The sequence below is a fragment of the Syngnathus scovelli genome, chromosome 10, assembly GCF_024217435.2.
Source record: "Syngnathus scovelli strain Florida chromosome 10, RoL_Ssco_1.2, whole genome shotgun sequence".
NCBI lineage: Eukaryota > Metazoa > Chordata > Actinopteri > Syngnathiformes > Syngnathidae > Syngnathus > Syngnathus scovelli.
The window spans coordinates 5,347,906-5,406,320 of NC_090856.1; the positions used below are offsets into that span (position 1 = coordinate 5,347,906).

The 58,415-nt window shown below is 45.1% G+C and overlaps 1 protein-coding gene and 2 long non-coding RNA genes across 3 annotated transcripts; all 3 read left to right on the forward strand.

Moving 5' to 3' along the window:
- The first annotated feature begins 763 nt into the window (after positions 1-763).
- On the forward strand, positions 764-18,765 carry midn (midnolin). The gene is made up of 8 exons (XM_049717578.2): positions 764-1,220; positions 2,610-2,841; positions 4,441-4,528; positions 4,624-4,686; positions 11,796-12,329; positions 12,474-12,597; positions 12,687-13,010; positions 17,247-18,765. The coding sequence occupies exons 1-8, from the start codon at positions 1,148-1,150 to the stop codon at positions 17,507-17,509; spliced, it is 1,701 nt and encodes a 566-aa protein (XP_049573535.1). The 5' UTR covers positions 764-1,147; the 3' UTR covers positions 17,510-18,765.
- Positions 18,766-24,842: 6,077 nt separating this feature from the next.
- Positions 24,843-35,661, forward strand: LOC125972629 (uncharacterized). The gene is made up of 4 exons (XR_007482865.2): positions 24,843-25,172; positions 33,819-33,987; positions 34,076-34,296; positions 34,647-35,661. It is a non-coding gene; the product is annotated as an uncharacterized lncRNA (long non-coding RNA).
- A 3,534-nt stretch (positions 35,662-39,195) lies between these two features.
- LOC125976221 (uncharacterized) lies at positions 39,196-58,036 on the forward strand. Its single transcript, XR_007484201.2, has 4 exons — positions 39,196-39,553; positions 39,642-39,709; positions 47,837-47,952; positions 56,391-58,036. It is a non-coding gene; the product is annotated as an uncharacterized lncRNA (long non-coding RNA).
- Positions 58,037-58,415: the final 379 nt, after the last annotated feature.

Consider the following 58,415-nt stretch of genomic DNA (forward strand, 5'->3'; position numbering starts at 1 on the left):
CATCACGATTACTGATTATTATCATGGTATCTGACGGCATAGGCATTTCAGTCAGTACATTCAATGCTCGGAAGGCATTGAGTCTCTGTCAGATTAGATTCGTCTTGAGACGCCAGCAATCTTGAGAATTCGTGGAGTACTCATTTAGTGAGCTAGTGCTTATGCCTCACAGTTCTGAGGTTATGGCTTTGACTCTTGTTATAATTTGTTTCTTGGCTTAGCTAAATTGTTAAATCAATATTAATCTCATGTTATTTGCGTATTACAAATGCAGGCTGCAGGCTTGTTTTCAGTTGAATCCTATTTGTTCTTGCACATATGTATACATTCTGTATGTCAGTCATTTTTCATGTAAACGTATTTTATATTTCTGCCATCTTTTAATTTTACAAGTAAAATGCTCACTTTTACATCCATACTCACATGTTAGTGCAAAATAAAACCTGATTTTTTTTTTTGACCAAATAAAATTATGACTAAAGAAAAAAATATATATATAAAAACACTTTTGATACTTAATATTTGATATTTTAATTTAACTCAACTATTCAAAGAACAGACTTTAATTTGTTTTCTCTTAAGAAACTTTTATTTAAGTATCGCTTCCAGGCATTCCAAGTCGAGTTCCTGGATATGACGAGTTTGTTTACAAATGTACCTTGTATCTAGGAGGCGTGGTTAGTTACCTGCCTTGCTGACGTCACAGCCCACCGACACTACCGGCACGATTATTTATTTATTTGAATGCGCTTAAGGTCGTACGGAAACAAGCAATGTGATTCACAAGTGTCATTTACAACGTTTGCGTAAGTCAGTCATTAAGTCACACGGTAAACTATTTGTTTTTATGTTTCGCCATTGCCTCGGAACATTCTTACCGAAATAGAACGTCGCAACGGTGACCTTTGGAGGACGGGTCCACCTTTAAAAAAAAAAAATCATATTGGTGACATCACATCCGAGAAGAGTCTCTTTAAGAGGCGACTCAGCAACGAGCGGGCGTTCTTGACACTGAGAGCGAGGCACTGTTGACTGGATAGCTTCAGAAGCAACGTGCTCAAGCGACTTCGACCACCTTGTGGATAATTCATTTCGATCACATTCCTTATTGGGAATTCGCTGCTGACCTGTTCGGTTCGTACCTTACATGCCAAAGCTGGGGGAACAAATTGGACCTCTTACTTCCACGCGAAGCTTCGCGGTTCTTGCCACGGTCATCGGTAAGTACTTTTCACCTTTTTAATAAGCAGTACATCACATTCCTCCGCTCTTCCGTCCTAAATATTACAGAGGCCGGTGGCTTGTCGTATTGACCGGTAATGAAGGATCGATAATAAAGCATGTTGTCAAGGGAGTCCCATGTAAATTGTGTTGGACGTTATTAACTTCACCACACGGCTCGTATCGATCCAGTGGTGAATGTCAGGCTGTTACAGTAAAACAAAATATATAATTAGTGGGCGGCTAGTGTTAATTAAAACGATAAGTTGCACATTATTGATTTTCGTGCTGTGGTAGTGACCACAGCAAAGCACATTATTATACTGTGTTTTGTTTATTATAAACATTAAAATAATAAATATTGATGGTCTCTATTCATAATTTGAGTGATAAGACATTTTGTACCAATTTTATGCCATTACGAAAGAAAAGTGAGTAACCTACTGGTATTGATTTGTAACTCCTCTGTGGCCACTTGGGGGCGATCGAGATCTTTTAACGTGGAAGAAGGCTAACTTGATGCCATAATAAACAGAGCTATAAGCAATTAAAATTGGTACAAGGTAAATATTGAAGTTATATTTACGATATAAAATTAGAGGATAATCACGTAAATATCAAGTATTTTTATGTATGCAAATAAATGAACTTATTATTCTCATTATAATTCTTTATAGGAATATTTAATTCTATTTTAGTGTTGCCAACTTGACAGAGCTCATGCACTATGCGAGGAGAGGAAAATTATTGTGTAAACAGAGCTGCACCCATTTATGCAAAATCAGATTCAATTTTATAGCGTAAACAGTATCCACCTGCATGAGAATACATGATATGGTGGAAATGCGTTTAAAAAAAAACATCTATAATGTCCAAAATGTGGTGAAATTAGAGCTTTGTACTCCACATTCGCTTCTTCTATGCTGTCATTTATTATGAATGGATTTTAACTCGCTCTCCCTCCACGTGGGTGTACACCTCGCCCCCTATTGGCTCGCCCCGGGTGAGCTCTTTCACGATTGGTCCGCCGTGCAGGGGGTTTGGCTTGAGAGCCGACGCTGGCTGGATCTTTGGGATACTTTTTGTGTGCACGACGTTCATTGTCACTCATGTTCCACGGGAGCCTGCGTGGGTACGAGTTAAGCCCGTCTCGTCGCCGTGTATCGAAGCTGAACGTACTTGTAAAACTGAGAGGAATATACGTGCTTCTGTTTGACGTGGACCGGTCTGCCTTTTTGTGCGATTCATTCACCCATCTATGTAGCATTTAGCTGCGGGAACACTTAAGCCACGGATCGGCTTTCTCCTCGTCCTCCTCACCTCCAAATTCTCCCTCGTCGATTCCATCATCCCCCACCGTTCATCTTCCACTTCCCCGCGACCCACAGGTTATCGGATGGACCAGCATCCCAGCGCCCGGAGCTGCACCAGCCGCGGGGCTTCTTCGTCCTGCGAGGCCGCCCCCGCCGAGCCCTCCATGAACCTGCAAATCCACTCCACCACCGGCACCCGCTTCGAGCTTTCGCTGCCCCAGGAGGAGACCGTGGACGGGCTGAAGAGGAGGCTGTCGCAGCGGCTCAAAGTACCCAAAGAGAGGCTCGCCCTGCTGCACAAAGAAACGTGAGTCCACTATTTAATTTTGTGTGTGTATGACTAATACATCATTGAGCAGGAAAAATCCATCCAGTTTTATCTAATTAACTATCGGCAGCAGTGGTGCGAAACATACAGCTCGTGGGCCTGCAATTGTATTAAAAGCCCAAGTACATTCAATATGTATTTAATTATTCCATTGCATTTTTACTATGGCCATCTGAGGTCTGAAACTGAAATGGAGAAAGGTTCTAAGTGATCGTACAGCAAAGGAGCAAGGCGTTTTCAACACTTAATAATTTGTAAAAGTAAAACCTGCACGTGGAGCGACCAATAGTATAGATTTGTGCCGAAAGTTCCCAAATTGTGACATAGTTCACAACATGCATAAAACTGACACTTGTCTTGCACAGTCAGTCAATATCTGTTATTTGAAGGAAGCCCCTTGAGATGAGTTTTGAAGAACACGCATTGTGTCCTTCTGACATATTCAGAGGACTCGGTACACTGCGCTGCAGTCCTAAATTTATTATATCAAACCTGAGCGTTGGATTGTGCAAGTGTACGCAATGTTATGTGTCACAATTATACACAGGGGACGCGTCGGTCACTTGAGATGATATTGACGGGACGACGCATTGATTGAGCCCTCCCACCTTCTAAACAGAAAGGCCGGAATAAATTGATAATGTTCGTGCGTGGGTGACTCGTATACAGTCAATGTCAGGAACCTTACACAAGTCCGATCTTATAAAGTTACATGTCAAGGGTGAGTCATGCCCTTATGTGTGTCCGTCGCAGTGGCTCGGTAGGGTGGGCGCCGCCTAGATGGCTTTTTGTCGTTCTAAGTGAAGCGAAAGCGTAACGCTGCAGTATTAGCAAGCGGCTAAATGAATGAATGAAGGCCAGGTTAAGCGGGGTTTAACAAAAGCGCAGGTGGTGTTTTGCAAAAAAGTAACCATGGAGGAGGAGGCTTTCCAAGATGCAAACAGTACGTATTGTTTTTCAAGCCTATAGCCACCCTTGCCCATTGTAATCACATCATCCTTTAAAATGAACCCCCCCCCCCCCCCCCCCCTCCTCTTTTTTTTTTTTTTTTTAAATCCCCTCCTGCCCTTGTAACTGTAGACCAGCTAGCAAGTGGGTGCCGGGGGTCTTTGTTCAGCAGCACAGGGTGAGATTTGGGTCAAGCTGGCTTTTCACTCAGCTGCCCATCGCAAGCGTCATCCTATCAGTCACGTGTATTACGTCATGTCACATGGAAAGGAAAGATCCCTTTTAAGGCAGCGTTGTGACTTATTTCATTGAACATCAAGCAGGCTTATTCATATCTTGTGTTTGGTATTTTATATTTGGGGAAGGAACCGTCTGGTTTATAAATGGCGCTGCTCAGTGGAGCAAGCAACCTCAACCGCCGGCAAATATCCACTGCGAGCAATTGTCAGAGCCTCGCTATACTCGAAATTGAAATATGACAGCCGGATCAATACTTCCCTTCACCCTCGGCTCTTTTTCCAAACTGGTTTTGAAGTCGGCGCACCCCCGCGGACGCGGCAATGCTTGTTTGTGCGAAGAGAGATATTGTCAGCACAGTCTAATTATCTCGTTCCTCTCTGAACCCCGCAGCAGACTAAGTTCGGGGAAACTCCAGGATCTTGGCGTCTCCGATGGGAGCAAGTTAACACTCGTACCGACCGTCGAAGCAGGATTAATGGTGAGGCCGGCCTGCCCTAGCCATACGCCGTTTCGACATGTGTTATTGATTTTATTGATTTTATTTTTATTTCTCTTGTTTTCTCCCCCTCACAGTCTCAAGCATCAAGACCCGAGCAGTCAGTAATGCAAGCCTTGGAGAGCTTAACCGAAACTCAGGTAAGAAGTCGGCTTGGTTATGAGCTGATTGCTTTGTAAACTTGATCCTGGTCGGTTTACCTTTTGTAGCAAACAGCATATGATTAGCGCCTTTTACTGAGCTTGAGTAAAGTTGGGTGAGCCGCTAATTAGCAAACTAGGGCTTCTTAGTTACAGCGGTGACGTAACACTTAGTACTTGTTGGCAAGTTGGTATGCACCTAAACTAATGCAGAACGAACCAAAAAAAAAAAAATTACTCAACCGTCTAAAAATTTACATGCGGGCCATTTTGAAGCCCCTCGACCGCAGTTTGCGAAACCTTGCCCGAGCTTACATATTACCAAGGCTACAAAATAAACGAGGGCATCGTGAGTCACACAGTCATCTGCTGACACGCTACCTGTAGTTACGTCACCACAAACCTGATTCGCTCCTTTGTCAGGTTGAGCTCACTGCCTTATCAGGACAACTCAACTGCATGGGGGGGGGTCTCACTAATTATACCAGAACGCGTGAAAACATGATTTGAGTTATTGTGTCTGTGTTTGTGACAAGGGGCAGCTTTGTCACTCCAGCAATGCAGCGGAGAGCGGATGAGCCTGTAAAGCACAAGCCTCTTTGGCTTGTCTTAATCTCCGCCTCTTAAACAAGCCCGGCGAGCGTCACGCGTTAAGATATAACGGGGAGCGCCACCCTCCCGTATCCTAGTAACATCTGCGGTTTATATGTGGAAGCGTCAGCCCTTCTACCGCTGCGCCACCGATGCTTTCATGTAACACTCACATGCACAACAAGCAAGTTTCCAGGAAGTGCGCTCCGGCTCGTAAACTGCTGGACTGTCGGATCGACGCCAGCTTCCTGAAAGCAAGTTGTGCAGCGGCGGCGGCGGGGCGCGACACACCGCACCCGATGTAAAACCTCTGAGTTCTGCCGAAAAGCTTGTACGCCTTTTTAGGCCGTGTCAGGGTATGACTCAACCTCGGCGATGGATGGCGACAGCTGAGGCGAAACGCGCACATAGGCGGCGGCGTGAGAAGCGAAGCACGCTCGGCGACTTCCTTTTGCAGAGTTGCATAAGTGTGAGATGCGTGCGGACGCGTCAATGACGATTTTGAAACCGGAGGAGATGCAAATTTAGCAATTTATGAGTGAAATTGCAAAAGCTAGTTTTGCCCTTTGGCTTCCAAAAAGCGGATCCGCGCATGTTGCAAAAAAGCTAAATGACATCAGAGCGCATTTTGGCCTGACTTTGCTCCCCGATGTGAACTTTTGTTGGCCGTGTTGAGCGTGTGAACTCGTAGCGGAGAAGAAGCAAATGACTTCATGTGTGTAGGTGTGTGACAACGGATGGCTGCTCGCACTTTACAGCGCTATCGAGCTTATCTTTACTGCCAATTGATGCATCAACTTTGAATATTTGTCATCCTTGTTTTTATTCCCAGGGTGGCCGCTTCAACGCGTATTAGTCATTCCGCGTGTGCCTTTCTCTGGGATTTCTTGCTGTGCTCATCCTAATTGCAAAACAACAGCGCAGTGTGGCGGGGTAAAAGGTTACAATAAAGCCATTTGGCTTCTTTAGTGTGTTTTTATCCAAAAGAAATTGATTCTGCTTTATAATTCATGAAGCGGGACGGTATGGATTGCGGTGGGATTTGATTGGGAGAATAGAAACACCAAAGCTTTCTCTCATTCGACCCCCCCCTCCCACTCCCTTTAATGCCGGGGCTATCAAAAATCAATCAATGCACTTAGCTCTTGAAAGTGTCTGACACGATAACTGATACCAACGTTCACCCAAAAATAGCCTCGGGGAAACGTGTTTTGGGGTGCAGCTGCAAGCCGCTAACCTACGAACCCTCGCATTTTCACGTGTTTTGGAGTAAAGCCGCATTTGTTCAGGGCGAAAACAGGCCGACCGCAGAAATGGAAATGAGTCAGGACGCTCCCAAGCAGCTATCAATTAAATGCGCCTGGGTTTGACCGTGATGACAAGGACAATCCTGACCGCCTTTAATTCCTGCTCTGCCACCTCACTCTCTGCATGACATCTAAGTGGCGTTAAGCTCCCGCCTAGTGACAGCCCATCAAAGCGCAGCCACGCTAGCCCAGCCGGGGCGACTCTCATCAACCTTATATGCTTTCGTCAAGTGTGTATGTCTTACATACGTACGGCTCACGGAGGATATTTTTTTAAGAGGATTTCTGCTCCTGTTCAGAAAGTAAAGCGATGTCTCTTAGGAAAATGAAAGACGAGCGCTGAAAGCGGCGTATTCGCAAATTTTGGGCATTTGTCGGCAGCCACGTTCTCTCTATTGATCTTGGCGTTTGACGGAAAGAGGAGGATTATATGTCCCTCCTCGGCACACGAGGGACTATTTGCTCATTGATGCACATTGATGTCGGAATAAAACCCAGGCAGGCCTCACCCCTTAACACCCCCCGCCTCCCCCCTTGCCCGCTGCCCTTCCCCCCGCATGCAGCCACCTCTTTGTTCACGTCTTAAAACATGGAACCTGACTAACTGACAAGCCCTTCAAGGCATTGACAAATTGACAAATTTCCCCTTGAATGCTAACATATTGCTTTGGGAGGAGGCCGTGTTTCGCCATTGGTCGGTTACGTAGCTGCCCCCCCCAATCTTGCACACTTCCTCCTCCACAGGGAGCGACAACTCACACTCTATTGGATCTCGGAGCAGAGTGATGCAAAACTCTGAAGAGGCACCATTTGGGGTCACGTCCACCTCGTTCCATTTCCTTTCTCTCCCACGAAAGGGCAGATTGGACAGTCATTGAGTTGCGCAATATGTGGGATCTGCCACAATAGAATGTTGCTACCTTCTCAATACGGCTCAATTATGTTTCCCTTTACAGTCATGCACTTTATCTGAATAATAGTTAATCAGCCGCATTGACGGCACTGGAAATCATTAAAATTAGATTTCGGATGCAGGCGGGCCAGGAACCTTAAGAATGACTCAATGTATTGGTTAAGCATGGCTTCCCTGCCACCATTTAAAACAAAGCTTTTTTTTTTTTCAAAGGAGTTCTTTTTTCTTTTAGAATGCTAATTCTGAATTAAAATTTGAGATAAGAGACAATAATGGCGCAGCACCTGTAAATGGCGGCTTTGGTAATGGCGCTAATAAGATGATCACACGGCCTCTTTTTGCACCTGTATAATCCCCCCTTTTGTGATTTATTAATGCACAGCGGGAGAAAAGGGAGGATGGGCACTGTGGTGGGTAGTCAAGGTGTGTTTGCAGGGGGGATGTCGTCCATTGTGCATCGGCCGGCATCCATTTTTAATGTCCGCCTCTATTAATTTGCTCGGGCTCACGGCGGCAAGAACAATTTCTCTATACGCGTCGTGACCGCCATTGTTTCGGTATTCCGCCGGCGACACTTTTGTGGTTCAAGTAGCGGCCGTCGTGACCGGTAGAGCTGCCGAGGGGGCGGAGGGAGACATAACGACCACTACCGAGTCCAATGAGGTCAAGTTATTTACACAAAAAATGTTTTCTCTCGGTTCACTGAGCATTCCGTGACAGAAATGGATTTCAAATTGGACCAGTAAATGTGGGTTGAGTTTTCGGTTTAGGAATGCGTGAGAATGTCAGTCAAAACAGTTTTGACCTCATGCAACACTGTCTTATTATTCCCATTCCCTTTTTTTCGAAGTCTCTGCAAATGTTTTACCAAATGTTGTCATCCGTCCATAAAAGCTTCCAGTACATGTATCCGTTCTTAGAGTCTTCTTCAGTTTTTCATCCAGTGCCAACCCATGAGCTCCACTTTTCAAATTGAGGCTGCTCTAGTTTCTGCTCGGCTTGATCCGTGACCACAAGGAGTGGCTTTAGTGGGAACTTAATTTCACCGTTATGAATGCTATTTCCTGCCCATCTCTTGTTTCATATCAGGCAGTATTACTCATGCAGGTCTTCCTAATGGGGTCTTTGAAGAGCCCCCCCACCCCCCTGGCTGCTTTCAGGATTTAGGACATGATGCAAATCATTGATTCCCAACCTCGCCCCGCCCGTCTCCTTTCCGTTATTGCATCTTTAGCTGGTAAGACCGACAATAGCGTTCCCGGTGCGATCAAACCACCTCAGTCGATAGTCGGGTTAATAAAAACGACTTGGACAGGTGCTCAGCTTCATCGGAACCCGAATACGCCTGCAGGAGAGCCCCCTCCCCTTCTCTGCAGCCTCCTATCCCACCCCCCCCTCCGCCTCCCAAGCCTCTATCCTCTTTTCTCCAGCACAAAGCTGCTCAGTTGTTCATGAATGTCAGCTAGGCATCTTCTTCCCCCTCCCTCTCTCCCTCCTCCTTCCTTATCGCCACCGCCGCACTTCGCTTAGTGCGCGAAGGAAGAACGACTGCAAATGAGTTCCTTGAACCACAGGGACCCCAATAAATAAAACTGTCAGCTAGAGATGTCGAGAGGAAAAAAGAGGGAAGGAGCCAGAGGCACATCCTCACTGAATATTTCATCACCCACCACCAGCACCAATACTCCCTGACACCCTGCCCCCATCGCCCGCCTCCCCCCTTTCTCTCACCATCTTCTCCCAACCCCTCCTCCTCCTCTCGCTGCCCCTCACCATGCTCTTCCATCCCGATATGTCAACCGCAGCCTCCCACTAAACCAAATACCGGCACCTGAATCCGACACGATGGTATTTAAAAAAAAACAAAAAAACGGCTTCTTCATTAACACCACCCAGCCAACGGTAATCACGCCAGTGTGTCGTTTCGGGCAAAGACACACCTCACTTTTCTCTTTTGCGTGTTAAAGGAAACAATATGAGTGAGGCCTCTCCTCTCTGCTCCTCTTGTGTCTCTCATAACAAACCAGCACAGAAGTTGCTTTTGTAAAGCTTTGGAATTCAAGTGTGCTACGATGAGCAGCGGTGGGGGGGGGGAAATAAAGGTTGCACAGAGGAGGAGGAGGAGGAAGGGTTTCAGACATGCCTAGAAGCCTCTCTTTTGTTTGCCTGTGATGTTCCACAAGGCTCTATCTGGTGTTTGTACTGACGTCAATGGTAGCCAGCCACATCGGCTCGCTCTTGGCCGGGCTCCTGAGAGCAAGACAGGCATGTTTGGACTGGAGCTGAGCTGCTATAGCTGAAAACCTCTGGGAATCATTCACTCGCCAGCTCGACAGCACTCGAAAAACTCCTCCCCCAACCGCACACTTAACAGACCCCCCACCCCACCCCTTGTTTCCCTCTCACAGTCTGTCCGTCTGGAAGAGGCTTGTTGCTACACGAGCGCTCTCGCCAATGTGGCCGCTGGCAAGCAGACTGTGCTGTATCATCCTCCGCAACCCCCGTACGGTTCCCCTCCCTCAGGAAACGGGGGCCCCATTTCAAGTGTTCCGCTCGACAGCCCCTTCCCCGCATCCTCGAGCTGCTTCTTGCGTGCGTCAGTCTGAATCGCACACCTGAAGATTTACTTTGGCTAGGCGTTTTGTATCATTTGGCAAAAACGATAGCCGTCGAAATGCTCTCTGTTATTTGCGCGCTTGCTGATTTTGGCCTTTTGATTTGTTTTGTCTAACGAAAAGGTCGAGGCGGCCCGAGCGACTCCAGTCGTAGACCCTTTGGTGAGTCAGACGTTTTTAACTCGGAAAAATAAATACGAGAGACCGAATTGCCTTTCAGTCAACAGCGACAACAAAAATATTATGCTGTAAGCCAAACTAGTAATCAACTCTCTTATCTAACCGAGCATTTGTTGTATAAATCTACCGGTAAATCCCGTCCAAACAGGCAAGGGTGGAGCCGGCGGTGATGACATGAGGTGAAAGACTTCTCACGCAGGTTCCACCCCATCTCCCAACCTTCTTCTAACCAAACATCAATTTTGACGCCCCGCCTCCAGGGCTGTGTGTTTTGGACTAGCAATACTCACATTCTTGACAGCTGCCAGTCAGAGTCCCCCCCCCCTCCCTCCCAAGACCCGGCACCCAACCCTGCTTTCACACCCAGCCTCAGGGCCTGCTGCTTTTGTCGTCTTACCACAACGGTGTAATCGCGGTGGGTGTGGACTGTATCAACAAGACCCTGATAGGCGCCGTTTACACTCCCCAAAAGTGCTGAGTTTGTTTATCCCAAAGCCTCCCTTGTATGCTGATTGTAATCACCTTCCTTTTTTTACTTAATGTTGAAACACGGCCGTGAGCTCATCTTTGTCCTTTCGCCTGCCTCTCCCCTGTTTTCTTTTTTTTTGTTATTGCCACACACCCATGTCGATACCAGTGTGCAAAGGTCACCCTGGCAATATAGGGAAGCGACGGTCGATAGAGAAATAAATAAGCAGCTCTGAAGAGAGACGAGTGATTGAGGGCAGAGCCTGCTGATTCACAGGGTTAACCACCAGGCAACATCTCAGGAGCACGGCCAAAAGTCTTGACAGAGTGACACCTCTGCTCTTTTTTTTTTTGGTGTTTTTTTTTCCCCTCCTCTCCAAAGCGCCGTTCACAGATACGTCAGAGCTGTAACATTTATCCGCCGTTATTTTGAATGCGAATCCTCTAGCCAAGTTGTGACAAGTCCACCGTGGAATTCTTGTGTCCATCCGGGCCACTGATGGGTCAGTAAATCCCCCTCTCCACACATGGCCATTTTGGCCTGTGTTGTGAGTGCTCCAAAAATGGGCATCCCTTCCAGATCCGCCATAGACAATTGTCCATTCTGTTCCTGCGGGCGGGCGGGGTGTATTTCCTGGACGTAGGACTGATTTTTCAGGCCCTAAGCCAGAGAGAAGGGTGGCTTTTGTCCTCACGCTGAATGACACTGCTGACTAAGAGCGCGCCCAAGGGCAGTTGGAGGCGAGTGAGAGTGGGCTCTGTTTGTGTGTTTTCCAACAGTCGGCCGGCCTCATCCAGCCCATGTAAATAGCCCAGTGTTACAGAATGGTGATTGATCGCAGGATTGGCCGAATGTGGTGCGTCTGTGTCTCAATGAGAGTGGGAGCTCAAAGCTCTGTTGTTTGTGCTTCAACGGCTGTCCACTGTTCATTGACAGAAGAGGAAGTCAAACGGGCAGGGGAGCGTCTCGCTTTTTTGAACTGCAACAATTCTCTGTCCTTATTGAATTTTTTATTTATTTTTTCCCATCTACAGGTCAGTGACTTCCTGTCTGGCCGCTCCCCCCTCACGCTGGCCCTCCGCGTGGGTGATCACATGATGTTCGTCCAGCTCCAGCTGGCAGCACAGCAGTCGGGAGGTCCGCAGATCCAGCACAGGCACCTTATCACCCGGGGCAACTCGGATGGCGCAATGGGCCAGCCCGCAGGACAACCTTGTATCCCTCAAGCGCACTCCCCACTCCCTCATCATCCACACAACCCCCACTTGCCTCAGCCGGGCCCCTCCCCATCCTCTCCCACAAGCACCTCAACCTTCCCTCTTCCCTCCACACACCACCAGTCCCTGCCCCCCATGTACCATCAGTCCCCATCGTCTGTTCCTCACTGCGGCCCGGCCACCCCTCCTCCGCCCCCTTCCCGCTCCCCTCGCACGTCGTCGCATGTCCCCGGGAGTCTGTTCCGCTCTCCTCCCCATCATCTGCGGGACCACCACCACTACCACCAGCCTTCTTCGGGCCAGGCCAGCCACAACCCGGCCAGCCCCGTAGCCCCCGTTTTGTGCCCTGAGGTAAGCCTGAAATATCTTACGATACACGAAATGAAAATATGGATTTTCAAGTTATCTGAGAAAAAGGACTAACTAAAACTTGCAGGATCTGGTTTGGAGTTACTTTCTAACTGCATCATCATGACCCCCATTTTTCTGTTTCAGGCCAGCTGCAGCACCAACAGCCCCAGTAGTGGCACGAGTTCCTCGGCACGCTCCCGTAAACCCGGCGCCATCATTGAGAGCTTTGTGAACCACGCTCCTGGAGTCTTTTCAGGGACCTTTTCAGGTGAGATTTATCGATCGCTCCCAGCAATAAACATGCACACTCTCGTCTCGAGTGTATTGCTGCAATACTCTGCTTCCTCTCTTCCTCAGGCACTTTGCACCCCAACTGCCAGGACAGCAACGGGCGCCCCCGGCGGGATATAGGTACCATCCTTCAGATTCTCAACGACCTCCTGAGCGCCACACGCCACTACCAGGGCATGCCACCGTCCCTCACCCAACTCCGCTACCAAACCCAGTGCGGCACGCCCGGTTCGCCGTCCCCGTCGCCGCCTCCCTCGCCCCCGGTGGTCGGCGCCACGGGACTCTCAGCCAAAGCTACCTCGGTGCCCGCCGGCAACCCTAGCGGCCCTCCGCCGACCCTTCATCCGCTGGTGCAGTGCCAGAGCCAGATCCGCATGTGCAAGCCCCCTGGTGAGTAACTGCGCATGAAATCGCAGACACACAAAAGGGCGCATTCATTCACGACACAGATGGTTCCTGCTGATGCTTTCACTTACACTTTATCATTCTCTTGATCAACAGCTAATTTGCTAACATGCCAAAGAAAAGTCAAATTACACAACCCTAAGAGGGTGCTACAGTCAAAGACGCTTTTTCCCAAGATGTGATACGAGCCTCTCTAGACTTTTACAGTCAGGCATCACCTTGTATTTCCGCGCCAAGGAGATAGCTTCACCCCTTCCACCCCGGGCAAAGCTATGTTTAGAGTAGATTAGGCTTCAACCGCTTTAAGACGACAAGGGTGTGTGCAGGTCTTAACTAGTACGGACTCAACACCGCACATGCCCCGAGGGTGGTGCAGGTGCTGGAGTTCAAATGACTCTCTCTTAAAAGCACCTTTCCGGTCGGAGCCACCAGATTCCGAGTGTCAACCAGATGTCCAGAGCAGATAACATTGAGCCAGTGTTGTAAGGTTACACTAAGAGAAAACAGCATTGTCTTGGGCGGCCTCCTTATCTCCCGTCAGGGGGAAACGGAGTTGGGTGAAGTCAGTTCTGAGATGCGCTCAATGGTGTTGAATGTTTGCTTTTGTACGAGCTGAATAGTTTTAGCAGCTGACTGAGCGGGAATGTACAGTCGGTCCAGCGTCCCCCTATATCAACCCGAGTGTCCTCACAAGTGTCCAGTGAACAGTTGGAATAACACAGGCTTATTTTCCTAACTTAGGAAAGACCTTTCCCTCAATACCCCCCCCCCCTTAGTCCAAACCTCGTCCCGTCTCTACATCTGCACTCCCCCCCCGTCCAAAAACAGCCTCGCCTGTAAAATCCATCTTCCTCCTCTTCGTTTTCCATGCCTGTGTCGTGCATCAATACTGTACATTCTCTGTGTTCATTTGGCCTTTAAATAGATTGATTCTGAACTTCAGCACTGGAGGGGGTTGTTAAAACCAAAACACTCAAAACCGTCATTCATCAAAGGGGTGTTAACTCCTGTCTGTCAGCCCAGCCAACTGCCCACGGGATTGACCGTGGCTTCCAGGGGAGTGGCAAAAAAAAAAAAAAAAAAAAGAAGAAAAAGCTTGTTTTGCCTTGCCCCAACTTCCTGCTCACCATCAAAACTTCTTGGGAACTGATATGAATGGGGAACCAGCTGAGGCAAAGCCGGTGTGGCTCACTGATACAATGAACCTTGGACTCTTTGTGGTCGCTCACATCCTGGCGTCCCACGGAAGTCATTGACTTGGCATGCTTGGTCAGTCTTATCTGCCGACACCTGACGGATGATTTACTGGACTTAACGTTACGGCTTAACTTCACGTCACCGAAACCTGCCTCCATTCAGCTGCAGGACTAACCGAGTGTGTTGCGCAGTATGTGTACGCACTTCTGCTTAAGACAACCTCTTGGAAATGTCACATAGCTGGAGTCTCTCCAGAGAGCCTTTACCCTTTCCCACTGCAAGTTCATGTGCGGGGAGGATAAGACAAGCGTAAATAAAAAAGCTTGACACGCCCGAGCCTCAAACGGCTGGTTAAAAGCTTGGTTTCATAGCACTGGTGAAAGGAGTTGCTGAGTTTGAGATTTTTTTTTTTTCTAGTTCGGGACTCACGGCCTGGCAGGCTGATTGTTAGATAAATTCCATTACTGGGGAGGGTGGACCTCCCTCCGGCCCCCCTGTCCAGCTAAAGCTATTGTGTAGGGGCCAGGGACAGGGGCTGCATACAGGGCACCAGGCTGAGCCATTGTGGAGGAGAGGAAGGGAGGGCTTTGGGATTATAGGGCTGCCTTTTAGTCCTTCTCCCACTGCAGCTGCCTTAGTTCAACACAGGCCCACAGAATAGAGCTCTGAAAGCTCCCCCCCCCCTCCCTTCCGGATCCCTTCACCCCCCCCCTGCATGCCCCCTTTAGATTTGTCAGGTCACGTTAGCGTCCCTGGGGCAAGCCAGACGAGAAGGGCGGGTGAGGAAGAATCGGAGATCTTTGCGTCCCCACGATTAAGCTCCGACCGGCTTGAACCGATTCCGCCGCACCCGTTATCCGCCGCTAAGACCCTTGCTCACACGTGCGACGGCGGCTCAGCCCAGCTCAGCGAGCGGTGACGCAGTACAGCGCGGCGCTATCGAGCGAAAAGCCAGTCAAGCACATCGGGTGCCCTTTCATTGTCGACAAGGAGAGAAGAAGGGAGAATGCAAATGAAGTCGAAAAAGTCATTGAAGAGCGTGTGTCCCTGCAGGGCTGTCGGCGGCCTTTCACTTGCTGTCACAACGCTCATTTCAGCCCCCCCCCCCACCTTGCCTCGTTTTTTTGATCGGCGGCACGTCTGATTGGCCAATTTTGCCATTTTCTACCTCAGCACTATATTGTTTTTCCCAGGTGGCTGGCGTCTTTGGCAAGTCGGAATGTCAAGTTAAAGTCATTCCAGTGTACTAAAGAAACCCTCAATCCTTGCTTCGATTGTTTTTTTGACTGCTTTAAGCCCATGAAGCAACCAAGAAGAACTTTGCTTGCCATTCATTCAACTTTTGTGGTCAAGGACTGACAATTTACAGACATGATTTCAAATAAATATAGCTTTTTCTTTGGTCTTGTCAAATCAAAACATGTCAACTCTTTTGTTCTACCAAGCAAGAACAGTTGAGTTTTTATAAAACAGTAAATCAGCTTTTTCTTGAGCCCGCCCTTCTCCCCATCTCAGCTTTTGGTCTTCTGTCAAAGCACATAAGTGGACGAAATGGAATTGTCTCTTCCATTCACTTCCTACTTCTCTCTGGGTCCTCCAAGGTTATTATGTTCACGTCAAAGCTCTCCACTCAGGCTCTGGGCCAGGCAGCCATCATGAATGTGTGTGTGTTTGCAATATGCGCGTTTATGTATTTGCGTGTATGTTTTGTCCCTCTTAGCTAGCCCTAATAATAGTCCTACTGTCATAAACATAGACTGGAGATCCCTGTGGCCAGCTGTGTCCGGCCGGCCCAGCCGCCCTGGGCTCCGGTAGTGACGCTGATGAATGGTCTCTCACACACACATGCCTGCACACAACACACACTTGCACTCATATTGGTGGCGCTCCAAGCACATTCCCAAAACACTTGCCAAGCCAAAGGCCGTCGACGTCCTACAGCATGTTGAAAAACTGCCTTTTATACTCTTTCTTTGTTGTATTGTTTTGCATTTTAGAATGAAAAGTGCTTGTTGTATTTTTGACAAAAGGGAAAATCAGGGGGGGCTCACTCAGAGTGCAGTTACCAGGGCAATGGAAGAAAAGTCTGAATCAAGGGGATCCCCCCTACCTCTGTTTTTTATAGATCCCAATTTAACATCCATGCTGATTTCCAGAATCCAATGCCAGAAAATTTCCTATTCACAGTGGCTAGTATTTATAGAGGCGGAGGAAGAAGGCTCGGGGGGGGTACGGCAAATGAAGCCCACGCGGGGTCCGCAAGTCATTCCGACGGTGATAGAGCAAAGGAGAGCGTAATCGATTGGGAAAACTGCCACCGACGGCTGATCCTTTACCCTCCGCCCTCTATCCTTGCTCTGCCTCTGGAGGCGGAATTCCTTAACCCCCCCCCCCAGTGCCCTTCTTCACACTGGCCCACCTAGCAGCATCCCTGGAGATGCAAAGTGGGGAGCAGGGTGGAAATGAAGAAGGAGGTGATGGTGGGGGTGTATGTGGGTCAATGAGCCGCAAGTAGGAAACCATAATGGAAAAAAAAAACTAGAAGAAAAACCCAATCTCCCCGTCTCTCTCACCGCGTACAATTTCCATTCGCTTGCATTTTCTATTGAAAGCCAATAGCGTTGTCCTGAGCCCGAGATGGATGGCTGCACTAGAGCTAAGGTTTAATCAATAGGTCTTTTTAATTTGCCATCGATCCACGTTAAAAGCTACTGCGGCTGTTGCTGGGTGTGTGTGTGTGTGTGGCTGGTTGTGCGTGCACCGTTTCGCCCCGCGCGTGTGTTTATGCGTGCAAATATGTGATGCCGGATCGGAGCCGCAGCTAGGCGATGGGCCGCCTCGCTTTGCTTTATCGACATGTGAGCCCGTTATTTTATTATTTCATTCCCGGACAGATACAAATGGAGCTGGCTAATAGATTGTGGTTACATGCACCTTCCGTCTAAGCCCTGTATAGAATGTATACACACACTTATTTTATTTTATTGTGAGTTTCCAAAGCTAATTTCTCCTTCCCTTTCCCAGGCGACCGAGTCCGGCAGACGGAGAACCGCGCCACCCGCTGCAAAGTGGAACGTCTGCAGCTACTGATGCAGCAGAAGCGCCTGCGCCGCAAGGCCCGGCGGGACCAGCGCGGCCCCTATCACTGGCTGCCCAACCGCAAGGCGGGCCGCAGCAACAGCAACAGCAGCATGTCCAGCGAGGGCTCCCTGGACCTGGACTTTGACGACTCCGTCTGGAAGCCCGACGTCAAGGCCGACTTGAAGTCCGAGTTTGTCATGGCCTGAGAGGAAGAAGTGTGCTCAGAGCAAAGTTTAGGGGGAATTGCTAGGAAAGACCTCCCCCCTCCCCTTTTCCCCCTCCTTGCAGACTTCAATCCCATCATCCTTTACAGCAACAGGACTTTGTCTGCTGCTTGGATTTGGACTCAAGAAGAAACCTTGAATTTGATCTTAGAAGAATTCCGTGGGTGGTGGTGGTATTTTTGGACTTTCTCATGCGTGCGCGCTCTGTACACTGACTAAGAGCTCCAAGTGGACTTCCCAATAGGACACAAGCACCAGATGCCTCAGTGTGTCCCCCCCCCCCCCCTCCCCCCTCCCCAAAATGGCAACGCTGCCAGACTCTTTGGAATATTGCGACGGGCATTCTTTACCGATCTCCAAACTCACTCGAGCAGTCCGCTTCTGACCTGTTACAGGCTGGTTCAATGTTTTGTTTGTTTGTTTGTTTGTTTGTTTTTTAAACATACTATTTTATAAAGCAGAAAAGAAAATGTAGCATTGTTCACAAAGCATTCAGGTTTTCATAGAACAGTTCAAAACGTTGATTTGCACAGAATCTTGATTTCTAACTCGTGTGCAGAAATAATATGGAAGTATTGATATCAACCTCAGCGATCAGAGAGATAAAAGGACGAACAGAAAGTGCTTTAGTTGGGGGATTTTAAAATCCTTAAATAAAAAAAGCTAATTATGACATTTAATAATAATTAAAAAAAATCTATTTTTTATTTCTATTCCTCTCGCTGTTTTCCAAAAGCAGCGGCCCTTTGTGGCTTTGTGGTTGGGTACCAATAAATATCCGTTCAGTCGTTCATTCAGAAGGTTGTTCATAACGGTCCAATGACACGCGACTCGCAACCCAAGTGGACCGTGTACATAAATGTGGCCATTGGGACAGATTTTTTTTTTTAAGAGTGTATGTTGCCCCCCCCCCATATTTGTTATCTTCCCCCAAGTTTTCACTAATTACCCCTCACAACCATTTAAAGTCATCCTAGCAATTTTTTTTATTGGCAAAATGTGATAAACGTGTTAACTTAGTGCCTCCACCGGAACATCCATGAACATATCACAGTTTTGCTGCTACACAAAAAAAAAAATAAGTGTCAGGCAGAGTTTTCTTTGCATGCGGATGGCGTGACGATGAAATGGAAAAAGAAGAGCAGAGGTGGAGGATCACATGCATGAATTTCTGGGGAAAAAAAAAACTGCTGCTTTTGTTCGTTTTTTGTCATTTTTACTCGTGTATTTGGGGGAGATGGGGGAGAAAAAAAAAAGACATCCTGTGAAAGTATTACCAACAAATCAGAACAGATGAAGTTAAGTCCCCCCCACTGAACATTCCTGTTATGTGACAATGAAGTTGGAGCCCCCCCCCACCCCCTCACCTAAAAACATTGAAGCTCCCCTTTCACGCCAGGACACCGTGGATCACATCCGGACGCACTCGCGCAGACTCGAGGAACTTTGAATTATCGAGCGCCCCGCCACGATTGCACTCCCAAAAGATTGCAGTGAGAGATTACCATTTTGTGTGTGTGTGTGTGTGTGGGGGGGGGGGGGGGGGGGGGGGGGGGAGGGGGGGGACCTCATCTTTTTGTTAAGTGGCCTTACCTTTCACTAAGAAATTGGGGACAATGGGGACGGGAATGTTTCTTTTTTTTTTTCCTCCCAACTTTATCGCTATGTCGTCAAGGCACCACTTTTGCACTGCCTGTAAAAGCCCACGTCTGTCCGCCGTTTTTTTTTTTTGTAAATGACTTGGAATGGGGATAAAAAGTCGGACCCAGAATTTTCCACTTTTGGATGAAGTGTCAGAAGCTCCAAAAGTATTAGGATGGCGTAGCCCGTTTTACACTGCATGTAAAAATTGGTATTTTGTGTATTATCATCACCAACATGGAATGTGGGGACAAAGTTAATTAAGCGAAATTTCAGTTTTCGTTTTCCCACCCATTTTCTACTGCATGTAAAAATTCCCTGACTCCTGAAATCGTACCCGATCAGTGTGGTTCATTGCCTTGGCTGGGCTCCGTGTAAAAGGCAACGGCGGATAAATGCCGGGTCATTTTGCAGGATCTGTGTGAAAGAGGCCACGGAGCTTTTTGTTATGTGTTTTCTAGCAGGTGGAGTCTCTATTATGTCAAGGCTTCTGTGCCTTAAAATGTTGCCCTTGCAGTGTCGATGAAATTTTTTTTTCGTTTTGTCATCCCCGAGACCTCACGTCCCTGAAAACAAAAGAGGCTAAATTTGAAACTGTTCCTACGCTCATGACTTGGCACAAAAGAGCCAGAAAGGTCCTGTAAGGACCACATGCACTTCCTTTCTCCTTGGATCCAACATTACCAAAAGGACAGTTTATCCACCCGTCCCCTCACCCACCTCCCCTCCGGTCAAATTCTATTTATTTTCCTTTTGTATATGTATGAACTATACTCTGTGTGTGCCTCACTTCTGTGTGAAATTGAAAAAGATGACAAATGATGATAGAGCATTACAGAGGGATACAAAAAAAAAAAACGTCAATGAAATTCCTGATCGCGACAGTTTCAGTTGCCTGTTCTTACTTGTAGCCAACGATTGAAATTGAACCAGATTCAAAAATACAATTTACAATGTTCTAGCTCTAGACCAGTGTAGCACATGTGTGACTGTATTAATTTATGAAACCAAAATGGTAACTGTGAATTACGTATTTCTTTGTGCATTTTTTTAAGTGGGGGGAAAACAAGGCAGCAGCTCTTGCTCGTGTCTGGATTTTTTTTTTGGTGGAAATATAATGGAAACAAACCACGTTTCTCAAAAAAAAAAAAGAAAAAATTAAAATATATATGAATATATTTTTTTTTCTTAAGCAATACATTTCAGTGTGACTTGTGATAGAACATTTTCTTTTTTTAGGTAATAAATAAAAAAAAAAAAGCCAAAATGAAAACACAAGCTTGTGTCCATGCGTGTTTGTTACATTTACATTCGATAACATTGAGTGAAAGCCGTTATTCGGTCTAACATTTCACGAGGGAATCTATTTGTTCAAGTAATGTGATCGAATCAAATAGGAAAGTATTGGATTGATTACTCTTATTACATTTAATGACTGGACTGTACCACATTTGCTTTTGCAAGGGGGGGCAAGCAATTCTTGATCGCTAATTAAAAGCCGCGAGCACAATCTAGCTATAGCTAGCTAACATTAATACTCAAGTAAAAGTACATTAGCATGTTGTTGCATTAAAACTGCTCTGTAAGTGTAATTTATTCGGAATGTTACTGTAATAGAATAAATGTAGTGTATTATTACCTACCATTTGCACCCCACCCCAGATAAAATAAAAATATATTTAGGACTGTACATGATCACACTACAATAAAGAACACATGACATGCATTCTCCACAAAAGTGAATCCAAATATGTTGAAGCCTCACACGTGCAGGCGGTTAATAGTATTTCCGAGTCGGCGCCGCCAGCTGACTTTTCTTAATGCGAAGGTCGCGAAGAGTGAGCTCAACTCGGCAAGATTTGAAGGCGGCTTGAACATAAAAGGATGAGGCCTCAAAAGCCTGACTGACTGACTTGTGTGTGTCAACTAAACCTTCACATGAAAGCTGTTTTTATAGTGCGGCGATCGTGGAAGCTTTCAGTCTTTGTTCGGTCTTTGTTCTCGGCGTTGTGGAGTACAAAAATGATTCACTAATAGGGCTTAGGAGGAAATCTTGATTTTTTTTCTTTTTTAAATATTGTGCTGAAAACAGTACGCCTCCACTTTTTTTTTTACAATTTAGTTTTTTTGGAGTACATCAGGTTTCCAGATATTTCCATTTTGTGTTTTGACATTTGTGATTTTCCCATATCTATAGCTTTCTAATCATGTGGCATTTTTTTTTTTGAAGGCGCTGCAAACCTTCTCATGACTTCCAGTCAAACTGCAACTGTCAAGAGGCCTCTTCTGAGAAGTAGCTGCCTCTTTCTCGGTGTCACTCTCGGCCTCCGCACTCAACCCGGTCTTCATTGACAGGCACGGGTGAGCGTGGCATACTAGCGCTAAAAAAAAAAAAAAAAAAAGAGAGAGAGAGAAAAGGAAAGAGATAGGGGAGGCTTAGTTTCCACCACTAACTGAAAGCTGGCGGTTCCGTGCAGGATGCAGAGAAGCTCCAAAGAGTTGGGCGGGGGTGGGATGGGGGGGTTTCTCGGTGTGATCTTAGATAAGACAGGCTGCTGAATTTAAAACACACGCCCACACGCACGCAAATATACACACACGTAGATGCGAGCACGCATGAGCAGCTCGCTCGCTTGTCATAATGAGGAAAAAAAAAAAAAAAGCAAAGCCAGCCAGCCTACCTGTCATGCTGCTGTTAACACGTGTAGCCCCCCCATCGCTATTTTATTTTTGACGTCAACAGCAGTCACGCACGCCGACGACTGCGCAGCAATTTGCGGTGACAGTTTGTATATCTGTTCGCCTCGTCCCGATCGCTGACAGCAAAACACTACGCCTACCTATCAGTATTTTTTAATTGCCTTCAAATATCGATGTTGTTTAACGGGAGGGGGGCGTAGAAAATCGGCTTGCATATGTTGAAAGTCACGGAAAATAGAATATTCCCAGACTTTCCAAATATCCTCACGCTTTTTGTCACACATTAGCTGTTTTTTTTTTTTTTTTGTAGCAATTTGCTTCTTCCTTGACAATCACACCATGTTTTTATCGTGCAATAAAAATAATGCAGTCACGTTTTAAATTCGTCATTTTGATTTTAGTGTAATAAACCAAAACTAAGTACTAAAATAAAATAATTATCAGCTTTATTCGCAGCTCATTTAGGGTAAATAGCCTGGTAAATCAGTTAATAAAGTCAAACTTGAGGATAATCGTGGGCCTAATTGCAGTTTTAAAGTTGTGTGGACAGACATCCTGTGAGATCTACTATCAAACAGGATTTTCTTTTTATCAGTTTAAACTTTCTTTGCATCTTCCTAGAAGCTGGTGGCTGACAGGATCTTAAACCCACACAATTAAAACGGCTATTTCCTGTTGGGAAACGGAATTGACTGAGATATCCCTGTTGAGTGATGAACGCAAGATAATCTTTACTTGAATGGTTTTTGAGGAACTTGGACTTGCAGCTTGTTATGAATGGAATGGACACAAGGCTCTTTGAAAAGCCGACATTTTAATGAAACTTTTGTTCCTATTCGAGCGCTATATAACCTCGACAGATTTCCATGCCTTCACCCAGGCTTAGATTGTTGCCGTTTGATTAGGGAACGCCATATGTCTGGGCGGCCGGGTGTACACATCCTGTTTACACAGTTAGCAGGGTTTATTTTAACCATGACCTCTGGGCCGTGTCGCCGGGTCAAGCTACGAGGTCGTCCGCGAACGCACAAACTGATGCTGTTGGACAGCTGAACACCTTCAACAGCGACATGCATGTCTATGCGTGTTTATGTGTGCACGTGTGTGTGTGTGTGTGTGTGTGTGTGTGTGCCATCTTTGGTCTAGTGTGTGTTTCTGAGAAAGATATCAAAGGTTCTCCTCACAGCTGCATAAATATCCACCAGGTAATGTCTCAAACAGAGAGCCACTCTGTTCCTCGCACAAACAAAAACTAGACAAAAGACAACAAGGACCCTGCTGACCATGCAAACACAAACCCCCCTCCTTCTCCTGAAAAAAAAGTCCGCAAAAAAATAAGTTTCCACTGCAGATGGAGCTTTTATCACAGCCAAATGTTCGTGTTGCCTTTGTCCATTGAGTTCATTCAAACACGTGCTCACAGATGAAACCCAGACAAAGGTGGTTGATATTTTGTCTTTCTGCAGCTGGTGTGTAGATGCCAAGGACTCAGTGTTTTAATATTAATAAGGAACTAGATGGATTTTTTTAACAGCACACTTGACTCTATGTGGGCGTTTGATTTGGGTGTTGTCAAATCTAAAATTTTAGTGGCGCTAATCACACCACAATTGTGGGTTTCAGTCTGCTAGCCTTCCATTGGCTGGTTAGCTCAGTTGCTAATAATGTCAAGGTCATGGGTTCAATCCGTGCATGGGCCAGTATGCATAGTGGCTATAAACTAGCAAGCTATTTCAAATTGTTCTTGACAATATCAGACAGGAAAGAGTTAGCGTGTCTATGTTTTGTAATCTTTTACAAAATGCCCGTATCAAGTGTGGTATGCTTGAGACACTTTGAAACAGGCACACTTGTTTAGTAAACTAGTCGCTGCTACCATGGTAACTACCAGACGTTGAATGAAAATGTCTTTGTTTTCCATCATCATCTCCAGTTTTTTTTCATCTTCAGTCAATTGGTGTCATGTTAACATGCTCAAGGACATGGAATGGCTTCCTGCTGGGTCTGAAGCCCACAGTGCAATTGAAATTAAAAGCCAGTAATGAGAGACCCCCCAAACTTGTCCTGCTTTTTTGTGTGTCACCCAGTCAGCCTTTATCATCTCCATCAACTGTATGCGGTGATAATTTTGTGCAAATGGCTGCACTTTTCAGTGCTTCATTTGAGAGCAGATAAGGGGGAACCCAAATACACGGAATACCATATATGGCAAATAAACAGTAAACAGCCGTCTGGAGTAAACATGCTACAAAAAAAAAAAAAATGAATGAGCACAGGAAGACCCAGTCTGGCAGGAAGTGGCAACTGCTGCCATGGTAACAAAGTGAAACCTAAAGCAGTGAGAAATGCGCCTTGCTGGGTGCTCTTGACGTCACTTCTAGTAGCACTGACTCAAAGGCAGCAGCTGCCCTGCACACAATGCTTTGTGGATGCGCACAAAAAAATAACGAGAGACATAAGAAAAAAAAAATTCTGCTTGCATTGTCCTTTCAACAAAATCATTGTGGTGGAAAATCCCCATATGTTCAGCAAGCACTATAGAGGACAAAGCGCAAGTGACAGCATTAGGAAAATCAGAGGGTATTCCTAAGAAGTGTGACTGATGAATATGCAAATGCTAATTGCTTTAATGCCAAATTAGCAATATGGTCGCTGCGCATATCTGGAACTCGTACAGCTTAGGGATGCATGTGTGTGTGTATGATTTAAGATCTGCTGAACCAATTAAGCACTTGTAGCTGCCTTCTAAGGTTCCTTGTGTTATTATGACACTCAATGGATAATAGTATGGACCGAACCAATTTGAGGAATTATCCAAGTTGGGATTTTGGTGGGTGGAGAAAGGGGGTGATGGGGGTCCAACAATGGGGGTCGCCACTAGACTCAAATATCACGCTGTCACATATTTAGGTCATGGCTCAAATGCAAGACAGCGGCTTCTGGGATGCCCGCAGGGCCGAAGCGTTTAACGCGTCCCTGCAATTATCTCAGTTGAGTGGCAGGAATTGAATGCAGCTGATTCATTTACATCCACCAATGACGCTTCTTCTTTGTGCCAACCGGAGAGTCTTTCTTCCTCCATTTTTTTTGTCTTTAAAACAAATTACCAGTGCCAAAAAAAAAAGAGAGTAAAACGTGTCCAGGAGGAGGAGTCCCTCATGGTTTGTCTCATCAGTCTGTCTCATTAAAAAGACTGCATCAATGCAAAGATTTCTAATTAGGGGTAGTGTTAGAATTAGGCAACTATGTTCTTCGGGATTTGAAAAGCCAAGCGAACTCATTATGGCAGCACTCTCATCGACTGGTAAGTGTGTTTGCCTCATTGCTTGAAAGTTCTGGGTTTGAATCTTGATGCCCTCCCCATCCAAAAACACGCATGCTGGGTTTATTGTAGCGAAATCCTAATTGTTGTATTTCTCTTGCCTGCACTGTTTCCACTCTGTGTTTGATGGTTATGTTTTTTTTTTTTTTTTTTGAGCCTCGATATGCTGCCCATCCCTGCTTTGTGTAAAATTATATAAAGGGGTTGTGTTGAAGCTAATTCCACAGACAACAATCCTATTTACAATGCGAGGTGATGGGGCAGGGTGACCCCCAGTGTGTGTCAAGTGCGAATGCGGGGGGATTATTGTAAATAAGGCACGTGCGGGAGGGAGGGAGGGAGGGAGGGATTTTTGGGGGAGGCGTGTGCCTCTATGCAAATCTATGCAAATGAAGGCTATGGCGGGGCTCCAGCCAAAGACAAACATCTGTCCTCGTGCGCTTTTAGCCCTGTAATCATGTCGTCCCCATCATCATCCCCCCATCATCCCCATATAGCAAAGGGACAGGTGCCACTTCATTAGAAGTACTCTGAGGGCCATACCAAATATTCTAAAAAAATAAATAAAATAAAAATGCACTGATCATGAGCATTTGTAGGTTAGATTTTTTTTTGTGTTAGGGAAAATGGATGCATTTTTTTTAAGCTTTTTTTTTTTAATTAATATAAAATTCTTTCCATTTTCAACTGGCCATAGTATAATATCGATGAAGCTGTATTCCTGCTATGCGGCTCTGCCTCGCCCCCTCCCCTCTAAACAGTGAGGGGTGATGATCAATAAGGAATTTTGTGCGTTCGATCGCCTGCCGCTGTGGAGGTCGTTCTGGTGTCCGTTTCCCAGAATGTGTGTGTCGGTCTCCATCTGTATGTGGGGGGGATGGATGAGTGTTTTACAGCTCACTGGTACAGTTGTGACTGATCGGGGAAGGAGCCCCCCAGCATGAGGCAGTCGTGGTGGGTGGGGTGGGGGGTCTGTTAGAAAGCTTTCTTTTGCGCCATCGATCTCGGCGTGTCAATTAGACGCCCTCAAATAAATACGGCCCCCACCTCGGTAGTAGTACGCCGAGCCTCCCGTGTAAGCGACACCCGCGCGCCAGTCCCCGTGTCACCCAAGCCGGGGCGATAGCGGAGGGCCTTCCAATTGAACAGCAGCTTTTCCGCCACGCAGATTGTTTTTCCACATTGACCGTGACCTTTGTTCCCCCTCAGCAGCCAGACAATATGTGACCACAGACACGCTCAGGTGCCTTCCCTCATTTTTCACCCGTCAATGGTAAAAACAATCCAAAGTCGGATGTGACCGCAATAAGTGAAGCTAATGACTGGTGCAGACAGAAAAGCATCACACCCTCCGGGACTCTTTTACAATGCCACACTCAATGTCTGAGCACTCATGCATGGATATAAATAGACATTAGGAGATAAGATGATAGAAATGACCATACAAGGGACAAGACTGGGGTGAAGCCTCTTGAAGATAACAACACAAAGAGACCCATAATCAGTAACCTCCTTGCACCCAGGGGCCGACTAGAGGCGATAAACCTGTACTTTGTCGGTCCCCTGTGACCCCCCCCCACCCTCGCCCCATCACCGCCACCTTCTCCATACAAAGACCCCTTCCATCACCCCCACCCCTCACCCACCTTCGCCTCGACACTGATCAGTAGGATTTACTGTGCTCTCGTCCCACACGTCTCAGCCGGTCACACGCGGCCTCCGGGTTGATCCAGGTCGAATTCAATTTGTAAGATATTATGTATTGATCCCTCCCAACCCCTCCTTTGCTATACGCCAGATAGCAATGCCCTCATTGACCCGAGTGCACCATTTCTTGGATCATCATCATCATTGCGGCAGACGCGTAGCAGTCTGAGCTAGTATTAAGGTCATTGGCCTCAGGACCTCGATTCACACTTGGGCACGATTTAGTTTGGAAAAATAATATGAACACTGTTTTCAAGACAAACGGAAGAGATGAAGCATGAAAATATCCATCGTGTGGATGAAAATGAGAATGCAAGTGACACACGCACGCACACGCGCACGCAGATGAGCAGAGGTCCTGCATGGCCGTCACAGATAAGAGAAATAAGGTCACACGCTAACAGGGGAGAATAAGGTGAGCGATGGCCATGGCATTTCACAAACTAGGCTAATTCCCCTGAAAATGTCTAAAGGGTAGGCTGCGCATTTTTGCAGGGCGGCACGCAAATCATTTCACAGTCACAATTTCTTCTCAGCCAAGGCTTTTATTTTTTTACGTCAGACAAGGGCGAGAATTATCAGTCAGGGACTTGACTTGTAAAAGCCAGACATTTTCTAATTCAGGGTAGCGTTTGCAATTAAAAAACCTTTTTTATTATTGTTTAAAATTGTCAATCTAGTCTGACAGTGGTACATTAGCAAAATGAGCTGTAAAAAGAAAAAATGGAACCGCGAGAGCTGTCTGGCTAGCTAGCATAGACTTAAAACTCAATAGCGGTGCAGCAAAACATGTAGACAGAAAATATGAGATTACTCAGTCATATATTATTTAGCCTCTGCAAAGAACAATTAGTGCCGTACTGATGAGCTGAGAGACGAGTGGCGACGTCTCAATGACAAATATGTTTGTTTGTCTACAATCTCTAATTATGTCATTACTGTATGTTTCTCTAAATGACAATATAATGAAATGCCATTTATCCTCATTAAATGCACATTCAAAAACCAATTAATGGCATTTCTGCTCATTTCGTAGTGTTCGGAGTCACAATCGTAATCACGCCAGGAATGAAACTCGTTAGTTCAATGCACCATGGCGCTTTCTTTTTTTCCTCTCGCGTGGCCCCTAAAGGACCCGGGCACTGAAATGAAGACCGCCTTTCGGTATAAACTGGGACGCTGATGGAGACGAAGCGGCAAATGGAAAACAAAAAGTCGCTCTTCCTCTACCGTCGCCCCCGCAGCCTCCCCGAGCGCAGTCGTCTGCACGCCTCGGCTGTTTTCCCTGACAGGCTGCGAGAGCCATGAAACGGGAGGGCACCTGGGACCGGGGCCACGCTGACAAGCGGCGCCCCCACATTGCACAATCTCTTCCCCATTTCAAATAATTCCATCCCTCCGGCTGCTGCCTCTTTTGCCTTTTTAACTCTCTCATTTGTATCATTTTCTTTTGCCTTCATACTCACAAATGCCCCGAAGAAGCCCCATTCAAGTGTCACATCTGCATATTTGTACTTGCCTCAATGAACAAGAGGGAGGGCGAGGTGAATAAACTAACAATTTGGGCTGGGAGTTAACAGGCGCTTGTTTTCGCTCCAGATGAGGGGAAGAGGGACTTCTCACACTCTCTCGCTTCCCAGCTGCAGCATCCCCCCCCCTCCCTTAAATGGGCGGAGCCTAATGGCGTGGGGCGTTATATCTGGAGGCTGGGAGCCGAGGTAGCGATGGGGACAAGCTCGACTCAAAAAGCCCTGGAGGGAGGCAGCTTGTGTGCAGTAAATAAACAGCCCACTCTCTCGCTGCACTTCCCTTTATGTAGCTGCAAGTCCCTCAAGGATGCTTTCATATTACTGCAAGCCTCCCTTTAGTTTTTTTTCTTCTCATCCCTTTGCAATCGCATGCCACGCTAACACCATCAACAAAACTCTTACGAAAGATAGAAAGCTTTTCTCATCTTGTTTCAGCGATAACGAACAATGTGGGAGAAGACTTTTAATGAAAAGAAAGGGGGATCACCGCCGCTGTGGGAACGAAGACGCAATAAGTGTCTGACTTTTTTCCTCTTTCTACTTTTTCTATTCAATTCATGTACAGTACAAGGTTGAACGTAATGAAATCTGAGATTTAAATTGAGCAATAACTGTTCACTATAGGGAGTTATCAGAAGTGGTGAGCATGTCTGCCATACAATTCTGCGTTTATTAGTTTGGGTCTCAGATTTCATGATCTCCGACATTGCAATATTTTTCTCATGTTAATTGACTCTAAAGTGCCTCTAGTTAGGAATGGTCGAAACGGTGAACTTTAGTGATCTAAGTTCATGTCTCGGTCAAATCAGAACTTGTTTGCCACTTCCTTGGGACTGGGTTGAAGAAATGTGTGATTTACACTTTGCAGTACATTCGGAACATCCCAGTGAAACCATAAATTAGCCAAGGTCCATGTTGTAACTCACTCTAGACTCAGATGCTAGCGATCTGGATTCCAGTGGGACCTTAACAGTTTTAGAACATGGTTGAATGAAGTTAACAATTACTCCAACTGTTTGGCAGGAAATTCTGCGCAGTTAGCTTTTTTTTTTCTTTTCTTGTTTGCTTTAGCTAGCTAGCTAGCGGAATTTCCTGCCAAACAAACATTTACGCAGGACATTCTGCGCAGTTAGCTTTATTTTTTTTTGTTAGCTTTAGCTAAATGTCCAAAAACTACAAGTTCTCAAATCCGCAATGTTTTTCGAGCATCAATTCTGCGTGACGGTTTCGACCCTCCAACCCAGATGGAAAGACAAGATAGTTACACCACAGGAAAGAATTCATTCGGTCAGGCCAGAAACTCCATCATGTCGAGATAAGTCGAGCTGGGGGAAATTGTACCTACAGTTGTTGCACAAAATTCAACATAACCGCATCGTGTCTCCGCCTCTTTCTCACTAACTTCTGAGCGTTTACATAACCCCCATAAATCCATTAGTGTAATGAGACAAAGGAGTGGCAAGTAAAGATACTAAGCCAAGTATTTCCTGCCATCATCTCATCTTAAAACACACACGCAAGCTTTAGGTACACACACATCTATAACGAAGCCTCGAAAATGTTTCATTGTTTACAAAATCATCCACCGGAGTGATGCTAATAGTTGTCCGTGGGTGTTTATATATTCAACTGTAAATTGGGGGGTAGGCTTTCATTTGTACAAAAACATTACTACCGGTGAATTACAATTAATGTCAAGCGAAAGAGAAGTTCAAAACAAAACACGAAAGGCTGTAATGGAAACAAACTGCAAGAATTTAGAGCAGTTTTGTTGTTGTAGGCTAACGCTAACAAGATGGCTTACAGGGGGGGGGGGCGGGTAGGATCTTGGGATTGGGCGGCACCGAAGCCACGGGAAATGGAGCTGGACAAACACGCCATTGCTAAAACAATTACAACTTCCGCTAATTGTGATTGTTTCCTACGTGGTGACATTTGGCTGCTGTGCTTGTTGGTCAAAGGATCAGCTAATTAATATGCTAATCGAGCCCAGACGCCTCCGGTGGTAGCCACTCCCCCCTTGTTACCAGTCAGGGGGTGGAAACGCAAATTTGCACCCTGGCGCCGACTTCTGAGTAATTCTCTCGTGTCACGCGACTCATAACGGGAACAAGTTTTTTTTTCTGTGAAAATGGGGAACTTTGTCAAAAGGTTTCCCACCCACACTGTGTTTCTCATCCCCCTCCTTGGCCTCTGTCACAACACTTTGAGCATATGAAAACACACACACGCACACACACATACAAATTTGTTCAAATTTATATCAAACTAGAATTTTTTTTTCAGGGGGTTAACAACGTTGTGATGCTATTATGCAACTTGAGAAGTCACTGGTAGATAATATAATTTTAAATGATCTCAGGAAACATCATGTTTCACAATTTTAAACAGTTTTGTTTCTACTTCCTTCCATTTTGGTGAAGGCCACAGTGACCCCAACATGAGGCTGTAGAAGTGCTCAGTTCAACGATTACATACTAAAATAACCTTATCATGGGATTGACCAAGAAAAAAAAAAAAAAGCAGAACCTGTTTGGACTTGAATGAGACACTTTTTAGGAAACCGTCTTTGAGCTGATTTTGAAAGCGGATGTTCCAAAAGCAGAAGTTTTTCAACTCCAGAATAAAAAAAAAGATCTTGTGTGTGCACACTTTAATGATCCTCCCAGCTCATCTGTTCTGTTTACCTCACACAAACACACACACGCAAAAATGTCAGGCTCATTAATTAAAAGCACAAACAATTTACGGAAGGCGACTCCTCCCGCGTTCGAAAGGCAGGGCCGTTCGGTGGAAGAATGTTTTGGTGGCGTTCCTGAGATTCATTTAACTTGTACCTTTATCCTGATCCAATCTTAATTGTGGCTCGCCTTACAGCCAATTCATCAACGTCCACGTGCAAGATGAGCTTGTCGTTGGAGAAACACTTTGGAGCCAAGTGAGACCCTCCACAAACACACACATACACACACTTCCTTTTTAAAAATGGCTCAACACAATAATTAATAGCAAATTATTTTGCAAGCCTTCAAGCTACGCCTCAGGGGACCTCAATTTGAAAACGACAGTTTGGATTAATGTTTTATCTATTTGTTTTCATGTGGAGCTTCTGGTCATGTGTTGTCTCCAGATATTGATCCATATTTCAATGGAGCATAGAACAATAAGCGCATTAAAAGGCCCCAGCCACACTTGGTTCAGGCATTCCCGCCGTAAGGTTTTCATTAAAGCAAGCAGAGATGAACCGCATGTGCTTCTGGAAGCCAACATAGCAACCCTGTGTCGCCTCATCTGCAAAAGGGGAGCGGTTGACTATTTTTTTAAGCCCCTGGAAGCGTCTCAGTCTCGGCACTGTTAAAAAAAGAGCCGCCGGGGTAGCTCGCGTGAGCCGCGTTTTGTAATGACAGGCCTCTCGAAATGAAAGCACGCTTTGGACGTCTCTCAACACAAACACTCGAGAAACCATCACTTCCTCTGCGCCAGAAGCAGACTGCTGTCTGTGTGTGTTAGCTTAGCAATGCTAACAGGCCACAAAATTAGGTTCACCTGCAACAAATGACATCCTACGACGTCTTTATTTAACAATCTGCTTATTATTAGATCTCGAAATAAGGTCGAGCCTTTGGGAGAGTTCCTGCTTGCGTCACGTTGACGCCCTAACCTTTCATTTTTGTCAAGCTTTTCAGGTCCCACCAAATTCAAAGCAGGGTGAGTCAGCTTGTATTTAAAACCGCATTTCCAAGATGTTTGCCCAAATGAGTTCTTTCAATCCCCTTTGAAGCTTGAAACACAAACATTAGCAAAATAAGCCCACTGCCCTTAAGAGTCTCTTTGTCCGCCCTTCGTATCGCTTTGCTTTCTTTTCCTCGTGTCGATTTCCCCGGCTGTCACCCCCCCCCCCTCCCCCCTCATGTTTCTTCGCCTTGCACACCTGCTCGGCCGCCAAGCGCCGTTTGCAACAACACGACCCCCACAATCGCACCCCTCCCCTTCAAACCTTGAGCCCAACCCTGAGCATGAAGAACAGACGGGGCCTCTGTTTTCTGATAATCATCACATAGCTCACATGCCTGCTCTACTCCGCCTAGCTCTTTACTGCGCCCCAACTCGCTGCCCCACCTGCCATTTTACCTCACCCAAACCCTCGGCCACCCCGTTACTCAACTCCATCTGCGCCATCACTCCACACCCGTCACACCCGAGTGGCATTCCTTTCTCCTTTCGCCATCAATTGCATCAATCAAGCAAACTTGTCAGAACTCAAAGAACTATGCTGTCCGACTCTCCCTCAAGGTATCATCTCTCCGCGTCATTATTCGATCAAGTGGTTCTCAGCCGTCTGCCGATCTGTGTCACACTTGAGGGACCGAGTGCTCCTAAGGGCCCCTTCCCAGTGTCTATTGTTTCACTGTGTGAAAAGAGAAAAGGGGAGGGGAGGGGCGAAGCTCCCTTGTGCAAAAAAAAAAATTGTTCATTTATTAATTTGCACAATATCATGTTGCCCGGTTTCATGTTTGACAAAAAAGCGTCCGGCAAATGGGCAGATTAGTTCTCAACACCAGATGTCCAGACCAGACTGGCGAGATTCACTCGCTCCCCCTTCCCACCCACTTCCTGCAGTATCATTATCGGACTCCTTATCTGTTTATCTTCCTCGTCCCGCTGCCTCCTTAGCTCGTGTGTACTCTGCGGCATTAAGGGCTCGCGTCAGGCAGATGGACAAAGCCTCAAATCAATCCGAGAGATCAATACACCCCAGACAGACTGAGATTTGCCGTCCAGACTGACGGACGGTTGACAGCGGCTCGGATCAGGTCCGGTCTGGGCTCGCCGCTTCCCGCCTCACTCCGGCTTAGTTCCGTCTGGTCTTGTTCAGTGATGACATGTTAGCATTTCATGCTGAAATGTGAAGAAAATATTTAAAGAACATGTTCTGGAATTTTTTAATGTCATGTTTTTGCTCACCGGCTGTCGACGCTTTGCTGTTTTTCCAGGTACGACCAGCAGTGGTTGAGCTAGAAGGGGGCTGCGGGGGGCACTCTTCCTCCCTAGAAACCAATGCAGATAATTGACTTTGATATTTTCCCATAATTTTTTTTTTTCATATTTCTGCTCATCACCCAAAGAGAACACGATGAATCTTTATCTTGTTTTGTAGACCCACTGAGTCATTTTAATTCATTTATTTCCTTCCCATTAGAAATATGTTGAATAAAGGAGCCCATCATTTTCCTTCGTTGTTTAGTTATGACTAACACATCCAGTGTGCCGGAAATTTTGGCAGTTTTCAGCAGATGGACTACTAAAAATTCAATTTTCCATGATATTCTAATTGCCTACGTTGCGTCTGTGTGTTTTCAGCGAGTACTGTTTGTCCTTGTCTTTGCTCCAGTGAGTTCCATGTGACAACATGGCTGCACTCGCCCAGAACCAGAAAGCATATTTTCCTCCACGTGACGCTGTGTGACAAGAGAAAAGATTGCAGACAAATTGGGGATAATGACGCTATACAGGGAGAGACCCATTAAGTCATCAGACAGAAAAAAAAACACCCCACACAGGTGAGTGATCTTCTTCGCAGACAAAAGCAGACTGGATGTTTGTTTTACGTCACGTGGCGAGGCCTCACACCGTCTGTGCTCATTTTAGGTCAGGTTGCTGATAGCAGACGGCAACGAGCCTCACCAGTTCCCGCTTGTCTTCCGGCTGTAGCTTCTGTTGTGTTTTTGATGTAGTCCAGGCTCGCAGCCCGGGCCCCCGACTCGGTCTGAGGGGCCCGTGATGAAAACAAGCAGGGAGGAAGGAAGCAGCTCGGCAGCAACAGTCAATCATCACTCAGTCGGCGTGCGTATGCGGTGACTGTCATACAGGTTTGCTGAGTTTACAATGAAATGCTTTTATTTATGTATAAATGGTGGCTGTCAAAAATAAATGCCTCCAGGAAAAAATACAAGGTGTTAACTCTCATTTTTGGGATGTATATAACCATCAATTTTTTTATGTATTTATTTGTGGCAATTTAAAAAAAAAAAAATTCTAAAATGTATGCCCCTAATTAGGATGTTTTGTGTCAATTTTTGTTAGACTTTCCGGAACAGGTTAATCTACAAAATAAAAGTTTTACCGTACATTTTATTGAGCAGTTTTAGTAGAATGTCTTTAGTTCAAGTCAAGTGCTAATTAATTTAAGATGATATTGTTCTCCCTTATTTTTTTCTAGAAGTATGCTTGGCTGTAGAGCTGAATGATTTCTGGATCAGCATGGAGTTTTTTTTTCCCCTTCTAGTAGCATTCAAATTTCCCCTCGGACTTTACTGGACGCCGAGAGTTTCGTGATGAGGGTTTGGCCGAAGGTTGCTGCGTGAGTCATAAAGCACGGCAGGCTCGTGCATCCTGCCAAGGGAGTCGCTGGCAAGCACGTCACTCTTCCTTGCCGGGACAGGAAGCCAGTGGGGTTAAACAAAGGGAATCCCGCAAACGTTGGCCAGGAAACTCCGCAGCGACGTCCCACGCTTCCCGCCACAGGGACTTCTGGTGGCGGCCGCATACTCGGATGGATTCCCACTGGAGGATCTTCAACAGAATTCAACATTACATAAAGAAAGTAGAAGAACACTCAGAGGACCGCACACCTCCATCAAGGCTGCAAACCAAAGTAGAAAAATGTTGGAGCTCCCATTTTTTTTAGTTTCCACCTACAGGAGCAACGCTTCTTCTCGCATGTGTCCGACAGACGAAGAGCAAGCCTAGCAGCGGGCATCATACGGTTGGCTGACACCAAATCAATCACAGGCCTGCTCAAGTGATTTTTATTGGCTCTAAAAAGTCCTTGCCACAGGCCTAACGGGGAACATTCATCTCCACCCACGCAATTCGTCCAGCTCCCAACACGGACGATTTAAAAGAAAATGACAGAGCGTCTAAATAAATGTGTTCTCATCACAGACGTGGGCCAGATCAATGACCTCCTCTTTCTTGTTTTGAAGGAACGAGGACTTTGTTCTCCTATCCCTCCACCTCACATGAAGGTCTCACCTCCGCTAGCAGACCCCAAAGTTTTCCTGCCAGCATGCTTTATGAAGGACAAGTTCATAGAGGATCTGGTTCTCATTGACTTCCTAATAAGACATTTTGTCTCCTGCTTAGCGTCTGCTAGCCAGAAGCAAATCCGCCCCCCCAAAAGAATCCAATGACTGTGTGTGTGTTATTAGTTTTTTTTTTGTTTTTTTTTGTTTTTTTTTTTTTTTTAAACAATGCAGGTATATACAAAACAGCATATTTTATTCCAAATTTTGTTCGCCATCTGTTTAGAAGTTGTTGACGCGCGCATCGCAAGGTCATCGTTCAACAGCCCGAAAATAAAAGCGAAAACAAATAAAAGCATCTCCTGGCACACATGCCCAGTAAATCTCCCCAGGATGCAATAACAACCTCCCAGGGAGCGTGGAACACAAGGACTGTGATCTTTTTTTTTTTTTTTTTTACTGAGGGCACAAATGAAAGACAGGAACTGGTGCAATAGGGCGGCCAAATCTCAGGCTGCTTTAAATCACCTGGACCAGGCTCGGCCTTTAAAAAGCAGGCCAACTCCCTGCTGGCCAAGAGGGAGGCGAAGGAAAAATTCGCTGACCAGTAAACAATGTCCGCCGAGCTCCCTGGAGCCACGGGAGGGAAAGGAAACGACACGTCCCCTGGGCCTTAACTTTGACCTTACCGCCGTTCCTTAGAAAAAATGTGATCTGTGCTATACATTTGTTTTAAATTTGGTCGCTAATGGCTGCAGTCAGAGTTTAAAATAAAATAGATTTAATATTTGTTAAATTTATACGTCATTGGCTACATCAGAGAGTCACCTTCAGCGAGCGAGCAGCTCTTCACACAAGGGGCCCAGATTATGCAGAGCTAAACATCAACGGCAACAACTGTTCCAACTAAAGTGCATGACTCACTTTTGTGTTTTATTTCACTTTGTGACTAGCTTCCCCCAGGCACTGTAAAAACGAAAAAGAAGAAAAGCGCCAACAGTGCCCGTGCTGCAAGGTTGTTTGAAGCTGAGTCCAGAAAGAAAGTATTTTTAGAAGCACATTTCTCCACTACGGGGTAGGAAAAAAATCTCATTGTAAACCACTGGTAGTTTGAAACATATATTTTTAATCAGATGTGCATCTATGTGCAGGAACAGTTAGCAGACTCAAATTAGCATCCTCTGTTTCCATGGTACACAAGCTTCGGTCTTACAATTTAAACTCTAGAAGCCCCCTCCTCACGATTGACCCCTACATCCATCCCCCACATGCTCCTAAAACGTCCCTAAATCACAACACAAATATACACGCCATTAAAAAAAAACGTGATGCACAAGCAAGAGCACCTCTGGGCCGAGGATGGCGGCCACAAGTGTCGTAACCTAGCAACCGGGGAGTAGCTGCCGCCAAAGAGTGATAAAGGCGCGGGCGGGAGGTGGGGAGGATGGTCGGGTGGTTTCCTCTTGAAAATAAAACCCACTCACTCGTTGTCGTTTATTCCTGCCTTTGTTTGAACGGCTATTTTAAGACCTTTGAGCGTGGCTCTCCCTCACCCGAGGATTCATTTATTTTTAGTCACATGGTTGCTTTTGTGTAGACCGACACACTCTCTATCACTGCCGGGCTGCCTGCATCTGCTTTGCACAACAGGAGGATGAGGAGGAAGCGTATCTGTGTGTGTGTGTGTGTGTGTGTATGAGGGAGGAAAACAGACAGAGGGAGTGTTTTCCATCTGTGTGTTTGGCTCAGTGTATTCCTTTTGTTTGAGACGGTATTGCCACGCAGCATGTCGACGAATACGTTCATACCTCCCCCCCTCAATCTGGATTGGTTCCTCTTACACAGCACTGTCTTTGTGATGCGTATATTTGTTGCTATAGCGGCCAAAACACTTATATATGATACGCTAGTTCATAGCTACTATGTTCACTTTTTTTTCTTTTCTTTCCTTTATTATTATTTTTTTTAGTATCATCAATGTCTTTATTATTATTATTGTTTTGTTATTTTTATTATTGTTGCACAATTTCTGTATCACTAGACTATCTTTATCTGAATTTATGCTAATCTCAGTGTGCAGGTGTTCCAAATAAAGTGACGGTGGAGTGCATATTGCCCCCCTCCCCCCCCCCCCCCCCATAGGCATTGAAAATTCCTGAAGGAGAGGTCGGATTGTGTTTGAATCAAAAGCACAAATAGATGAGCGTGACTATGAATCAATGTTCCCGGCTTCTTAATTTGCATATTCAAAGCTTATGCACGATGTCACAGGTACAATTTATCTGAGTCATAAGATGCTCAACCCCCGTCCCTCGGATAAAACACCGTCGTGGGCAACGGCAGCAATAAAAAAATAAACATGGAAATCATACAGAGGCGAGATGTGCGAGTCCCTGGCGGCGATGTGAGTTTAACGTCACTGGCTGGAGAAAGGTCAACGCAAAGGCGCATGGAAATAAATAGGCACGTGTGGAAGAAGTGCTTGGGGAAGAGCGGGGTCCCAATCTATTCCCCTCACGCTCGCCTTTCCCTCCCATTACAGACCTCATCAGCATCAAATCCCCACTCCGAAAGCCAACCCCCTCCCCCTGCATACAGTACAGTATACGTGTCTTGTTTCTCTCACAGCCGCACCTTCACTTGAGGCCTCCTTGCAAGAATGAGGAAATGTGCTTGTCTTTGCAATTATAATATATTTGTATTCTTCCTATAAGCCTGGTTGTGCTACCAGTGGGCAACCCTAAGCCCCTTATGGGGAAAAGGATCCCCATCCTCGAGCTTCCATGGAGGTTGTTGTGTCCTGAATTTAAACGACCAAATGCAACATTGAGCACACACCTTGCATTTAATGAAGTGAAATGTGAAAACGTAAGGCTTTTATCATATGACCTCTTTGTTCATAGAAATAAAATAATAAATGAATAATTTTGGTTGTATAGTGGGCTTTTAATAATGACATTTTTGGTGTTTATTTACATTAATAATATAAATAAAATAATATATATAATTCTGTAACAATTTAAATAATAAATAATAAAATAATTTAAATTCGTATATTATGCATATTCCCGCCTCAACGATCCATTTTGGCTTTTGCTTAATTTTACAATCTATACTCTCCCCTAAAGTAATTAGTGTCCGTGATTAGCAGCCAGCGATCACTATTTGAACGACAGCTTCTTGGTTCAGGAACACAGCAGACATTTTGGTTACCTTCCTAGCAACTATGACTGCATGCCAGCCGCCTCTTCCACTGGACAGTCGCTCCTCACAGATTTGCTAACATGACAGGCTGGCTGGATGATGATAAATGCAGAGGAGGAAAAGCAATTAGAGGATCAGTTAGGTGTTGTAGGGAGTGCTCAGGCTAGCCATTAACGACAGAGGATGTGCACAAACATGCTGGAAAACAGACACAAATTCACACACACAATCACACGTGCACACACTGCAGCAGGTTTTGATGCTACAACCGATTTTTGTTCATCGTCTGATGCGTGGAGGTCTTGACCTGCACTTATGTGAATGTACAGTTGTCAAATTGAATGGTCTAAACAGTGGCACTTTTTTTTGTTTGATTGCTGGATAGATATTTATTCAACAGGCTAAACAGGCATTACACTATTGGACAAGAAAACAAACAAGTGAGAAACAACGCCAACTAAATCTAGGTTCCCAAATGAAAAAAAAAAACAGTCTTAAGGGCTTTTCCGGTATTTTTATTATTCGAGGCCGAAAGTCTCTTATTTTGAAAAGTAACAGGATTCTCTACTTCACATCCGTTATGACTGACTTGACCTATGTCAATTGACCTGGTTGCGCGTCGTTAATATTGATTCCAGAAGATAGTGTGGGGCCCATGGTGGTTTTTAGGACATTTGAATGGACATTGTTATTTCTTTTAATTACTTTGTGATGTTTCTGGACACTTTTTATGCCGCTATATGCAAATAGTACTGTAAAGTATCAGTGGCGAATATTTGGGGATTTCAATAAGGCACCTGGGACAACTACGGGGGTCCTCAGTACCCGGAAGTAATTGATATTGAGCGGGAGTTTCGCCGGGTCGTGACTGTCACTGTCGCTGTTTTGTGTGTTTCAGGTGAGTAAATCTGTTGAAAAGTTGATGATCTGAACTTGTAATACTGCTGGTAGTCTGAGCTAATTATTGATTATTGACTGTTGCACAGGTGATTGCAACGCACCGCAAGCCCTGCAATGAACCATTGACGCCTTCAAAGATAATTCGTCAACAAATGTAAGTCTTACTTGTTAGCTAACTGCATTGCTAATACTTAAAAGTTATTCAATATTTGTGTCAATCAAGCAAATATAATTTTTTTTGCATTCACTTTGTCAGACAAACAAAGTTTGATATCTGTTATAGAAGGTCCAAACACTGACGTTGACATTATGTAACAGCAGTGACGTCATGATGATGCGCCTGAGTATGTTTGGAAATAAATTTGCATATTTTTTTTAATCTAATTGCTGTGCATTATATAAAAACCTATAGCTAATTATTGTACTAAGTTCATTTTGTTTTTCCTTATTTAATCACTTCACTGGTTTCTTTTATATCAAACAAATTGTTTTAGGTTATTCACCTGACATGTTTCGGCGGTTTCTTCCGCCTTCATCAGAGTGTCTGATGAAGGCGGAAGAAACCGCCGAAACATGTCAGGTGAATAACCTAAAACAATTTGTTTGATATAGCTAATTATTAGGAAATAGTGAATAAGTGAATGATGATGCACTTGTAAACATCCTCCTCCATGGTGGCTCCCTAAATATGATACACTACAGTTGCTTCCCAAAACGAAAAAAAAGCATAATAAGCAATGGTTAGCAAGCCTTTCTCTCCAACAGATTGTACTCCCACAATTACACGGCCCATACAGAATCCGTGGCCCTTAATTACAGGTGTTACTTGACCGCCAAACAAAAACATTTTGGACACGCTAGCCTGCCGGTTCACATTTGCCAACTTGTTTTGCTCGCCTCCTGGCTTTGTTTACTCTTGCGGGGACATTTTGTCACAGGCCGAACCACATTCGGACCGGATGGGGATGTTCTTCTACATGATGAATGCGATGTAGTGGAACCGTAGGTGGCGCAGAAAAAGTCTACAAAGTGTGTGTTGCCGTTGCAGGAGTGTGTGTGTGAGCGAACGCTTGTGTGTATGGGCTAGTGGGGGTGGCAGGCCTATAATCTGCTCCAAACCGCTCGCGGGCAGAGGCGAGGTGGGCGAGACAGCGATACAGAAAGAGAGCACGAGAAGGAGAGAGCGAGGGCGTGAGGACAAGTGAAGAAGTTGGCAAGGAAGATGGAGAGAAAAAAAAAAACAAGAGTTGTGATTCCGGCTTAAAGATGCACTACAGCCGCTGTCCTCGCTCCCGTCTTCCCGCCCATTGTCACGCTGAGTTCTGTGGGCGCCGTGGCGCCGGCTAATTCCTCTGACATTTACGCCGCTTTCTCAGCCTCCCCAGCCCCCGTTGGGATGACGCAAAGCTGGGTCGGAACCGCTGTCACCACCCACAATGGCCTCAGGTGCATGGGAGATGGCGCACGTTGCCGAGCCAATGACGATGCCCTCAGAAGCACTCGGCGAGCCGAGCCCCCGTATATTGTGTTCTATTATACAGTATGTCTTGAATAAAACAGGGTCAGTGTGGGTGGAGGAATATGAGAAGCCGACAAGGGAAGGAGATGAGGGTGGATGAAGAAGCAGAAAAGTGATAGCGACGTGCTCGAGTTTGAAAGAAAACAACTAAACTGCTTGCAAGAAACTAATCGAAGTAAATATATTGCTTTTATATCTGGAATTACTGCAGCTGTAAAGTTGCCATGACTAATACTTCTTCATTTTATTCCATTTTTTCTTCTACTTTATTTTGTCAGTTGGTGTTTTTGGTGCTTTAGCTATAGCTGCTGGCATTAGAATATTTACTGTTGGAGTAATCCAAAAGTAATTGAAAGATGCTCTACTTTAATAATTCGGTCCTTGGATTACATTACTAACTATATCACATTAACTAGTAACTGAATTAAAACCGTATCAATGTGATGGAGATATTTTTTTCCGGAATACTTTTCCAATATGGCTCATAACTTGTCTAAGCAACTTTACTTGCTTGCCATCGACTGACATTTATTAATACTTCATAAAATCAGCACAATATAAACAAAGTCATGTTGTGCCCTTGTGTCAAAGACAATAGAAAGGTTTGCTATATATGAAAAGTCTACAGCTGTAATTTTGCTCCCTGTAATATTGCAGTGCCGTGTCTGGTTATATAGCAGCCCACAGGGAGCTCATACTTCTCTATCTGACATCTGTGATGTTTTGTCTCTTCTGCCCACCTTCCAAGACACACTGATAGCTACATTGATAATATCTAAGAAGGTGCACGCACGCACATGCATTTTCATGACTACCTTACATAATTCCTTGTTTAAACTGTAACGCACAAAGGGAATCAGTCAGTCTCCAGATGAAACATTTACTTTGAGTCACAGGCTGATTCCTGCAATGTTTTGCAAATCACTGTGGATTGGGGGAAAAAAATGGAAATATGTCTTTGTGGGTTTTAATGCGTCAAGTTTAAAAATGCAAATGGTGGATGGGATGGGTTCTTTTGCGATGTCTTTTTGTTGGTTCTTTCTCGGGCTCTGTGAAAGAAGAACACAAAGAAATTCCAATTACCTGCATGTGGTTTTTATCGGATTCTGTCATTCTACTGTACGGCTGGGTACTGTAATATTCTGGAATAAATGCGATGATAGTGTTGATTGGTTTAACAGAGAAGCTTTATGTTGGTGTTTGTCAAAAATGCAAAAAGGGACTGTAAAAAAACCCCGTATATGGACATTATGTCCGATGCAAGGACATACAACAAACCAGACCTTAAAGAAGTGAGTATTGAAAGAAAAGTCGTTATGATCGAGCGCCAATTCCCCCCCCCCCCAACAGCCTTCGGTGCTCACTCAGACAGATCTAAACGATATTGACAGTTGAATAAATTTTCTGCTTGAAATCACGACAGCTCGAGCATGCTTTCCCCTCTTCTCAATGACCCGCTGAAGTGCTAAATAATTACATTACTTTCCAGAGGCTAATTTGACTGAAAGCAATAATTTGGGTCCCAGACCACCATTGTTGTTTTCATACGTTTTATATTGGCGGAATGGAAATGAACCATAGGTTAGTGTGGCTATGCGTTCAGTTAAATTTGTTGCCAGAGGATCATTTGAATGATGTTTCGTGTAATGCGTCAGGCAAAAAAAAAAAAAAAAAATCATTATTTGGTGCCTTTCAATTTTCTCTTACTTGACACTGACTGATGAGGTGTCAATAGGCACCATTACTTCATCTTCAAAGATAATAACAGACACCATGCCCCAATTAGTCGCCGGGTGCATCATCCACTTATAGATGTCTCCCTTTTCCCATCTGGCAGAAAAAAAAACAAGATAATGTAATTATCTCACTTCATAGACCCATTTAATAGGGAACCGCTGAGCTCATTTGAATTGCATTGCTAACCAAAACAGCAGAACCTACAGAGGCACAAATAAGGCTTTTGCCATATGTCGTTCAGTGCATAGACATTTTCCATCCACAAAAACACCCGCCTGAAATTTTAATATTTAGAAAAAGACTAATATTGTCTTATCCACGCTATCGATTTATTCATGCTTTCTCATTTCCACGTATCTGTCACATACTGTGCATCTTTTATTCAAAAGCATATTGCGGATATTTGTGTCATATTAAAAACCTTAATAAATAAACCTGGTCTTACTATGGTGCCATTCAATAAACGCATTCCAGTTTATGCTTTGAAGCGCAAAATAAATACAGCACATCATTCCGTCATCATTAAGCATGACTTTTATGTCAGCATAATGACAACGCACTTCTAAACAACTGCAGCTCATGAGTATTATCTCCAAAGTGTAATTTATGACTTCTTTAGATCTTTTACGTTTCTGTCATGACATTGTAATAACAGGATTAAGGTGATATTATCATCCCCGAGGATATTGCTTTTTTATTACTGCTATGACCTTCCCGTGTGTGCAGGCAGCAGTGAGTTTTCTGTTTTACTCACTGTTGGGCTTGTGTTGCATATTTTAAACCGAGGCTCCTCAATTAAAAAGTTGAAGTGTTCCAATTCAGGAAAATATCGGCAAACTAACCCTTCAGCAAGACTCCATTTGACTTCCGTGCCCTGACAACTTCCCATTAGAAAATGTGTTTACACAATCAGGCCTTATGTCGCATGAAACCAAAATAACTACTGCCGGGTTCTTTTGGCGTGTTATCGTATCTTCTGGGAAGAGTTGTGGGATAAACAAAAAATCTGTGGTTGCGGGGTTTGAGTCGTGTTAAAGGTTCCTTTTATTGAAAAGGCCAAAGCAGCAAATTAAGAGTTCACGCTGCCTTGCAGGCAATTGCTGTGACACAAATGCTATGAATAGTAAAACCAGTCACTAGTTTTTCACTCCCCAAACAATTCAGCACTATTCTTCGGCCAGTCACCTGTTCTCCCAAAGTCATTGACCCCGCCCCCTCGACCCTGCAGTATTACTAAATATTTCTGTCTCCCCTGGCAGCTGTGTCAACACCCACAGGCCCCCAGGCCTTAAACAAACATCCGTCTACCTATTGTACACCGATGCCACTCCCGTCGCTCCAGCGAAGGCTCCGATGACAACTCCATAAATGTTGGCAGTCGGTCCCTTGAGCGCCATTGATTTTTTTTTTGCACCAATCAATTCGAAGCAGATTGCAATGCGTGGCAGGCGACACTTCAGCATTAATTGTTGCCGGGCAGACTTGGCCAGAAGGGAAGGGCAGGCCCAGGCACGTGCTCTTTAGGAGGTCACGGTCATTTTGCAACCCGATTTGGCGGCTCATTAACTGGTTCTGCGTAAACGCTACAAAACAGGGATTTCCTCTGGTTTATATTCCGGGCAAACGTTGGTGAACTTTTGGAAAGCACAAACTTGCAGAAAGTCAAAGTAAACCTTTTGGTCATTTTTCTAGCCATGAGGCTTCCATTGCTAAAATAATTGCTATTGCAGACTCTTTCCAGAGCCGCATATATAAGCTCAGAGAACTTGCGTGAATGTTATCCTAGCTGTCAGGCTTTGTTTATCTTTCATTTCAAAATTTTCCTCTCTCTCATTCCTTCGTTTTGTGTGTTTTCCCTTCACCCCGGCTGTTGTTTTGTGTCATAACAGAGTGAGTTATGTCCCCCGTTAGTCCAATAGTTTTTCTCTCATCCTTTCCTCTTATGCTTGATTTGGTTGTTTACATTCCACTCCATTATTCGCCCGGCCTTGTTATTCGCGAGGCCAGCTATTTCGCTCAGCGTGACGTGGGTCCGCTCAAGGAAGTGCGCTAGGACACGTGCGCCGCTCGCGTGACGTCAGAGGCATATGCAGCCGATCCAGTTCAGGGGGGAAATTGTGACGTGCTTGAGAGGCGTCTTGACACATTTCGCTTGCCTTCACATTGCTGTATGGAGATTGGACAAGAGCGGAGTGTTGCGTTGACAGCGAGACGGCTGCCTTTCACGTGCTAGTGAGCGGTAACACAACTAGCAATCTGTCTGCCTCAGCTGAGCCGGTAAATCCTCAAAATTTCAATTAAAATATAAAAAAAATAAAATATAAATTTCCCAAATTTCCAGAAGCATAAGGAGCACTGAGGTCTACTCGTACAGTTGCCGCATAATTCAACAAAAGTGGAAGAGGCAGAGAAGGTCCCCAACACAAAAAGTGTCATTGTTGACAATTAGCTGGCGATTCAAGTAGCCGTCAAGAATGTTCTTTAGGGATAAAACTTGTGTTGAAAATGCACCAGAGCAGATAGCAAGGAAAAGAGCGTCGCTAAAGAGCGCACGCTGCCCTTTGTGAGGGGTTCAAAAGAGAAGGAAGTGCTGACCGCATCGACCACAGGCCTTTAACTCACGGCGCCAGCACTTTCCTTCACACCTGACCTTCCTTTTAGGTCAGTTGTCAACGGATGTCTGGGGTGCTTTTTGATAGAAAAAAAAAAAGAGACAAAAAAAAGAGATAAGAGTGGAGTTATGCTATAGCTTGTAAAGCAAAAGCTCAAAGTGGGGGGAAAAAAAAAAAATCAATCAAGATGTTTGGCATCATCTTATTATTTATATTGCTGTATTGGCATAAATGTTGAATCTCCCCTCCAGGATGGAAAATTTGCATCATACATAAAATGGAGATATAGATTTTCAAAGGTCCTTCAAAATACAATTATTCCATTTTCACGAGTTGTGATTTTTTTTTTTTCCTCAGTGACTGGAACTCAATAACGAGAAGCTTCTCTTTGAATTGATTTGACATTATTTTTAATCCTGTGTTTGCAGTGGTCTAAAACTGCGTCTGAAATTGCCTTTTTGTAATATTCTGGTGAATGTGATTTTTTTATTACTACCATTTTCTGAGAAGAAGAATAACACATTAAAATTGACTTTAATTTGAGTACGCAACAAAATTTCGGCTCTTCGGCACACTCAAATTCAATCTACTACCTAATGTGCTGGCTCAAAATAATCAACCCAACTTTGGGTAAAAGTAACCCAAGCCACAGCTACTGAGCGAGCGTTATTTAAATTAAAAAAAAAAAAATACTTACTTATACTTATTTATTTTAACTTACTTTTCAAATGTATTTATTTTTTAATTTATACAGTCCTGTTCAATATGCTGCTCACATTTTGGCATCATAAGACCAAGAGGAAAACCATGCAAAATTTTAATATTTTGACATGCACCTGTATAGTGCGTCATATGTATTCATACATTAAGTTACAGCTTTGGAGTACTTAAAAAAAAAAAAAAAAAAATTACATTGCCTCGCTAGGAGAACTTTCCCCTAACCTGTCGCTGCTCCTCTCTCCATATGATTTTTACTCACGCCACATCCTACCCTGACACTTATGTAGCCAGACGGGAAAGCAGGCACTCCTATTCTTGCTGTCTCAGCGTGAAGTTTACAGTGTGGGCAGAGGGTGATGAATACAACGGAGAGAAGCGAGGGGGAGTTGGGGGATGCAGGAGGAGAGTGCGTGGGTGAGCACAGGACCAGAGAGAAGGGGAGAGTGGAGGGTGCCTACACAAGCGGGCCTCCATCCCACTGCCGCTCTCCCACGCCGGGCCCCTTCCAACCTGCCCGAGCTTCTGATTAAAGTCTGCCTCTGTCACAACAACCTTCCCACTCCCTGAAGATGTGCACGTCTGTGGAGTGAAGCGTTTTGCAAGCCTTCAGATGAGATGCTGGGGGGGGGCTTTCATCTCCTGTGTAGCTTCAGCTCTGCTTGACTCTGTTCCTCTTTAGTTTTTATTCACACCACTGCTTCTCTGGGGCTTCCTGTTATTGAATACTTTTCTGGCTCACTTGTTATTATTGTATAGTATTTAGTAAAAAGAAAAAAAAAAGACGATGCATTGTCTGGTAAGCGTAGGATGCTGCGATGAAATGATTGCTTTTATTTGGAGTGCTGAATCGCAAACGATAGACATTAGAAGCGTAAAAAGTGTAACATAATAAATACACATTGACGTGTGTTTCTCCTAAATGTGATGATTTTCCACAAAAAAAAAAATAGGTGTAGTTTCTTGATAAAATAAAAAAATATTTAATCATTATAATAATGCAAGAGAAAAAAATTAAAGGAAGGAATTTAAGGAAAATTAAATTAATTTTTTTAAGGAGTAAAATCTAACTTAGTTAAATTACAAATACTAATATTCATTGACTCACTGCAGATTGTCATACATGGAGAACATGAAAGCAGCACGGGTTGCCATGCTTTTTTCTAAATTTATTTTTAAAGCTATTAAATGCCAAGGGCAGTGACAAAGCATTGCCGTGTGACAAGCTGGGAGGAGACCGGGCCGCCTGACAAGAAAACTCAATAGGTGGATAAACACCTTCATGGAAATGAGTCAGATATTCTGATCCACGGGGCTGGATGAGAAGATTAATGGTATTGATGAATCCTAATTAGCGTCACGCCTAATCAAACCATGAATGCGGGCTCTTGTTAAGGAGGCAGCGTGCGTGCCTAAATAGACCCCGAGGATGGATAATACAGTAATAGCCGCTGAGTCACGCGGGCACCAAAATAGGAGGCCGAGGAAGTCGGAGTGCAAGAACAACTCAAAGGAGAAGCCATCGTTCTGCCTGCACACTCGGATCCCCCCTCGATGTTTTCACACTTGCAATTTGAAGCAGCGATGGGATTAGTTGGCGGGATTGTTGGTGTGCATTGTGCGCTGACAGGATAGGCAGTCAAATCCCTTTTTCAGCCACCACTACTTATCCTTGTCCCTGTGTTGTCTCTTTCAGGCAGAGGCGCCTCGCTCTACATGCATGTAAACTAGGAGACAAGGAAGAATGAAAGGAGAACGCCGTGTGGATGAAGGCAGAAGAAATGGGATGACAGTGAGAAGAATAAGAAAGAGGTGAGAAGGGGGGGTGAAGAGTTTTCAAAAGAGCCCAACTTGGCTCCAAAGTGAGGTTTATGGTTGACATCGGCGTGTGAATTATTCATCCTCAACTTTAAGCCTGAATTATTGATAGAAGAAAAAAAAAGCAACACAACGGCTCAGAAGAGATGATGCAAGACGAAGAAAAGAATAGTCATTTCATCATTATGTCCTGTTTTACGGCTAAATGAGATCCACTATGTAAAAATGGTGACGTTGAATCAGATAAAAACGAGCTGGTGAATACAATGAAAGATTAGCTTGGGTGTTCACCTGCTACCTGAATTGATTGAAAGCACGCTAAATGGGAATTGAGATTGTAGCTATTCACATAGCGACTTTACAATAATTGCAGCCGGTAATCCAAGGTGACACTGTTCACATAGTTGACGACGAAAATAGTGCAGTGGCGCCGATTTTTATGTACATTTAGCATGCTAATACGCTATGTCAGCATTCTGCTGAAAGCCCCCACAGGGGATGTACCTTACACTAATATTAATGTTGCTGCTCTGCCAAAATAACAAAACAAAAGATGTGCCATATTTTTATTTGAGCTGTTTGCCCATATGTCGATAGAATTTAGCAGCTCCTCGCTTTGCCGATTGTAGCGTATGTTCACAGCCCACACACACACAAAACAAATTTCTATCCTCCCTTTTTATGCCCTTTAATTGCATCCCTTCTTTGGCGTGAAAGAGCCTCACTCCAGTTTGGACACAAGCCATTGTATGGCATTGAGACCTAGCAACGCCGCATAAAAGGGTGTTTCTGATGGCTGAATAGACAGATTGATGGAAGGATGGATGATGTTTAGCCTGAGATTCTCTTTGCAAAATGGAATAAAAAGACCTCCGCCCCCCCCTCTCTCTCTCACTCTCTCGCTCGCTCATCTCCTCTCCCTTTTGTTTACTTTATCCCCTTGCTGCAGCAGCCACTGTGACGCTTACATACATCTTTCTGTGAGTGTAACTGAGTGAGTGTGTGTGTGGGTGTGCGTGTGTCTCTGTGTGTGTGTGTCTGTGTACGTCTGTGTGTGTGTGGCTCACAGAGGCACAGGGCCCAGACACTTGGAATCATTTAGTGAGAATCTCGAGTGTGGGAGGAGAGGAATGCATGCCCAGATAGATAAAAGAAAGAAGAAGTGAAAGAAAAGCAGAGCAAAGATAAGGGAGGGGCGGTGAGTGTGAGTGATTGACATATAGGTAGAGTGAGGGAAGGAGGGAGAGAGAGGGAGGAAGACAAGTTTACTGTCTCGGTAGTGGACTGCAAATCCGTGAGCCAAATGTTAGCAAACCCCATTCCATTCTTTTCTTCTGTTCCCAATAATGCTCACAAAGAAGCTTCTTCTACGTGCAAATTTTGCCTCCCACATTCCCTCCTCTGGCTTCCGGTCTTGCTTCCCAGTCCTGTGCCAAGGCCAGCAACCTTGCATGTACAGTGTGAGCATCCCTCACTGCTGTGTGTGTGTGTGTGTGTTCCGAAATGTTGTTGTGTGTTTGGGTGGATGCTCAGCTCAGCTCAGAGACTTCTCGTGGATGACTGGCATCCTTCAGGGGAGTAGATGCTAAAATCCACCTCTGATGCGAAACAGAACTTCAGTCAACCCCGGTTGGATACTTTACAGACGCAATAGGTGAAAATATGAAACTGTATTAAGAAAAAAAACATTCTAAACACACTTTAAGCATAACTTATTAAAAACACTTTTTAAGCGTGTGGTGCACGATGGCGGTATGTGATTATCTGTATGTGAGCTGTGGCCAACAGCAGCTCCTGTGTGAGATTGCTTAATGCTTCTGCTGGGTTTCAATAAATGGCTAAAATTTAATTAATTATCAATTACATGGCCAATAAACCTTTTAAAAGAAGCTGCAGTGGATATAAAAAGTCTACACAGCCCTGTTCAAAGAGTTTATGCATTGCAGCTCAGCAACGGGCTCACGACTCAAAGTAATAGCTCACAAAAGTATATTTTGTATTCTTGATTCAAGTCCTATGCAGCGTTTTACTAACCTTTGATCATCACGCTGTGATGAGGAAAGTGTCTACCCATGCAAACCTGCAATTGGCCTGCTGACCCAGCTGATGAGCTCTGCATTACACGCCTCGAACAATCAGCCGGCTTTGTTCGTTATCGACGAGAAGCGATCCCTAGCTAGCCTCCTTTTTGCCCGTAGGTCAAGATGATTGCCAATCAATCGGAGGTACGCAGCCGTTCTTCCGCCTTTAGGGGAATAATGCACATTTGCGACAAATTTAAAAAAAATCTAATGCCCAATCCCAGTTTAATGATGGAAGGTGAGGCATTATTGACCAGGAAGGGTCACGGAATGAACTGGATCCAGCTGACCCGCATGGCTCCTGGCAACAAGGCGGGCACATTCAATCTCACTTGACCCCTTATGCTTTGACCCTTCACCTGTGGCAAGGCTGGCCCAGCGTGAACTTTCACCTCCGGGGATCAATAGCTCTTGACCGCCACCTCTGGGACCTCAGGACTGGACTATTGAAGTGGGTGCAGGCTGGCACCAGGGGGCTGACCCAGCAGGTCAGGTCCACTGCCTGATAATGATGTTGGGGATTTGTTTTGAAACGTATGTGATTAGAGGTAATGGGTTGGAACAATGCCGTTTTTTTCACCTGCGACGTGATTTTTCTGGAGTAGTGATACAAGTTTATGCAAGTGACTTATTTGTTGGATCAAAAGCTTGACTCATTGTGCCCGGTTCGAATCCTTAACCCAGTGGAAATAACCCAGCAGAACTATAATAAATAAATATAATCAAATAAATAAAGATATAATAAAATAAACAATTATAAAAAATACATAATAATAAATGAAAAATACAATAAAATAAATACATACATATAATCCACACGAGCTGCTCCAGTATCTCAAATCTGGATTATTCATCCCAAAATGTTTCTTGCTCAGTACAAGACCACAACTTCATATAATGCTTGTTCTCATTTTCCATTCTTTTCATACTTCGTCGGTGCTTTCACAGACTCTCACGAGAGTGGAGGCATGACTCAGACTTGTGGCTAGCGACTGTGACTCAGAGAGGAAGGAAAGAAGGGAGGAAGGGAGTCAAGGGAAAGAGCCGAGGAAAGTAAAGGGTGCCCGAGATGAGATGCCCCCCGCCCCCCTCCTCCTTTACCCTGCTCCTAGCTTGGCTAGTAGAGATGAGCAGCTGGCCATGAATACATGAGTGGCAACCCGCCTCAACACTGCTGAAAATAGCCAAACAGAGAACCTTCTACAGCATCTGCTCGCTATCTTGGATGGAAAGCAGGAGCAGCAGCAGGATCAGGGAGGAGAGTTGTCCCAGCTGTGGGTCTTGCATGCACGGGCACCGATGTTGAGAGAAGGAGAGAGCGAAAGAAAGAGGTGAGCTAAAGTGTCAATACGAAACAAAGGCCTTCACTCCCTGGGCGACGGCCGCATTGATCAGTGTGTCATCGAGGCATGGATTTATTTGATCCTCATGTGCAGCCCAGAAACAAACTGGGGGCCCCCATGACTTCCAAAAGCATTGTCAGGAATCACAATATCGCTGACAGTTTGCGCACCATCCCTGCACCTCCTCCTCCTCCTCCTCGACGGTCTCCTCAGTGCTCAGGCAAAGAAAGACCAACTCATTTCCATACAAATGGAGTGAGAGCCTGCAGCCCAGAGACCCAACGGAATTGCAAATATTTCATCTTTGCCTGGAAGCCGTGTGCTATTACTCCGCGGCTATTATCCCTTCCCTTTCATTCCTTCTTCTCCTCCATCCCCCCCCCGCCCTCCCCGCCTCACCTCCACTGTGCCTCCATGCTTGCGCTAACCCCATCCATCAGACAGTTTTCAAAAATCCTCCCGCCCACTGTTTTTACAGGATGACGTTCCCATCCCTTCTTCTTCCATCTGCTTGTTTTATCTGTACGTTCAAAAATAACCCCCCACTAGAAGGCCAGACCCACTCTAAGCTTCTAATCTGGTCGCAGTGCACAATGATCTTGGCTTCAAAGCGCCTCTGGAGAGCCACTGACGTCCGCCTGTGTCGACGGACGCCTGCGTGGCATCCTTCCCAGCATCTGCCCGGCCAGCACTTGTGCGTTCTTACGAGGGCACAACAGCTTGCCTGGCCCGGATGCCGGGCCAACCTCCAGCTGTTGACGCAGTCGGAGCCCGTCCAGGCTCGAACATACTTTTTACACCGCACCTTTCAACATACGAACTCGGCAACCGCTTGGCAAACGATTGACAATTCATCAGTCACACCTTGTGTCGTTAATTGGTTGTTTTTCCTCGGGTGCGGTTGTTTATTAAAAAGCAATTATAAAGTGGGTGGGGCAGAGATATTTTCACAGGTCATATATTTAGTCAGGTCACGGTAATAAAATTTGATAAGTCTTTAACATTTATTTTCTAAGTAGTCACTTGTGAAATTATTTGGAAGTCAACCACAGAATGCATCACACTTAGTGAATAGAAGGAACAAATCTGTGATTTGCATCTACTATCGATCATGAGTTCTCATCTGAGTTCCTATCAAATTCTCATGAGATCACATTCCCAAATTTCTTTGGAGTCCTTACTGGCTCTCTGTTATTCCCAAGAAGAGACCCACCCCCTCCTTTGGTAGATAAGGGAGTCCGTCACATAGCTGATTGTTCAAAGAGGAGCAGAGGGAGGACAAGGCAGCCCCCAGATGGACAGTGTGTAATGTTGTTAGCTATCGTTAGCTAATTTAGTCACACTGCCAGCAGCTCCCATTACATGATCTAATTCCCCCCCTCTCGAGCACTCTTCCCATCCAATTTGCCGGGGCTCCTACACAGGCCGGAGAGGATGAGGTGATGGAGGTGAAAGACGGATGGACGCATATGTGGATGTGCAAATGGTTGTGGAGGAGGGTCCAAGCTCAGGAACTTCTCCAACAAAAGAAAAGGCATCAAACTTGAATGAAGACATTAATAATTCAGGATCAGATTTCTTCGCGTAAACATTTTTTTTTTTCACGCCAACTAAATCAAATCCACCGACCTCAACTTAGTACACCTCAAAAATTGAAAATAACTTACTGTCAAATATTTAATTTCACTTAGCACGAATGCCTCTGTTGCATAAATTGGCTGCTTCCAAGATTCAAAAGCCCTGAATAAATTTTAGATTATAAATGATTCAATCAATTTTCTCCCTTTGCTCTCATTTCAGAGATCAGTGAGTGAGACATTACCCTGCGTAATTTTTTTTTTTTAAGGCATTTAATTGTTCTGCCTGTCACTATGACTCACCAAGTCAAGATTTGCAGTAAATAATCATTTCCCAAGCAATTAAGTGAAATTGGATAATTCTTCGCAGCACACCTGATGATCTCTCACAGGCTCAGCGGTTGAGAAAAGTATATACGGAGACTCAGCCTATGTGGCATAGAGTAGACGGACAGCTCTTTGTTCGGCAGGCAGCCTGTGTGTGGGATCTGCTGTTGTAGCAGGCTGGACGTCAGCTTTGTGCCCGCCAGCCTGTGCTGTTACTCAGTCAAATCTCCCTGGAGGGAAGGCAGATCGCTACAGCCTGGCCACCTCCAGACTGGGTCAGAGGCGAAGAGACGGTACAGGGAGGGAGGTGCGAATCTCAGCGGGGCTGTAAACGAGTCTGGGGGCGGGGTGGGGGGGGAATGTGGTTGCACACACACACCCATATGGGCATGCAAGCACATGGCCAACAAAAACGGCTTCCTGGAAGACAAACAGGCTGCTGTTTCTTTCGTGGTACGTTTTGTATGCATGTTGAGTCAAATAACATCCAGGCAGAGGTAATTATCACCTCTGTATGGAACTGTCTGCACGGGAGGAAGGGAGTACACACCCAATGCATTCACGTGTGCATACTTGTGTTATCACGTTAAGTACAAACAGCAAGGTTGGGCCAAATGCAAAAATGCTGTCATTTGCATGCCTGGCCAGTAGGTGGTGATGTCATGAGGCTGTTCCCGTAATGCTAATAATCAAATTGTTGAATGAATGTATTGTTTCTACCTTTTTTTTTTTTCAAATGATCACATTTTCTTATTTTTTATTATATGTTGTTGTCATTATTCTAATCCAGAAATGAAATATTTTATTTTTATTGTGATTTCCAAGATTTGACTTTGTGTCAACGCTGAGATCTGAATAACAGCTGCTAACCGAGCTAGTATAATTTTATTCATGGAGACTAGGAACTAAGAAGCATTTTGTCACAACATGATGTCCTTTGGGAGATGACAAGCAAACGCATACAAACTTCCTGTGATTGTCAAGCACAAACGACTGGGACTCACGTGTTTGTGTGTGGGTGGCACATCTGGCACGCTGGAAGCTAATAACCTGCGTGTGTGTGTGTATACATGTGTGTGTATACGTGTGTGTGTGTGCATGCTTTTTCTGGATAGCATGAAATTGATCACTCACTGAGTGGGGAGCAACATTTTTCATGATCAAAAATGTGGTAACAACCAAAGACAGCAAATGAAACTTTATACTTTAAAGAAACAAATCATATCTATCTGTACTTCATATTTATGGAATTGGAAGTGAAATCAATGGCGGAGCTAGAGCAAGGGATGTGTGGGGGCACTGCCCCCCTTTGAAATATGCTTGGACTTTATAGTGCCAGGCCAAATAATAGATTTTGGGGTATTTTCTGATTTATCAGAGACTTTTTGTAGATAGCTAGCTAGAGATGGAGAGATGACATGCGGCTTCTTTGTTGTTTTTCATGGGAACATGAATCACGGTGTTGATGCTAGAGAATTGGGGAACCTCCAAGAAAGCAAATGTTAATTCAAGGTATGTGCATGCATCGTTGCATTGACAGGTAGCTTTTCGATTAATCACCCCGGCATGCTTGTGCGCTGTGCCCATTTTAGCCAAATAGGAGGAGGCGTCGTCGTCACACAATGTTCTTCATCACAAATGAACGGGTTGCGCTAACCCAAGGCAAGGTAGCAGAAGGTTAATAATGCACTGTTTGTCCCCACTGGCTGAAAGAAACAATCTCTGTTTATTTGCCTGCGCCACACTCCCACGACGAGCTGCAAACAGCAGGACAGAGGCGTGGAAAGAGGGAAATTGCAGAGTGGGGGGGCTTAGAGAGAGAGGGGGGGGGGGGGGGGGGGGCTCCTGGATGGGAACGAGAAAGACAGATGACAAATAGATGATTCTCCATTCCCACTCTGACACCCACCTACCCCTCCTGCCGTGTCCTCCATTTCACTGCCGAGAAAAATTCGAACAGTTCGGCCCACGTTTGTTTTCGCTCTTTCTCTTTTTCCCTTGTCCCTCTTTAGCTTCCTCCACACCGGACTGTGTCTGTGTTTATCCGTCTCTCTACTCATCCTCCCACTCTCCTGGTCATTGGACGGGTCAGGACTGGAGTCACGACAAGCTCTGGGATTAGACCCCCCCCCACTCCCCTCCCCGTGCCCCCCACCCCCACTATCTGTCATTCATCACATCCCACAGTTGACAGCTACCTCTTCCCACTCGCACCTTCTCCTCCGCACTTCTTATATCTTGCTTCTCATGCGTGTGCACCAATGTACGCACTTATATTCATTACACAGCAATGAAATGACTAAAGCTCATTATAAAACATTTCGTTAGTGCCCAACTCCTTGCCTGCCATGCATCCAAGTCATTAACCCCAAAGCCACTGTATAAAATGGGAGAATATACAGTAGCTAGAATAGGGGGAGGGGAGGGACGAGGAGAATGAATAAAACTGAAATACAGGAAGGAACAGAAGAGGCGGCTTTGGAGGTCTGCTTTTAATTCCTTACAAACGTATTCAGTGCACTTTGACCTCCTGACGAATCACGTCATTCTCGTTTGAAATTGTTGCTTTGATTAGCTCCGAATTCAAATGTAAACACATTCAATTTATTTCCATATTTGTTTTTTCTAAATTATATTTTTAACGTAGAACAGTCGAGGCAATAATGGAATGAGAGCATAATTATTCAAATTAAGTGTAAACTATTCACGCTGTGAAGGAAGTACACAGGATGTAGATAATATAAACATAAATAAATACTAAGTGAACAGATAAAGCATGTAGGAGTGTGTAAAGTCAACCAGAGTCAAACAGGAAGTGAAGTAGCGAACAAAAAAAAACATGGTTGTCAGAGTAACCGCTAACACCCACCATAGGGTCGTATTAACTAGGTCACCCAGCACCTTCGGGTGTCTCGGCGAGTGCTGCAATTTTCACTTCTCTCCATTAGGCCAACATTTGGGCTCATTCGTGTCCACCTTAATGGCCACCATGGGGAAGCTCATTATTCTCTATCCCAACACTACTATCATTTCTTTTAGCTTTTCCATTTCCCTAGGTAAACACTTTTGCTCACCTCAGGTCCACTTTTTTTTTTTTTTTGCAGCGTATGCAGCTCGAAAATGAGGTCGACATGTCCCTATTGATTTCGTAGAAAGAAATGCTTCTTTGGAAATGTATGATACGCTTTCACCAAAGTCACCTCAACTGGTGGAAACACGCTCTAGCCAATCAATTGAATCAATGCTAGATCCAAATTAGAGATTAAATATGAAATTGTGTATAATATTCGACCAATAGGAATGGAAAGATAGTTACCCCCACCTCTGTAGACCTTCACGAGAGCTCCTGTCTAGCGACTCCCAACAACTAACAAGTCCCCCACCCCGTCAGACTACAGAAGAAGCACATGTGACCCCGAAGCCCCCGGAGCGTTGCGGGGGGGTTGCAGAAGTCTTCCAGCAAAAGGTTAAATATCTGTCTCCAGCTCCCTGCCAAGTCTGTCAGAACTGATGAAGCCCCCATTGGATCAGAGGTCTTCAAGAATCTAGACTCCAGATGGTCTCGAGTCAATCTTTAGGACGGAGCATGACCTGTGAGATTTTCAGGGATTTTCAGATAACTTTAAATTGTTAGGTTGAGTCTTCACATTGTGTTTTCATTACGTTTAACTTGAACATCTAACTGACTGGCATTGGAGCTCAGTTGCTAACCAAATCAGCAGCAACTAAAAAGGACCCAGTAAAAAAAAAAATCGGATTCATTAAATTGTAAAAATTCATCCGTACAAACAAAGACCTTCCCCCTTGAACTCCGACCTCCCCCAATCTTAATTTGAGTCAATAAAAGACCGTCTTCTTCCTTCCTCCTAAATCGCACCATCTGCAGTAGTTAAGATGCCTGGCATGCTCTTGCAATTAAAGTTACGGACTTTGGAGTCTGCAAAACTTCAGACACCCACCACCACTCGACAACCTACGTTTATCGTGATCCCTCCGCTTTAAGCCTGCGTCTATATTGTCCGTGCTATGACTACTCCTCTGAGTCAACTCATTTAGTTGTGGTTTGTATCATCTCTGCATAGCTCCAGCAATCATCTACCCGTTTGATATTTTTTTTGCAAAGACACACTATACGGGCGGCCAGACAAAGACGTGAGCGAGATCCAAGCATTTTCGCATATGATTAATGCAAGATGACTCACTGGCCGCGGCCTCAAGTCGCACATGCACATCATCGCATATCTGTAGTTACCGAACGCGTCCACCCACGCAACGCACGTGGATTCCCAGTCAAAAGTCAAATGCCTTTTGCGCGGTTAATATGTCGACGCTTGATGTTAACGCTCCTTTCAACCGGGGCTCGGTCTGCTTTCGCAGGGTCGTCCCGTATTTTACAGCCTTCTGTCATTTCTGGATACTTCAATGGCGTCCTTTTCGCATGAGTCAGCAGGAATTCGATGCGGGTGATTGTAAACGCATTTATTTGAACATCGACACTTTTTTGTCAGGAAACGAGAACAAGTTGCAGCTCGTACCCTCAAGCTTTGAGACAAACGAGTTAGAGCAGACAAGCATATGTTTTTGGTCTTCCCAGCCTCTCTGTATAGAGGTCAACCTCTCATCTTCTGCACGATGCAAGACTGATCTGATCGGTATTACTGTAATAAACAGAAAAGACCAAAACATGAGCGATCGTGACGCACGGAAAAGAATTAAGTTTGGACACCTGGCATTCGGGAAGTAATGTCGTATAGATCCGCCTGCATTTTGTCACTGCACGGCTGCTCCGGTTACAAGCCGGCCTCGCACGGGGCCTGCTGGCTAAATTAGTTTCAGCAGCAGAGGGGATCAGAGTTGCAGACCCCCCTAACCTCCGCTCGGATCACAGAACCTTAACCCCCATCGCTCCGCTGAGGCCTTTGAAGTCGCTCATGGCTTTTCCTTCACTCACGCCAGCTGACTAGCAATGAGTGATGGACTGCTACCCATCCTCCCTTCGAGCTCATTTCTGATTTTCCTCTCTACCCACTCCCATATTCCGCCCCTCTCGGCTCGTCTCTTTTGGATTTCGTCCCCCCGGGTTTTTTTTTCTGCGTGCCTCTCACATTCCTGGGCGCTGACTGGATGTG

Bases quoted from the DNA above. Each gene is read 5' to 3' on its own strand.
- midn (XM_049717578.2), top strand. From the start codon at position 1,148: ATGCCAAAGCTGGGGGAACAAATTGGACCTCTTACTTCCACGCGAAGC. The intron at 1,221-2,609 runs GTAAGTACTTTT...CGCGACCCACAG, and splicing joins GGTTCTTGCCACGGTCATCG to GTTATCGGATGGACCAGCAT. The intron at 4,529-4,623 runs GTGAGGCCGGCC...TCCCCCTCACAG, and splicing joins CCGTCGAAGCAGGATTAATG to TCTCAAGCATCAAGACCCGA.